At 33.7% G+C, this 72,089-nt stretch overlaps 7 protein-coding genes across 15 annotated transcripts; 3 read left to right on the top strand and 4 right to left on the bottom strand.

Moving 5' to 3' along the window:
- Window positions 1-2,219: 2,219 nt before the first annotated feature.
- Window positions 2,220-10,946, bottom strand: LOC120266934. 9 transcript variants are annotated; one of them, XM_039274589.1, is made up of 6 exons: window positions 10,766-10,946; window positions 10,291-10,353; window positions 6,704-6,883; window positions 6,576-6,625; window positions 5,495-5,745; window positions 3,156-3,470 (listed from the first exon to the last, which is right to left on the bottom strand). In XM_039274589.1, the coding sequence occupies exons 5-6, from the start codon at window positions 5,742-5,744 to the stop codon at window positions 3,433-3,435; spliced, it is 288 nt and encodes a 95-aa protein (XP_039130523.1). In that variant the 5' UTR covers window position 5,745; window positions 6,576-6,625; window positions 6,704-6,883; window positions 10,291-10,353; window positions 10,766-10,946; the 3' UTR covers window positions 3,156-3,432. The 9 variants fall into 9 exon arrangements, 7 of the variants coding, with proteins under 7 accessions (XP_039130523.1, XP_039130525.1, XP_039130521.1 ...); XM_039274591.1 differs by having other exon boundaries at window positions 6,576-6,622; XM_039274587.1 differs by having other exon boundaries at window positions 6,721-6,883.
- A 9,543-nt stretch (window positions 10,947-20,489) lies between these two features.
- On the top strand, window positions 20,490-26,789 carry LOC120266391 (NADH dehydrogenase [ubiquinone] flavoprotein 2, mitochondrial-like). The gene is given in 11 exon segments (XM_039274017.1): window positions 20,490-20,649; window positions 20,726-20,767; window positions 20,891-20,956; window positions 21,897-22,013; window positions 23,291-23,368; window positions 23,512-23,617; window positions 23,733-23,779; window positions 24,038-24,115; window positions 26,244-26,280; window positions 26,283-26,308; window positions 26,394-26,789. Coding segments are annotated over 11 exon segments (780 nt in total). The 5' UTR covers window positions 20,490-20,574; the 3' UTR covers window positions 26,502-26,789.
- Window positions 26,790-28,313: 1,524 nt separating this feature from the next.
- LOC120266390 (transcription factor UNE12-like) lies at window positions 28,314-34,187 on the bottom strand. The gene is made up of 7 exons (XM_039274016.1): window positions 33,770-34,187; window positions 33,560-33,631; window positions 33,196-33,321; window positions 32,186-32,251; window positions 30,449-30,514; window positions 30,047-30,124; window positions 28,314-29,091 (listed from the first exon to the last, which is right to left on the bottom strand). The coding sequence occupies exons 1-7, from the start codon at window positions 34,067-34,069 to the stop codon at window positions 28,855-28,857; spliced, it is 945 nt and encodes a 314-aa protein (XP_039129950.1). The 5' UTR covers window positions 34,070-34,187; the 3' UTR covers window positions 28,314-28,854.
- Window positions 34,188-41,221: 7,034 nt separating this feature from the next.
- On the top strand, window positions 41,222-46,222 carry LOC120267100 (light-inducible protein CPRF2-like). Its single transcript, XM_039274801.1, is given in 7 exon segments — window positions 41,222-41,381; window positions 41,383-41,719; window positions 42,426-42,516; window positions 43,351-43,519; window positions 43,946-44,021; window positions 44,121-44,246; window positions 45,452-46,222. Coding segments are annotated over 7 exon segments (1,284 nt in total). The 5' UTR covers window positions 41,222-41,319; the 3' UTR covers window positions 45,875-46,222.
- Window positions 46,223-49,461: 3,239 nt separating this feature from the next.
- Window positions 49,462-50,890, bottom strand: LOC120267808 (CBL-interacting serine/threonine-protein kinase 4-like). The gene has a single exon (XM_039275490.1). It carries the CDS (start codon window positions 50,854-50,856, stop codon window positions 49,543-49,545), a length of 1,314 nt encoding a protein of 437 aa, XP_039131424.1. The 5' UTR covers window positions 50,857-50,890; the 3' UTR covers window positions 49,462-49,542.
- Window positions 50,891-60,188: 9,298 nt separating this feature from the next.
- On the top strand, window positions 60,189-65,766 carry LOC120266355 (vacuolar protein sorting-associated protein 22 homolog 1). The gene is given in 9 exon segments (XM_039273981.1): window positions 60,189-60,286; window positions 61,409-61,503; window positions 61,670-61,780; window positions 62,988-63,095; window positions 63,097-63,124; window positions 64,371-64,525; window positions 64,688-64,795; window positions 65,191-65,280; window positions 65,362-65,766. Coding segments are annotated over 8 exon segments (759 nt in total). The 5' UTR covers window positions 60,189-60,286; window positions 61,409-61,452; the 3' UTR covers window positions 65,470-65,766.
- An 856-nt stretch (window positions 65,767-66,622) lies between these two features.
- On the bottom strand, window positions 66,623-69,541 carry LOC120267425 (probable WRKY transcription factor 21). The gene is made up of 4 exons (XM_039275070.1): window positions 69,395-69,541; window positions 68,027-68,926; window positions 67,807-67,932; window positions 66,623-67,182 (listed from the first exon to the last, which is right to left on the bottom strand). Exons 2-4 carry the CDS (start codon window positions 68,842-68,844, stop codon window positions 67,038-67,040), a joined length of 1,089 nt encoding a protein of 362 aa, XP_039131004.1. The 5' UTR covers window positions 68,845-68,926; window positions 69,395-69,541; the 3' UTR covers window positions 66,623-67,037.
- Window positions 69,542-72,089: the final 2,548 nt, after the last annotated feature.

Below are 72,089 nucleotides of genomic sequence, written 5' to 3'. Positions count from 1 at the left end.
AGATCCGAGCATATTGTTTCATGTTCTTGATTTCATATTGCAATTAGTTCTTGGTGGACATGAGATTTGAAAAGGAAACAAGTCCGACAAGAAGCATGTGATGCTTATGAATGAAGAAAAAGAAGGCACTCAAATGTTAATAAAACCTAAGTTATGATATTTGGTGGTTGGAAATGGTACCATTAATTAATCCATTAGAAAAGCCAAGAATGTAAAAGAGTATTAATCTAAGACGCCAGTCTGTTTGGATTAATTTGACTTAAATGTACGTCATCAAGGACATCACAATTAGTTTGACCTGAATTATGGTCGGCACGGCTGCTAAACACACACAAACACATGCTGGTCTTATAAAATTAAATTAAATATTATGTTTAAAGGGGCCTGATGGCTGAAGACAACTCAGTTGGTCATCCTTCTTCAGGAACAAGGAAAAAGAAAAGCTATTTTTTTGAAGTAGAAAAAAAAGCCATTTCTTTATCTTGGTATGTGCCAAAACACATTTCACTGTCTCTTTTTATTCAATAAAGCCGTGGTTTATCCATATTTATTTTTTTTAAAAAAAGCACATTGTTTTTTGCCCTTTTGTTCTTTCTTATAGCTATAGTGAATATTAATTAAGGTTTAATGAGATTGATTAGTTTAAAATTTTGGTTTTTAATAGTTGTTGTAGACCTAATAAAATAGAGTTGAACGATTAATTGTATAATAACACAATTTATTGTACAATAATAATAATAATAATACTGTTCATTGCAGATGTACAATTGTTGAGTTGGATTAAAATCTAATTGTTGATGGATGTTTATATATATATATATCCAGTTCAAGAATAAATTAGCTAGATGGAGCATGTCACCATCCCCACTCAACAGTAAACTTAACTTCCTAATTAGCTGAAAAAATAAATTAAATAATAATATAATTCAAATAGTATGCTAGCGACAATCACATCATTTTCAGATATGAAGTGAATAAGTCAAACATATTGAAATGAAAATAAACATTTAAGCAATTTGCAAGATACGTCTCCATATCTCCATTGCCAACAATTTTTTGGCACTAAAAATCTTTTGAGGGTTGAATCTCTTGTAATACAAAGTAAAAATGCATGATATATTTAAAAAATTCGTGTACTCCCCTGACACTAACTCATTCACATTTATAAAAAAAAACAAAAAAAAAAACATATTTCTTCATAATAAATATTTTGCTAGTCAGATCTACTTTGGTATAGTTAAATTTTAATTTATATAAAAATAATAATATATATATATATATATATTATAATAGATAAATCAAATCTACCAAAAAGAAAAGTTAAAAAATAAAAAAAGACAAAATAACGAAAACAACAAAAGTACAAATGAAAAGACTATGGCCCTGTCCACAAGCACATTTCCCCAAATATCTTATTTACCGGTGCAACACTATACTCACAAAGGAGTCCACTTTGGTGGAACATTGCCCTCACAAGACTCAGGATCTACAGCACCAAATGCTCATTAATCTAAAACACTTGAAAACTTGAAACCTATAATAATAATAATAATAATTATTATTATTATTATTATTATTCTCTTGTGGGATTTAAAACATCATATCTGGAAAGTAACTTAAATGTATACCATGCTGAGTGAAAACACAAACTAGAAGCAAGACAAGTGCTTGAGTTAGCAGCATCATCATTTTGATTGTTGTGTAGAAAGTTTGGTTGAAGTTATTTGGATACAAGTGTACACCCACTCTCAACAATTCATGGTATGATGGCAAGTACTATGAAGTTGGGAAGGTCCACTTGGCACTCTGTTCTTTCCACCCCAGTGGTGAGGGACATGACTTGATGCACCCACCAAACTGTGGGTCTACCCTCTTAACTGCTTTTCATGGACCTTCCACCAAAGATAATCATATGACCTACTTTAGGACAGTGCGGAAAATAGTAATCACAACAATGGCCTTATCACAAGGAACCATGAATGACCCTAAATCTTATTTCAGCTGATGGTTTCTTCAGAGATCATGATGTTTCAATCTTAACAAAGTTCAATCAATTATATAATCCATCATGGTTCAAAAGAAAACACATTCAAAACAAACTAATTAAACTGGCTCTAATAAGTGTCGAAACCTTATTTCTATAATTCCGAACTGACAAGAATCACACCTGTAATGTGATGAAGTTGAATGCAGAAATTTACTGGAAATTGCAAACCTCTTTATACCAATTTATTGTTTGTCCTTGCAAACTTGAACATAATGAAGACAAGCACATAATGAAGACAAGCATAAGCATATGTTCCATAAAATGTCAAAAAACATTAAAACTTACTTTACAGGAAGCTCCCAAGAACCATCCTCATCAAACCAAGTTTTTTACCTGTCAAGAGTTTGTTCCCGGGCTAGCAGTTCAGACAGAAACAAGAAGAAATGGACAAAAAGATCAAATTCATACACTGATGATTTAACAAATGCCGTGAGAATAATCTTTACAGGACTACTCAATTTACTTGTTTTTACTGTAAGAAAAGAAATTACAAAGTTCCTATGGTATGCTCATTCTAGATAAGGAAACCTTTGTCAAGGTTAGGGCTGTTTGAAAGACTTGCTTTTCACAAACTCCACATATTTTAGTTTTTATTTGTTAATTACTAGGAAACCCTTACAATTTGCAAAGTATACCTTGCATAAAGGCAAAACTTGAATGGAAATACATAAATAAATAACATGAAACCCTAACATCTCAATGATTAATAAATTGTTAAAAATGATTATTTAGGGTATTATTTCTTTCTAGCTGATCCTTTGATTTAATTTATTAGTTGAATATAAGCTTTGGCTATCTTGATTGGTGCATAGGATACAAAGAAAAATGGTAGGTTGTCCAAAACCACATGCCATTATGGTTTGGAAATCTTTTTAAGTAGGGATGAAGTTGAAAAAAATGCAAGAAATAAAAAATTAATCAACCAACATGCCAAGGGCTGCCAGTCCAAAACAATAAAAAAGAATCATTACAGAATAGGCGGGGGTTAATGTATAGATACACAATGAGATAGGTAGACCTGGATGTAAGTACAGATACAATGAAATTGGAAATTTGGAATCTATCATGTATGGGTAAAATTTGAATATCCACAAAAGAGCATTGAATCAAAGATAATGGCTCCCAAAGCCTACCAACAACTATGCAGAAATAAAAGATTCATTTTCTGATTTCCAAAATCCCATGCCTTAATGCGGTTTAGCATGATTAAGGTGCCGAAACCACAACAATATGTATCAATGGGGAATTGAACATTTCAAATAGAGATACAGGAACTTTATAACTTACAAATGCTATCAACAAGAAGGATCTGAAAGCCAATAATTTGTGGGCTACTACTTCACTAGAAATCTGGCAAACAATGTCTAAAGCATCCAATTCTCCGCTCAGTGTTTGTCCAAATCAAAAATGACGCCACCATCCTCTGCATACAGTGAATTTTGATCATAAAATGAGGGAATACAAAGAAAAGGTAATTATAATAATTAAATTATCATCATGAATAATACAGGTAGCAACCATATTCTTCTAGCAATATAAGACAAGTTCAATAGAGATGCAAATTCTATGAGAACCCAGCAGTTGACAGTCTGAGAGCCAGCTGGTGAATACAGTCCATTGATAGACCGAATTCACCAAGCAATTACACAAGCAATTTCCACAATGCATTTTGAACTAAAGAAACAACAGACCCAGAAGACTAATCAAATACATAGAATGATTGGCATGAAAGGTGGCTAGATAAGTGCTATTAAAGAAGCCTACCTAGGCATGAAGACTGTAGTTTCCAGACATGAGAGAGATTAATCAAATAGGCAATTAGTCAATAAGCATCAAATTGGCAACCTAGTGTACCGGCCAGTTCCTGGCCTATTAATGACCACCTGGCATGCATTGTGGTCTATTAGTTCTAATTATTTTAATTTGGACCAACAAGTCCTAGTGAAGCATAACCCAACTCAACAAAATACACTGTGTTATAAAATAACTCCAATACACTATATGATCAAGCAAAGATAAAGTAATCAATCAAGTAATATGATCAACCCAACTTCATAATAATCAAAATGACCAAGACCAAATAAAGTTATAAATCCTAGTTGGTAAAAATCCAAATGGTAAAGCCATAATGAAGTTAGTTGATAAGACACAAAAATGACCAAGCTGAGTAAAGCTATAAATTGTGCTAGTCAATAACAAACTTGACCTTGATGACAATCAAAATAACCAAGATCAAGTAAGATTATCAAACTAGTTATCTGATCAATCCTGTTTAAAGTGCAAACCCAATTATGTGACCAACTCAACACAAAAACAATCAAGGCGATCACAATGTTGTTAAGGGCACAAAGCACACCCAATGCGCTAGGACCCTTATATCGCCCAAGGCGCAAAACGCAAAAAAAAACGCGCGCCTGATCAAAGTAAGGCTCACACATATAAAGAATATATATATATATGGTATATGATAGACAAATAAAAAGCTTAAAGCCTTAAACTCTAATATAAACAAACTTGTCTTATCTTATAGTCAAAATTTTATTCCTAAAATCATAAACAACTAATAATCATCATCATTAATGTCAAACTCTAAATTCATATTTTCATCTTCTTTTCCTTTTTCAGAATCATAGCCATCTACATCATGCTCTACTTCATTGTCATCTTCCTCTTCAACAACTGGAAATTTTCTTCTAGATTTTGATTGCAATCTAATTCGTCTTGATGGTTCTCCAAGACCAACAACACTTGCCACTACACCCCAAGTCAGTTTATCATCTTCAAACACTAAATCATTTTCTGCCTCATCTAAATTTGCATCTGTCTTTCCTAAAGACCAACAGTTTTTTCAATAAGGCGTTCTTTTATTTGAATTAAAAAAAAAGTGCAAAAAAGCACAAAAAACCCTCGCCTGACTAAAAACACCTTGCCTTAGACCCTTAGAGGCGCTAAGGAGATTTAGCGTTGAGCCTAGGCGCCTGGGCGCCTGGCGATCAAACCACCCAAATTTATATATATACATTCCCATTTTTGTCAACCTCAGTGTAATCCCATTCACAGTTATATTTTCACGCATAAACTAATCTCTTAATCATGCATGACTTTAATCTTTAGATTGACCATTTTTTAGTTTAAACTACAGTATGTATTTTGTTGATTTTTTATAAAATTAATATACTGTTTATTCAGCAATACTATCTTAAAATAATATCTGTTTTAATTTTTTTGCAATTAGTTCACCAGCCGGTCTGCAAAAACAATTAAAGCGTCTAGGAATTGCCTCACTGCCTTGATGGCATTGGTAAGATTTAGGATCTAAAAGAATGTTAGCTTAATGTACCAATATTTTCATTAGGTAGCATACAGTAAATACAGAGGACAATTTAGGAGCACGAATTGTTACCACTAACTTCATACAAACAAATGCTACATGTAGAATAAACTCACCTCGGATCTTTTTCTTTATCCAAACCTCCAACAGCATTCCTGCACCAACGCCAGCAGCACAAATTGCACCATACAGGGCAATAGCTGAAGGTAATGATTGCCGTGGAAGAAAATAATAGTCTGGGACTTGCCTTATCCTTTTTGGAAGTCGCTTCTTTGTGACCACTTCGGTTGCAGCACTGGTAGAAGAATTGCCAATGGTTTTCCAATCCATGTTTTTGAGCAGGTCCTTGGAATCTTCATTTGCCATACTGCATAGAGAGAGATTAAGGAAGCAGAATCAGGGACTTGGCAGGTTGTGGATTCTTATTCAGCATCTCACTTATGATTTAACAATCACTCACATTTCATTGATTTCAATATTATCTTCTTTTTTACTTTAGAAATATACCACTTGAGACAATTTTAACAAAGATAGCAAAAGCAATGAGAAACATTTAACCTTATCCCAACTCCTCAAAACAAACTACACCTATTAAATAAACTCTTTTTGTCACTCTCAATATGTTTACTAGTGCTGACAGAGTGGCAGGCTCAGGAATTAAAATCAATTACAAATTTTCAAACTTTTTACTCAAGCGAGCCATGATTTTTAATTTTAATTTTCCATCACATAAACCATTAAAATTTTTTTCCAAAAGATATGTAAACAACAGAACTAGATTATAAATAAAAATAAAAATAAAAATCCAAAATATTAAAGAGAAAGCATAAGCCATAGCTGACACACAATTACCTGAAATAGCGAATCCAAAATATTGTAAATTTCTAATCAAAAGTCTTAATCGTGGGAATTAATCAAGCTGTAGATAAACCATGCAAACATCCGTAACGCATTCAAAAAGAAGAAGAAGAAGAAAGATATGTAGAACAAACAGAGAACAGTGAACTGATGGAAGATTAAGGTAAGATCATAAATTGCTGCACAACTATAGAAATTGAATCAAACCAAACCCCATGGAAATTGCAAAAATTATATACTACCACTGCACTAAACACTAAATATCGAATTGCAGATAAAAAGGCGTTGATGTGTATGGGAACAAGACCAAAAATTTAAGGTGAATGGGGTAAGGCTTACCTGATGATATCACAAGAAACAACTCCCGAGCTGAAGCTGAAGAAGATCTACTGAGAAAGAGAGAAAAAGACGAGGTGAGTCCGAGCTACGGCTATCGAGAAAATGAGAAAAAGGACTTTAGGTTACACCTAGGGTTTTCAATGACCTGGGCTCAGCTTGAGCTCGACCAAAGAAGGGCAGAGCAATAGAGGATGATCCCGAAGGCGGAGGGCGACCGACGACCGGAGATAGTGATGGATAATAGCGCAGGATGCGAAATAGGGCACTCTCTCAATCAGAGACGAAAGAGGATGATTCATGATGAACGGCTGAGAATTGAAGATTTGAAAAAAATTTACTTTCCAGTTTGAACCCTACTATCAAAGCCTTGTAGAGCTTGGCCCTTTCTAATAAAAAAATTAAAACTAAAAAAAAAAATTATAAACCTTGTTGTTATATATATATATATATATATATATATAACTTATTTAATAAATTTTTTATTGGTTATCAGTAAAAGTTTTTTTTAATAAAAAAATCTATCCTATTGTGTACCATTTGTATGTATACTTGTATTGAGCTTGAAAGAGTAAATTTTTTGAGTGAAGAGGTAACTTTGCCATTTGAGCACTAACTTTAAATTTATATCAAAATGAGCACAAAATTTTAATTTTGTTTCTCCGGCGAGGCAATTAGGGGATTCGGTCACAATCCAACGACGTGGGCACCAGAAATGTGACATGGAGGCCTAGGGACTTTGCTAGCCGCTTACTACCTTAGCGACTTAAACACCTGGCCTTTTGTTCCTCCACGTGGCTGCCACATCATCACCATCTTCTTTCCTTCCTTCCCCCTTTTCTTCACCTCTTCCCTTAGTGATCGCGTGGTCTCAGGCTGATTTGGTTCATGTTTTGCTCAAGTTCGAGGCTGATTTGGTTCATGTTTTGCTCAAGTTTGAACCAAACTTGGAGAAAGCTAACTATGCTGGGTAGACTTCGATGGAGGAAGCAATGTCTAAGGAATCGTTGATCATGGAGTTACTCTTAGCTCAGCGGGCATCCATCGAGCGCTCGTTGCATCATGCTGTGGCAATCGGGCACACGGAGGTTACGAGGTTGTTGTTAAAAGGTGCGGAGGTGAATGCGGTGACGAGCGATGGGCGCACAGCATTGCATCTTGCAACGTGCAAGCGAAGATGGGATTGCTTGTGATTGTTGAGAGCCAATGGCGCGAGCGCGAGCATGGATTTGTGTAGTGGTGAAGAAGGTGATACACCGTTGCATGTCACTACTGCGTGCGGGGACGAGAAAATGGCGCACCTCTTGCTAGGTAATGGTGGTGTGGGGAAGAAGGAAACACAGAACAAGCTGGGTCGCACGGCATTTGATGTTGCTAGAAAAGAGGGCATGGGAGACTATTTGATTTGTTGAAACTTGGAGATGGATTATGCATGGCGCCAAGAAAAGGGGAGGCAAGAAGAGTGGTGAGGTTGGTGGAGAGAGAAGCGACAGTGAATGGGAGAGATTGGGAATTAGTGGAGAAAAGAGCATCAATGGGGGAAAACAAAAAGCCAGGTGTACAAGCCTCTGAGGTGGCCAGTGGCTGATAAAGTCCCTAGGCCTTTACATCACATTTTCAGTGTCCATGTCATTGAATTGTGACCGGAGTCCACCGAGTGCCTTGCCGAAAAAACATAATTAAATTTTTGTGCTTATTTTAATACAAATTGAAAGTTAATGTTCAAACTGAAAACATGGCAAAACTCGGGTATTCACCCAAAAAATTCACTCGAGCTTGAAACATTGATAGTGCCAATGGAGATTTTTATTTTATTTTATTTTATTTTTAAGATATGTGAAAAGCACCACCTCATAATGGAGTTGTCAATCCACCCTAAATATGTTTAAGTAACAATCCACTGAGCTAGGCAACAATTGAAATTTGATCTCTTGCTAATTTAATAATCAAGCTTCAAATCTCCACTCAAGTTAAACTTATTATTAATCTCACAAGCTTGAGTGAATTAAAACCAAAGTATTAACCTAAACACAAGTTGAACTAAAATGACTCGTCTCTTTTATCAATTTATAAGTAAATAGAGTTTATCTTTAATTGGATACCCTGTTCTTAAAAAACCAAATTATAATTAAATTACATATTCAAATTTTTAACGTGTCAATATATAGTATCAATTGTATATTTATTATCGTATTCTCTAAAAAAATTACTTAAGAATTAATTTTTTCTTGATAAAAGAACATTTAATCAGTCCAACAGTAATAATATATGTCAATGGGATGTGAGATAACACAAATTGATTTTGAAGCCTTATATAACCGCATTCTATCAAACAGGCATATGCCATGATATCAAATATTATCGTCAATTTCAATAAACATCCAATGGATCTGAGCATAGGGATGGCAAAATCCGTACCAACCCGTAGTTTCCTACTTGATCCGCCATTTTTTTGTGAAAATCGGGGGACGAGAGAGGCGGGACGGGGGCGGGTTTGGTATTACTTTGCCTCGCCCAGCCCCACCCAACCCCGCCCTGCTAAAAAATTACATATATGCCCCTATATATATTAATATATACATATAATGTTAAAATTTCTCACTTTATAAATAAAAGTAAATAAGATTATATACACTAGTTATGTATTTTGCTTAAATTTATGTATTAATGTTTTGATTGGTTGCTTTTGTATGGTTATGTTTTTAGTATTTTTATTAGTAAGTAATGGGATGTTGGACTTGGAGTTTTGGACTATGTTTTTGATATTTTTATTTGACTTAATTGTTCTAATATTTTCTTACAATTTGAGGTGAATGGTCTTGTTGTGTTGTTATATAATTTGTACCATTTGTTATTTAATATGGTATTATATATTTTGTAATTATTGGCGTAAATGAACTAAAAATCAGCGGGTGGGTTATGGTATTGAAAACTTAAAAAAATAACGGGCAGGGAGCGGGCCAAAGTATGAGGTGAGCGGGCCGGGACGCCCCACCCCATTGTCATCCCTATCTGAGCTATGAAAAATTATAATAATAGTAACAATGGTGGAATGATTAAGGTATTTGGATGTGTTTTCTATATTATTAAAATAAAATATATATGTATATATATATTAAGATTATGATGCCACGTGAATATTAAAGTGAACATTTAATCTTAATATATATATACAACTGCCTACGTGACTGTAGTCCTACCTGGCCGCTCCCCAATTGTATTAATCATTAACTGTGCATGTTATTCTCATAAAAAAATAACTGGTCACATAGCTGTTCACTTTAAATAACAGCTATGTGGATGGGCCATCAATTACTATCACACACTTCCACGTGGCACTACAAATAATACTTTCTGTCATCAATTAGAGGGGAGGGCACAGGTAGTGATTCTAGCTATCTGACTAATCTTGTTGCAGGCACTTTAGTTTTTCTAGTCAAAGTAACTAAAAATAGCTGATGATCCGGTGCATAAACTTAACATTCGTAAACATGTCTAAGAATGAAATATTTCACATTTTACTAATAAAATAAACTATATTTGACAATGATCCAATATCAAGTGTCTAAACAATACAACACACACACACACACACAAAAACTAATCCATAACCTCAGAGAGGCTAGATAATCCAATGAGCATGGTTAGCATTTGAAATTTAAAAGCATCAAAGCAAATTTCTTGTTATAAAGAAAACATATGGCTTAAGATTACAAACCTATTCAAGGATGGCGATGCTGAAATGTAAGCGCCACTGCACTGACAACCAAAATTTCCAAACCTGCATCATGCCAAACCATAATTAAGTGACAAATAGAATTCTTTTTTCCAGTGAAAAATATCATTATCATCATCGTGCAATCCAACTGGAAGGAATCAAACCCAAACATTAAACACATAAAACACCGGCGAATCAAAACGTGTATTTTTAATGGAAAGGCAAAGATCTGGATATCAAAAGAGAAATCCAAGAAAGTAAACTGATTTCCAACCAAACCCCGATCCATCAAGCCCTAATCCAAAAACCTCGACCTCAGGAAAAAAAATCAAACAATTCTCACACAAACAAAAAGAATATCATAAACCAAAGTCCAAAAAGCACCAGATCATAAGATTCTTAGCAGAAGAAAAAACCCTAAGCCAAGAACCCAGAAAACATCAAAATCCAAGCAAAAACCAACACAAAAACTCACCGGACACTCCAACCAAAGACAAACCACACAATCCAGGCTTCAGATGCGTCGAGATCCGATCGAAAGAGGGAAAAAGACGATGAATTTAGAACCCTAGACGGGCGAGAAAATGAGGGCAAGAAGGAGATTGGCAGAGAGGAAAGAAGATACGCGAAGGCCCAATGATGTGCGGCCACGATGGAGTGTTTGTTTTTATAATATTTTTAAACCGTTCATCAACGTGTGATTCTTCATACGTTAGTTTACTTTTGTGTTATTCTTTTATCCTGACCGTCCGATCGGTTATCAACGGTCGGATATATAGAGTTTTGGTTCCGTTTGCGCTGACACCCCTGTGAATGGTCAAAATTATACAGTTCACTTTGAAGCTTGAAATACTATACAATTTGGATTTTTTTTAGCATATATATACACTCACAGAATAACTATAATATATATATATTTTCTAAAATATAAAATCATGTTATAAATATTTATATTTTAAAATGCAAAAGTAAATATCATAATATTTAAAAGAGTATGTATATATATACATAACTTCAAGATTTCAAGTGCCATTTATACACTAACAGCAAAAAATAAATTCATGATGTATTTGGATTTACAGATAATTGATGTTATATTATTTTAGAAAATATTTTATTTAGTTAATTGAATTGGTAATGTAATTTAAATTACTTAAAAACTAAAATGTCAGTTTATTTCAATTTATAGGAACTATAAATATAAAACAAAATCTTGAATACTCATGAATAGTGGTCAAAGATGGCATCCAAGACCTTTGTTTCACCATCTTCTCCACCTTAGCACATGGTGATGGTGAAGCACATTATCCAAGCCTAAATTGTCCCCTAAATATACTAATTGTATATATATATATATATGGTTAACAAAAAAGTGGAATAATTTTATTATTTAAGGGCTCTATTAAATCTTTCATCTATGTTTATTTCTTTTTACCAGTGATTCATGAGATGATTCTAGCTTATTATTTTTGTTCTCTTTTGTTTTTTTTTTTCCATTAATGGTCCCATTTATACTGTCAATTTTTTTTTAATGATTGGGTGGAGAGAATGCACCTTGTTTTATTTTTATTGTCCTTTCCATACTCTCCTTCTTATGATCTTCATGGTACATTTCGTGTAGGCATTACAAATTTTACAGTAAGAGTTGGTCCTTTTTATTTGATAATAATTGTATTAGTTTGAATATTTCTGGTAGTAATAGTGCTTAATTTGTATTATTGGCCTTACCTTCACCATATATATATATATATATATATATATATCGGGTGTGGTTAAGGTGAAGAGAGGAGAGGATAATATAATTTGCATGGTATTATTCATAAAAAAATTGTATAAACGGAAGAACAGAAATTGAAACTAATATTAAGAAATAGATGATTATAGGTTCAGTGATAATTCTAATGCAGTTGATTAAACAAAAATCACTAAAGACCAAATTGATAATTGTTGTTGGTCTATGATAGTGATATATAAACATCATAATTTTTTTTTTTGAGGTAATAAACATCATAATTGGTTATCTTTCTTTGTATTTTTTATTAGTTATGTTGAGTTCTAATTACGGATTATATTATATATATATATATATATATATATTATGTAACCTGCAGTAATTTGTTGATTTCTAAAATTCGTTTATTTCATGCATGCTAGGAAGCTGCCTGTTATTAATTTCTCAAGTAAATAATAAATAGTTTTCTTCAAGTCTACTATGCTGCTAAAATGTTGGTATTGATGTCTTTCTAGCAATTATAATTTGTGTTGTTCCTTTCATTCATTTTAGCATATTAAATACACTTGAGGAATGCTTTGGATATATGGTTGAGGGTTACTTTACTTCTTTGGAAGATGCATACTTTTTGCTCATGATATTGCCAAAAACACCCCGTTAGTTTTGCACTCCCCAAAAATCCCTTCCTTTTGAATACAATGATTTTTTAAACCCCCCAAATATCTAACATTGATTGATAGAGTTAATTTGGAAATATTTTGAACGAAATTGTCCCTTGCGTGGGAAGTTGTGGCAAGTGTGACAGGGTTTGACTATAATGCCCTTGGGTGCGATGAGTTTCTATTTAAAAATGAAAGCTCTATTTAAAAATATGAGGTATGAGGGTTACTGTTTAAAAAATGAGTTTCTGTTTAAAAAAATGAGTTTTCTATTTAAAAAAATGAGTTTTTTGTTTAAAAAAATGAGTTTTCTGTTTAAGACATGAGTTTTCTGCTTAAAAAATGAGGTATCTGTTTAAGAAATGAGTTTTCTGTTTAAGAAATGAGGTTTTTGTTTAAAAATGAGGGCTCTGTTTAAGAAATGAGTTTTTTTGTGGTGTATTTATCACCCCAAAATCTCTTTTATTGCGATTAAAGGTTTGGGCAGGTGAGACAAAGCATGCGTGCTCACAATCACAGATCACGTTGCGATGAAAAAAATGGGATTTGAACCCTAGAATTTTGATCTCCACTTTCGATCTAGATCTCGATCTTGCAGGAGAAAAAGGTGCGACCTTTCGATACCTTCGCTCGACGACGAGGGAGCATGCGGTCTTCCCGAGGTCGACGGCGAAGAAGATGAAAGAGATGAGGTCGACGGCGAGGGAAGGCGATGAAGGCGAAGATGAAGGCGGCGAGATCGAACCCTCATCGGCGTCGCTTCCTCCCTCCGTTCTCGTCGCGACTTAGGGCACCATGGATCCAAACCTCGGAATGATCCCTAACCCTAACCCTATCGCTATCCATGTTGCGGTCTCCGCGATCGAGAATAGTTCCGTTCATGTTCAGCCCGTCTTATCCGATGTCGCCACCGAAGACCTCACCACTCCGACCGCCGAGGAACGTCGCCAACCGGATCGCCAACGCCGATAAAGATTTCTCCTTTAAGACCCCACACGGCGAGGCCACCTCGAGATCGCTCGCCCGGATCCGGAGCATAGCACTCAGCGTTCGCGCGAGATCGGCGACGATGAGATACTCAATGTCCCTACTCATGAGGGTTTCGTTTAAAAAAATGAGGTCTATGTTTAAAAAAATAAGCTCTCCGTTTAAGAAATGAGTTCTCTGTTTATAGCTTGTTTATCTTTTGTTTAACTATCGATGTTTTCGTTTAATATATTGCGTTTACGCTTTAAACAAGTACTTAAATATCGCTGTTTCTATTTAAATATGTACTGAGTGCAACCTTTCGATGCCTCCGCTCGACGACGAGGAGCATGCGGTCTTCCCCGAGGTCGACTGACGAAGAAGATGAAAAGAGATGAGGTCGACGACGTGGGAAGACGTAAGACGAAGACGGGCGAGATCGAACCCTCATCGGCGCCGCTTCCTCCCTCCGTTCCGTCGCACCGACTTAGGCACCATGGATCCAAACCTCGGAATGATCCCTCAACCCTAACCCTATTGCTATCCATGTCATGCGGTCTCCGCGATCGAGAATGGTTCGGCTCGAGTTCGACTTTCGTCTTTATCCGATGTCGCCACCGAAGACCTCACCACTCCGACCGCCGAGGAACGTCGCAACCGGATCGCTAACGCCGATAAAGATTTCTCCTTTAAGACCCCACACGGCGAGGCCACCTCGAGATCGCTCGCCCGGATCTGGAGCTCAGACTCAGCGTTCGCGAGATCGTGACGATGAGATACTCAATGTCCCTACTCAATGAGGGTTTTCGTTTAAAAATGAGGTCTATGTTTAAAAATAAGCTCTCGTTTAAGAAATGAGTTCTCGTTTATATGCTTGTTTATCTTTGTTTAACTATCGATGTTTTCGCTTTAATATATTAGCGTTTCACGCTTTAAACAAGTACTTAAATATCGTTGTTTCTATTTAAATAGTATGCAGTGGCCAAGATTAATTGGTTTTTATATCCGGGGATTAATTTATCACGTAAATATTTGTTTTTCCTGTTTAAATATTAATGTTTTTAGTTTAAAAAATGAGTTTTATGTTTAAAAATGAGGTTTCGTTTAAGAAATGAGTTTTTCTGTTTAAGAAATGAGTTTTTGTTTAAGAAATGAACTCTACGTTTAATAAATGAACTCTACGTTTAATAAATAAGTTCTCGTTTAAAAAATGAGCTCTACGTTTTAAGAAATGAGTGCATGCAAAAAGAAATCGCAAAAAGAATGAAAAATGTATGCAAAAAGGTTTAAGAGGCGATGATGGAATTTCATAATGCATGGGGTAAAAAGGAGGTGAAACAATAAAGGAATGGTACTGCGGTGTATGCAAAAACTCACGAAGTCATTTGGGAAGTTTTGAAATTATCGAGGGGTAAACAGTAATTTTTCCTATTAAATACAATTGAGGAATGCTTTTTCTTAATAAGCACTTGAATCTAATTAATAAACTAGTAGTTTCTTAATAAGCGTGCTCTTTTTCTTCAACAATATATAGAGGGTAGTTAGTTTATTTAATTATAGTATCTGTATGCATGCATTGAGGATGATAGACTCTCGTTTGATCATTATAAAGCTTTTTTTTTTTAGCAATCCACATTTTTTAGCAAGTCCTTGGAATCTTCATTTGCCATACTGCATAGAGAGTAAATTAAGGAAACAGAATCAGTGCTCGGCAGGCTGTGGATTCTTATTCAACATCTCACTTATGATTTAACAATCACACTCACATTTCAATATTATCTTCTTTGTTACTTTAGAAATATACCAAATTGAGACAATTTTAACAAATATAGCAAAAACAATGAGATAAACACTAATGAACGTTTAACCTTATCCCAACTCCTCACAACAAACTACACCTATTAAATAAACTATTTTGTCACTCTCAATATGTTTACTAGTGCTGACAGAGTGGCAGACTCAGGAATTAAAATCAATTACAAATTTTCAAACTTTTTACTCGAGCAAGCCATGATTTTTAATTTGATTTTTCCAACTGTCACATAAACCATTAAAATTTTCCAAAGATATGTAAACAACAGAACTAGATTATATATAAAAATAAAATAAAAATCCAAAATATTAAAGAGAAAGCATAAGCCATAGCTGGCACACAATTACCTGAAATAGCGAATCCAAAATATAGTAAATTTCTAATCAAAAGTCTTAAACGTGGGAGTTAATCAAGCTCTAGATAAACCATGCAAACATCAGTAACGCATTCAAAAAGAAGAAGAAGAAAGATATGTAGAACAAACAGAGAACAGTGAACTGATAGAAGATTAAGGTAAGATCATAAATTGCTGCACAATTATAGAAATTGAATCAAACCAAACCCCACGGAAATTGCAAAAATTATATACTACCACTGCACTAAACACTAAATATCGAATTGCAGATAAAAAGGAGTTAATGTGTATGGGAACAAGACCAAAAATTTAAGGTGAATGGGACAAGGCTTACCTGATGATATCACAGGAAACAACCCCCGAACTGAAGCTGAAGAAGATCTACTGAGAAAGAGAGAAAAAGACGAGGTGAGTCCAAGCTACGGCTATCGAGAAAATGAGAAAAAGGACTTTAGGCTATACCTAGGGTTGTCAATGACTTGGGCTTAGCTCGAGTTCGAGCTCGACCAAAGGAGGGCAGAGCAGTAGAGGATGATCCCGAAGGCGGATGGCGACCGGCGACCGAAGATAGTGATGGATAGCGGCGCGGGAAACGGGCGAAATAGGGGACTCTCTGTAATGATTGCAAATGAACTAACACTTTAGTCCGCGTCAGGTATGAGGATGAACTCTTTGTGTGCGTATAAGTGGTGAGCATCGCTTCGCCCACTAGGCGGTCTTTTGGTGACACGCTTTCCTCACCACTTGTGTGCATAACAATGGTGCTTTCGTTGAGAGTCGATGTGGGGCCGCGACTCGTCGAGGGATTCGATCGGGTCTGCTGGCCGCGAGAGGGTTCGACCGAGGGAGGGTTCGACCCAGGTGGTTGGTGCTGTTGAGGGTGCAGTGAAGTGCCACAGGTGAAATCTTGTTGGTCGAGCGCCCGAGATTAGCCGGGGCCCAGCGAGGGCGTCGGTGTCTTGATCGGTGGGGTAATGTAATGATTCGAAATGAGACTAACCTTTAGTCCCACATCGGTATGAGATGAGACTCTTTGTGTGCGTATAAGTGGTGAGCATCGCTTCGCACTAGGCGGTCTTTTGGTGACACGCTCTCCTCACCACTTGTGTGCATAACAATGGTGCTTTCGTTGAGAGTCGATGTGGGGCACCACTAGACCGGTCTTTTGGTGACACGCTCTCCTCACCACTTGTGTGCATAACATTGGACAATGTTATGCACAGCAGTGAGTGAGCGTCATAGACCGGTCTAGTGGTGAGGATCTTTCACCGCTTATATGCACACGAGGAGTCCATCTCGTAGTCGATGTGGGGACTAAAGGGGTTGGATTCGTTTTGCGATCGTTGCAGTTGACGCCGCGTCGAGTCCGGTCGATCGGGCGTCGACGGGCGATCGATCAGCGATGCTTCACTCGGGACGCTGCCGGACCCGCAGCCGGCTGGTCGAGCTCCGGTCGAGCTCTCAGTCGAGCCCTTTGCGGCCGCACCGGGCTGCAGTCGTGCCCACGTCGACTCTCAGCAGCGCCGATATGCTCACGCAGTGGTGAGGAGGCGTGTCGCTAAGACGGGTCTAGTGGTGAAGGATGCTTCACCGCTTGATGAGGTCCAGTCTCGTAGTCGATGTGAGCTAAAAGGGTTGGTTCGTTTGCAATCGTCTACTCTCAGATTAGGGGGCGAAAGAGGATGATTCATGATGAACAACTGAGAATTGAAGATTTGAAAAAAAATTTACTTTCCAGTTTGAATCCTGCTATCAAAGCCTTGTAGAGCTTGACCCTTTCTAATAAAAAAACTAAATCTAAAAAAAAAAATTATAAACCCTGTCGTTATATATATATATAACTTATTTAATAAATTTTTTATTGGTTATCAATAAAAGTTTTTTTTTAATAAAAAAATCTATCATATTGTGTACCATTTGTGTGTATAAATACTTGTATTGAGCTTGAAAGAGTAAATTTTTTGAGTGAAGAGGTAACTTTGCCATTTGAGCACTAACTTTAAATTTATATCAAAACGAGCACAAAATTTTAATTTTGTTTCTCCGGCGAGGCAATTGGGGGAATTCGGTCACAATCTAATGACGAGGACACCAGAAATGTGACATGGAGGCCTAGGGGCTTTGTTAGCCGCTTACTACCTTAGCGACTTATTTATACACCTGGCCTTTTGTTCCTCTACGTGACTGCCACATCATCACCATCTTCTTTCCTTTCTTCCCCCTTTTTTTCACCTCTTCCCTTAGTGATCGCGTGGTCTCAGGCTGATTTGGTTCATGTTTTGCTCAAGTTCGAACCAAACTTGGAGAAAGCTAACTATGCTGGGTAGACTTCGATGGAGGAAGCAACAACCTTTAGGGAATCGTTGATCGTGGAGTTACTCTTAGCTCGGCTGGCATCCATCGAGCGCTCGTTGCATCATGCTGTGGCAATCGGGCACACGGAGGTCACGAGGTCATTGTTAAAAGGAACGGAGGTGAATGTGGTGACGAGCGATGGGCGCACGACGTTGCATCTTGCAGCGTGTGAGCGAAGATGGGATTGCGTGTGATTGTTGAGAGCCAATGGCGCGAGAATGGATTTGTGTAGTGGTGAAGAAGGTGATACACCGTTGCATGTCACTACTGCGTGCGGGGACGAGAAAATGGCGCACCTCTTGCTAGGTAATGGTGGTGTGGGGAATAAGGAGACACATAACAAGCTGGGTCGCATGGCGTTTGATGTTGCTAGAAAAGAGGGCATGGGAGACTATTTGATTTGTTGAAACTTGTAGATGGATTGTGCATGGCGCCAAGGAAAAGGGAGGCAAGAAGTGTGGTGAGGTTGGTGGAGAGAGAAGCGATAGTTAATGGGAGAGATGGGAATTAGTGGAGAAAAGAGCATCCATGTGGAAAAACAAAAGGCCAGGTGTATAAGCCTCTGAGGTGGCAAGTGGTTGATAAAGTCCCTAGGCCTCTACATCACATTTTTTGTGCCCATGTCATTGGATTGTGACCGAAATCCACCTATTGCCTTGCCGAAAAAACATAATTAAATTTTTGTGCTTATTTTAATACAAATTGAAAGTTAATGTTCAAACTTAAAACATGACAAAACTTGGTACTCACTCAAAAAATTCACTCGAGCTTGAAACATTGAAAGTGCCAATGGAGATTTTTATTTTATTTTATTTTTAAGATATGTGAAAAGCACCACCTCATAATGGAATTGTCAATCAACCCTAAATATGTTTAAGTAACAATTCACTGAGCTAGGCAACAATTGAAATTTAATCTCTTACTAATCTAATAATCAAGCTTCAAATCTTCACTCAAGTTAAACTTATTATTAATCTCACAAGCTTGAGTGAATTAAAACCAAAGTATTAACCTAAACACAAGTTGAACTAAAATGACTCATCTCTTTTAAAAATTTATTAGTAAATAGAGTTTATCTTTAATTGGATACCCTGTTCTTAAAAAACCAAATTATAATTAAATTACATATTCAAATTTTTAATATGTGTCAATATATAATATCAATTGTATATATATTATCTTATTCTCTAAAAAAATTACTTAAGAATTAATTTTTTTCTTGATAAAATAACATTTAATCAGTCCAACAGTAACAATATATGTCAATGGGATGTGAGACAACACAAATTGATTTTTGAAGCCTTATATAACCGCATTCTATCAAACAGACATATGCCATGACATCAAATATTATCGTCAATTTTAATAAACATCCAATGGATCTGAGCATAGGGATGGCAAAATCTGATCCAACCTGTGGTTTCCTACCTGATCCTCCCCAAACAGAGCGGTTTTTTTTTTTTGGTTAAAATCAGGGGACGAGAGAGGCGGGGCCGGGTCTGGTCGGGTTTGGTATTACTTTGCCCCGCCCTGCTAAAAAATTACATATATACCCCTATATATATTAATATATACATATAATTTTAAAATTTCTTACATTATAAATCAAAGTAAATAAGATTATATACACTAGTTATGTATTTTGCTTAAATTTATGTATTAATGTTTTGATTAGTTGCTTTTGTATGGTTATGTTTTTGGTATTTTTATTAGTAAGTAATGGGTTGTTGGACTTGGTGTTTTGGACTATGTTTTTGATATTTTTATTTGACTTAATTGTTGTAATATTTACTTACAATTTGAGGTGAATGGTCTTGTTGTGTTGTTATATGATTTGTACCATTTGTTATTTAATATGGTATTATATATTTTGTAATTATTGATGTAAATAAACTAAAAATCAGCGGGTAGGTTATGGTATTGAAAACTTAAAAAAATAACGTGCGGGAAGCGGGGCGGGTGTGCCCCGCCCCATTGTCATCTCTATCTGAGCTATGAAAAATTATAATAATAGTGGCAATGGTGGAATGATTAAGACATTTGGATGCGTTTTCTATATTATTAAAATAAAAATAAAAAAATACTGTGCATCATATTTTTCATTGTATTATTAATAAACACAATAACACTGTTTATAATAATGGCAAGAACATTCGTAAATGTTCGATGCTCTATAGACATAGATATTTCACAATTAAAGTGAATTTTCAGAAAATAGAATAACAAGAATAAAATTTTGATGGGAAAAAAAGGTTTATTTATTTATTTATTTATTGTTTTAAAATTGCAAAATAAATACTTTATATATATAAAAAAAAAACATCATTTCGGAAGAAAAGAGCAAGTATTTCTCAAGCTCTATATCGCCGGCTTCTCCATCACTCAGCCTCCCAACTCCAGCGCCATGTTTCCAGCGGCGACCCGCCTAGCGGCGAAACGTGTGTTCCAGATCCGCACGGCTTTCCATGGATCCCCAAAGGTCTGCTTTCCCCTCTCCGTTTTTCTTTGCTTCGTTGTTTCTCCATTGAGATTTTTCTCACGGAATTTGATTCCAGGTCACACTTGCCTCCAGATCCTTCTCCACCGCGCTGAACTACGTGAGCTCTCCCGATCTATCAATTAGATTCATTCCACTATAATCTCTACCTGTCTCCCTTGCATTTGTTTTGATTTTTTTGTTTTTTTTGTTTTTTTGTTTTTGTTTTTTTATGATTTTACAGCACATTGACTCGCCAGATAACAATCCTGACATGCCTTGGGATTTTAGTCAAGTCAACAAGGAACGGGTATGTTGAATTCTTCTGATTCGATGGTGTTTCCACTCGTTAAATTTTGCATTTTGTTGTTGTTGTTGTTGTTGTTGTTGTTTAGGTGATTATGCTTAGAACCATATGATTGTATTATTAATTCAGTTGAATTAATTTGGCACCCTATGGATGGTGGTAGAAATTCCTTGTCCACCAAATATTGCTCTGATATTGATCAATGTACTTGTAGTTGAAAAGTTGTAGATTTTTCTATGGACATTTTTAAGCTCGTAGAATTTGGTTTTTCCTGCTATTATAGCTTCAGTGTTCAGTATGCTTCTAGTAATTCAGTTTCTGATCAATCCCTGAATTCAACTGCATAAGGTTGATGACATTTCTTGCTCAGATGACAACCCTCATATCAGATTAGGTGATTTTGCTGTCAGCATCCCTCTCGGCAGTTTCAAAAGTTTGATTTTGAGGTCTTTCTGTGCATGTTCAACTGTTCTCTTTTATCAGCACCTGTATCACTTATTCATCTATTTCACTTAGCAAGATTTTGAAGGCTTGATGATGCATAAGATGAACTGATTTCATACTTTAACTGCAAACATATGACTTCTTTTGTAGCATAATCATGTTCATTACTATAGAGTCACTTAAAGGAGCCTTGATTGTACCATCTTCTTTAAAATTTTTAAATTAGCAGTATTGAAGCAAGAATTTGTGCAACCACTCATTATCATGTCTTCCATTCTATGGTGGAATAAATTGTTTTTCACCATGCCATAGGAAATCTACTTCTTTGGACTTGTAGGATACTGCTGATAAAATTGCCGTGTTGCAGATCTTATGCATAAGCCTCTAGTTCTGGGTGCAGGCAAGACGTTGATGATAAGGATTAAAGAATTGCTTACTATCTGCTATATTTCTATGGCTTGTACATTGTGTTTATTGTTTATATTGCTTGTATTTTCAGGTTAAGGAGATACTATCTCATTATCCCTCCAACTATAAGCAATCTGCTGTTATTCCTTTGTTGGATCTGGCACAGCAGCAGCATGGTGGATGGCTTCCAGTTTCTGCAATGAATGCAGTATGTTGTAGATTTTTGTTGATTGATTTATTATTGATGATAATTTTAATTATCTTTATATTTCTTTATGGAGTTTATCTTTTTTATATTTTATCAATTATTAACCAGTTAAAATTAGGCTTTCAGTTATAACTCGAAGTTGGCGATATGATGTTTGAAATAGTTGCTAATAACATTTCCAAGATCTTCTGCTCTGCTCATCTCAAAATGTCATGCTATGATCATTTTTAGTTTTTGGTAGATTAATCTGTTGGATCTTGGTGCATGTAATTAAATGGAGTCCTTTAATGTGCCCTGTGGAGAATAGTTCTATCGCTTACAACCACAGATTCTTTATAAACTCGTTCTTATTTTTACTGGTCATCTAAATTGTTCACATCCATCTGCTCTGTTGCTGTTGTCTACATTGAATAAGTGTACACTGGTTCATGAAAGCATCACTAAATTCTATGCAATCAACCAAGACTAAGATTGTTTGATGAGGCATTGTTCCTTTTGTAGTTATCATAATCAGGGCTTAGTTAATTATTTTGGGAGTTCTACTTGGGAGTTTTTCTTGATAAGTTCAATAGTTGCATGAATTTATACCCTGCATATGCATGAATATGGGTTGTGTTTCTCATAGAATTTGATGAAACAATTTACTCATGATCAGCTAAAAAGGTTCTCCTTGGAAACTTTCATCATAACCATATGTGCATTTACATGAAATTTCTAGATGCGTATCTCGCCATCTATATACCATATTTTCTTCTAAAACTATAAATTTTATGCTCATGTGATGTATTATATTGATGTTTAATGATACATATCATAAAATAGTCAAGATTGGTGTAGCATGTTACATCTTCCTAGATATTGCTCCATTCAAATGAATAGTGGAGCATTTGGAAACATTTTTATTTGCTTGCAAGCATACAGACATCTTCCAGGTTGGCGATTCCCATAAAAGTTGGGAATTTTTGGTGATTTTATTCAGAAGTAAACATGAATTATGGGATAGTCAATTAGCTTAAAATCTACTGTAGAAAATTTGATCATCTTCTATGATGCATTTGACAGATCCTGTTTAACTTTCTCTGGAAATTGCGATTACCCAGATTTGCCTTAAACATCAAAACAAAATTAAAGTGTTTCTAGCCTTATGATGACCTTGAGTCCTAAAAATTTACTCCCAATATATCTATGATTATATATAATATAATCTTCTTGTCATATTTTGTAATTCATTTCTTATGTTCTGCAAAGTCAATTCAAATTTTTATGCGGTGGTTCAGGTGGCTAAAATTATAGAAGTTGCTCCAATTCGTGTATATGAAGTTGCTACCTTTTATTCGATGTTTAACCGGACAAAAGTAAGTTATTCATCTTGTCACAGTGCTCTAATGATATGTTTCATTCTATTTACTTAGCTGCTTGTTATCTGATACACTTGCATTTATATATATTAAAAGATACTTAATCCATGGATAATAAAAACAGGCTTGTGTTATTTTAGGTTGGTAAATATCACCTTTTGGTTTGTGGCACAACACCTTGTATGATACGTGGTTCTCGTGAAATTGAAGAAGCTTTGCTCAAACATCTAGGAGTTAAGCGGAATGGTATGCTGCATGTATTAGATACACTATTTGCAGTTCCCTGTTTTGCACTCCCACCATTCTCTTGCTCTTTTGTGACAAGAATTTTGATTATTTTGTTTTTTTCTTAACTTTCCAGAAGTGACCAAGGATGGCCTATTTTCTGTTGGAGAAATGGAGTGCATGGTAGAACTTTGCCTGAAATCCTTGAGCAATTAATATTTGATAGCAAACAAACACACCAAACCAGGAAGATCATGATTGCTTATTAATTTTTCAACAATGTTTATGCTGAGAACTTTCAATTTAGTTTGCGGTTAAGAAATTTTTAGATGGAGAATACTTATTCTGTGGGAGGATTTAAGTTAAGATTGTTCTATTCAAGTTACCCTTGCCTTTATACTAATTTCACTGCACTCTAAGCATAATTATGGCTTTCTGCAGGGCTGCTGCGTTAATGCTCCAATGATCACTGTGGCTGACTATTCTAAAGGTTCAGAAGGATATACATACAACTACTATGTCAGTTCACGTTAACCCCCTTTCTTTTTCACAATTCAGTATTTTTTTTAAAATAATACTGTTCCTCTAATTTGGAGTTATTTTCATATATGCCCAGGGAAAAACCCATATATACACCTTTGCTACAATGAAAATTTAATATTCTATAAAGTTTATCCCTAGTAACTGGTCATTGTCCAAATTAAAAGAACTATCTTTTTATAAATATAATCAAAGAAGATATTATTCCACAACCTGAGAGATAATAAAAAGCGAACAGGATAATATTGTGAGATAATATGTAAACCGCAAAACTAGATAATATCCAAAAAATATTTTTGTCTAACGATTAATATTTCCCTTTATAAGCACAGTGAACCTAGGCATTTACAGTTTTTGATTTTGTAAATACAATCATTCAATCACTTTTTGCGCATTATGTGTGCCATATTGTTTTTAATAGCACTTGTCGTACATTTTCAGAACATGATTAAAAGAAATATGCTATAAATCACTGTCAATCAAATCAGGTTCAATGAGCCTTCATTGATCGCGTTTTATGGCCGGAGTATTTTCATTAAAGGGAAAAGAAATTCCTTAGTTTTGTTAGGTAGGCTTCATGAAAGTTTACTTTAGAAAGCATATCTGTGCTCTAAAAATTTTCAGCAATTAGTCATAAAATTTACTGGATCAGAACTCTGAAAGCATGGCAATGGAATATTAAGTTCATAAAATGTTATCACTGCAACAAACAAATGGGGAGCCATTTTTGGTGCTAAATAGATTGAACTTCTATCGGAAAGTATTTCAGAATAACCTGTGAACTATTAGTATTATACCACATTGCATGCCCTCAATCTGTCAAAGACCATCAAGTTACAATAAGGGAGTTATTATGAGTTGGCATGTGTAGCTGTGAGGATCTGGTACTAAAGTAAACTAGCAATCATTCTCATTCTAGTCCTTGAAGTTGCATTTAAAAGCAGCTAGTTTCAATAATGTGTCATGAGCTTCATGATATGAGGTTTGATATTTGGATTACCTCTATGCTATTGGTTGTTTCATTTTTGGTTGGAATACCTATACTTAACCTGAAAATTAAAAGAAAAAGTTAGAATATATTCTCAGTCATAATCTGTAGTCTTGAAGTAATGGCAGGGGCATTAGATGGGGCAATAGTTAACAATATACGAACTACTGGAAATTTATGAGGTTGTGATTGATATTGAATGAGTTTTTGATCGTTCTGTAACCATCTCACTTAATTTATATGAATACTGCAAACAAGAGTGGATTTTCTAGTCAGTCACACATCTTAATTAGCAAGGGAAGATTGTAGGGTGGTAACTAAGTTGAACAAGTGGATAAATGCTACCTCTTGAACTTATTTCTCATGAAGTCATCAATACGATTGTATGTAAAACTAATAAATTGTGGTATAGAGAATTTTAAGACCATTACTGAGGTATATGTTTCTCCTGACTTGTGGTTATCTGGTTAAAGGCACATTTTGATGCTAAATCTTGTAATTGGGCTTCTTTGGTAATTCATGGCATGGTCAAAATCATATGAACCACTTCCCATCGGGAGCCTGGACTTATGCTCATTTCAAGAAAAATTTTGTTGTAAACTGATTTTCAAAAATTGAGCAACTAGGGATTCGGAGTTTCTTGAAGATATACTGCTTTTGGTCTTCATGACTGCTGAATAGGTCCTTATCCTCTGAGATTATTATTCTGAAGTTGAATCAAGATGAAGAAATGAAATTGATGATTTCTTGACCTTTTTTCCTTATTCTGGTTCATCATTGAGTGTCTAAAGTCAAATTAATTCATATCAATTTGAATTTGGATGAAATCATGAAAGCCGTGTTGCTCGTGAGAAATTGGGTTGCATTTTGTTTGTGGGCCTGCCCATTGGGGTTTTTTCTTCACTAGTTGACCCCATAACCTGGAAGACTTTTGTTGAACGCGACATGGTGAATTTCTTCATGCACATGCTTCTTGACATTCTTCATACGTCTTGGTTTGGCTCGCTTTGTTTTTCAACAAGACATAATCCGAATCTATGACTGCTTTAGTTTGTTGAAATTATCCGGTCATTTCAATGTTAAATCATTTTCTCTTTTTAATTTGGGTTCTTTTTACAGGAAGACATCACTCCCAAGCGAGTCATTGAGATTGTTGAGATGTTAAAAGGGGTGAAGCTCCTCCTGTAAGAGTTTAAGCATTATAGCCTTTAATAATCGCTTAATCAATTGGCTATAAGCTTTATGCTTTGACTTTTAATCTGTTTTTAGGTTGGCACACAAAATCCACTAAGGACAAAGAGCGGACCGGAAGGAGGGAATACTACTTTGCTAGGGGAACCGAAACCTCCTCCGTGCCGTGATCTCGATGCCTGCTGATTTTTCAAAATAAGCATGCCATCAATATTGGGAATCATGCTTTGAATTAACACCTACAATTGTTATCAAAATCTCTATTCATGATCTTGCTCTCTTATTTTAGAAGTTTGCCATTTTGATCATCATCAGCTAAGTTACAATCTGAAGCATAAAATTTTACCAGGCACTCAAGTGAACTGTGTTAAATATTGATGGTTTCCCATTAATGTATATTTTCGGTGGGCATATCATTTTCAATAAGACATGTATCCTTGGCGCATCAAGAGTTTAATTTACACATTTTATGTCCACCTGAAATCTTATGCTTCTTTGACACTCATGGAATGCTCTATGCTTGTTTTTTTAATTGTTTTATTAATTATTTATTTTCCCAAACAAAGCAAGAGTGGATGTGATATCTCAAAACTGATTCATTTTATATTTTTATTACACTGGTTCCCACTTAACAAAGATGCTTCCTTACCAATATGACTGATTTAATTTTTGGGAGCCTTGTAATTCACTCTATCTGCTCAATAAAATTATATATTATTATTAATCTAAATAACATGTCTATTTTTCAGCCTGTCAATTTATATTTTAGGATTTTCTCAATCAACAAATGGGCTACTGCATATATTGTTATCTCCATTCCCTACATTCCTGGCAAACTCTATGACTGGTTAACAACATTTAAAAACCAAAAACTGGGAAACGAAAATTATTGGTGTCATTTGGCGAGGTTGGAAATAATCACAAGTATCTTCGAAACACATGATCCGCAAGTCACGCCCAGACTGCTGGATGGACAGACACAGAGACAAGTACCAACCCACATTGGATGGTAGAGTAAATCCCCAAGTGAAAGGCCAATCAAATTTCAGAACCACACTTATGATTGACTTCTGAAATCTTTTCTTTGACATAAGATGCTTTTACTTGCAATAAATACCTCATAATTATGATTAAATTTTATTTTATTTATTACCTTTTGTAATACTTTTTTTATATTTTAACTTGATTGCAATATATGTGAAAATGAAGGATTCTTTACGTTTTTTTATTTTTATATAAAATTTGAAACACATTATAAGGATAATGATTAAGCTAATTTTAAGAAACTTAAGCCATTTCCTGAAAAGGATAGTATACGTGCAAGCATAGCACAAGTTTGTTACAGTAATTAGATACTGTCATTTTGACAATTAAAGATATCAGAAAAACTTTTTTTTTTTTAAAAAAAAAGAAGCCAAGCATAAAAGCAAGGTCATTTTATAATATTAAGAAAGAATAAGGGTACCTTCAGAATTAGAAAAAGCAGAGGAGACCCACCCACTATAGCAAGCAGATAGACTTGTTTGTTTACAATTCAAAATGTAAACAAAAATATATATATATATATATATATATGGGAGTAGCCATTCGATGCAAATCTAATCTATTATTACACAATACTAAATAGTGATTATACACAATATATGACATTAATTTTATACTACTTTCTATATAAATAACAGCTAACGCCTATAATCAAATATTCTTAAAAAGCAATAACAGATGCTGATGTTTTGCCATATATATATATATATAATTTTTTTATTAAACCTCAGACACACAATCCCACAGGCAATAGGCAGATAATTAATAAGCATTATTATCACCGGCCAACCAATTACTGAAAATATGTAACATTCAACACTAGAAACACATTCTGGTGATGATAAGCACGAAGCTTTAATAAAAAAAAAAAATTTTAAAAAAAAAGTGAACCCCACTCACCTACACTGATAAAAGACTCCAATATCAATAAAAGCAATAAAAAAATAATGATCATCATCATCCATTTCAACTTGCTTTTCATTGCTTAAAAAACACATATATTGGATTGTGGTAATCCATACCCACCCATCAGCATAACATAATCCTTTTTGGAGACCCCAGAGCTCCACTAACTACAAAAGTAAAGCCAATAGCTCCCACCACAAAGTGCTTGCTTAGCTAGTGCCCTACACACCCCAGTAACAAAATCAAGAGCCGGCAAGACCTTTGACAAACACTTCACTCTCAATTTTAAAAGAAGGTATGAGAATAGCATTGAAACATCAGGAGATACATTCCCAGTGGACACTCTTTGCTTAGCTTTGCTTTGCTTTGCTTGCCTTGTAATCACAGCACTTTTGACAAAAAGGAGACAAAGGAAAAAAGAGAAAGAAGATGAGATAGAGAGATGTCTTACTGGTGGGTAGGGTGGGCCATTTTTGTGGAACTATCTTGACCAACTATCGTAAGAGATTGGAGCTACAATGTGCCTTGTATGATCAGATCAGATCAGATCAGATTGAGAACATGAGCTGAGGTTGGGTTTGATTTTGGGCTATGAAGAGGGGTTAGGTTCCGGCTTGACTACCGTCGGGGAATCGGGCTGGTGGTTTGAGTGGTAGATGGCACTGGCAAGTGATACAGGCATGATACAAAGAGCTTTGGACTGGAGGAACTGCATAGCTGCTCCGATGTCTTCTTCCATGAGCTTTGCCACTTGTTTTTCAGTGCCATCAGTGGACCACTTCTCCCACACCTGCTGTTGTTTGTTTGTACTCTCACTTGTGTCACCCTGAAGGAATTGAATCAGAAGAAACTGAGATTAAATGAAAATGAGTGTATAACACAAGCAGGAAAGACAAAAAAAAAAAAAAGTCATGAATAAGAATGTGCATCAGATCGCTTGTCAGTATCTGTTTTTCATAGATACATTTATTCATATGCTCTAAGCATCTTCTATGTACATAATGAACAGCACCTTTTGCGGAGCATGGTTGAAAAGAAACAGAATCAAGTAGCTTATTAAGCACATGGTATATTGAGGTTGGTGAGTGGGCATGGGAGGATAAGGTACAAAAGCAAGGTACAGCATCAATGCATGCATGCAGTATTAACATAGTATTCTATCAACTTTAACTGCAAGAACCATTTTTCATAACCGAAAATGTTAGCGAAAGACCAGAGAACACATAAATAAATATTATTCAGTTAAATCATATAAATTCATCAGAATTATCAGATATGCCTTTCCTGAAATTTGTTGGCAACCTTGAATAAGAAAAGCCTCAAACAGCTGCATTTTCAGATGATCAACTCCATAAAACATCAGACAATGTGAACTGAAAACTGATATTTCTATTTAAAAGTACTGTTGGACTAAAGCATCTGCATGCACGCATGCTTTGCATATCATTTTCCTCTTTTTCTTTTTTTAAATAATACCATCATAGTATCATGCAGGACACTTTCACAGGTATAGATAAAAGATGAATAAGCTTTGCAAACCTACCACAGAAAATTAACTTTATGGCAATTGGCATTTAGGTAGCACAAAAAAACCACAGTAGAGCTTTAATCATGAAGAAATAACCAATAAAGAGAAAATGCTGACATCACTTGATCTAGTAAAATTATCACCAACATAAACGATATAATTGCACATTTCTAATATGTGAAGTATATTAAGAAAAGTCTATATATAACAATGGGCGTTCATATTAGTGCTAGTTCTACTATCAGTCTATTACCTCAACAGATGAGACTGGGATATCAGCTACCAGCTGTGCCACAGCACCAGCACCACCCAAACGGCTCATGCTCAGAACCTGTCATGACATATGAGTTAGGAATATGATTGAAGTCGCATTGAGTATCCAAGAACGACAAAAGTAAAGAAAAAGAAAAAGGTATGATTCTCACTTCTTGTTGAAGTCTTTCAAAAATATATAAAAAAAGAAACAAAAACTTGACCACACTGGCATCCATTAACTTCTGCTTAAAACAAGAGAAACATGCCAACAGACCCATGAAAGAATTTTTCCATATCAAGGAGTTCGGATCTCTAGCACCAACAGAAACTTGATTCCAAATTGTTTAAAGAAAACTCAGACCAAAAATAGCACAAGCTAACATGAAAAAGTGGATCTTGCCTTGACTTGCAGCCTCAAAAACTTCACATAATCTAGAATTTCATCAAGCATGGCTGCTCTGTCTGTCTGCAAATACAGAGGGAAATTGTAACAAATAAATGCCAGAGCGTATTTATATCACTTTCAGTGAATTTAAAAACTATTGGTTGTTACTGTCAAAATGCAGAAAAACATTCACATATAACCTACATAAACTATTTCAAAGTGACTAAGGCATCAATGCAACTACTCATAAGACCATGCAACAAAGTCAAAATCATTTAGGTTTCTGTTCCAATGTGATATTCGATTGCATCTTCACCAAATGTTTCAGATTTCTATCAAGGAAATGGAAAGGATAAAGACAAGGACACTCACATGAAGTTTTACTATCAACAATAGAAAGGACACATTGGGGGGTGGGGGCAATTGAAAAATCTTGATAGATAAGAATTAGGAAGAAGCAGTAGATCAAGCATTCTGCTTTTCAAGCACATACAATTTACTCAAGTAGCCTAAACAATCATAACAAAAGCCTAGCTTAGTGGCCTTAATTTTGAAATCCATAGCGGAAAATTGTAAATTGAATCAAGTTTCACAGGTAAAATTTATAATGCTGAAAAAATGAACACTGGTACCAAGCTGTATCTAGTTGTATACAGCAAAAAGATCTACTTCATAAAGCACCTAGAGAAAGGCATTTGCTTCAATTAGCATTAATCAAATCAAAATTCATAAGAATTTGAATTAACAAGGGATAAAACTTTCCCGCCAATACAAATTTAAATTCCAAAATCCTTATTCAAACTAATCCTTGCTAATTCTAACCACAACCAAACACCACCTAAACTTTTGAAAGCTAGCTATACAGCAGGGATTTAACCTCCTCTATCAAGCAGTTTAAAATGTCCTAGTGGCCTAAGAAAAAAAGTTTAAAACTTCATAAAAGACATGGTTGGGTGACTTTGAATACCTGGAAGGCATTAAGAGGCATAATTATAAAGCCATAGGCACAAGAATTAGAGACCATGCAGCTGTACACAAGTGTAGAGTGGAAAAACTAATCTACTGTGAGAATTTAACAAAGAGTACAAGGGTTGAATCTATGAGAGGTGGAAAAACTTATTGGATGACCTGGCCAATAAGATAGCCATCAAAACAAAGATTAACCATGACCTTTCACTAAGATATTATCTTGTCAATTGAAGAAATACACAAGTGAAAAATTTTGATCCCATACTTCCTTGGCATCTCTGCCACTCGTCTATTCAGAGAATTCCCATTGGCGATTCATGTCATCTTGCATTTAACATACAACAACCTATGTTAAAACTGTACCAATGGGAAAGGATGAAGCCCAGATGTATGTGACACTGAGTTATCTAGCTCAATCATTTGTCCACTATCTTCATCACAGATACTTCTCAATTATCACATAACTTTTACTTTCGTAAACAATATTATAATTAATACACAAAAAAAAATCTCTCTTATTTTTATAATCTTTGAGCAAATTAGTTGTATTCCCTGCCCTAAGAATTCACCAAACCATGTTTTACACTATCTGTGGCCCCCTCCCCCACTGTAACAAGTAGTGTCATCTCAATTACAGAATACAAATCAGACAGATAACTACACATGATGAGTATAGAAATTAAAAATAACAATTTTAAATTTTACTCCGGGTACACATACAGCTATAATATCAGAATATGGATAAAATGGAAAATAGAATGAAAATGCTCCTCATAAGCTGACCTTGTTGGAGTTTGGTAGCAACTCTTGTAAAGCCCTCATCCTTTCTGCTATTCTTTCTCTACGTAGCTGCACCACAAAGGAGTTATTAAAATTGCCATTATATCAAAAAAAAAGGATGGTGGAAACTGAGAGCAAAACACAAATAACAACTAGAAAATAAAAACAAGAAACCAAAGATAATGTATCCAAATTATATTGAACCCCATAACTCATTTAATAAAAACAGAAAAATCACTTCTAACAAATAATTTTTTTAAAAAAACTGCGTAATAGAAAATTGGAACAACTGCCCCTTTATGGCTGGAAAGAATAAAATGGCCCAAATAGATTTGATTAAAAATTCTATGTTTAAGATCATTGTTGTCCCATTTCATTTCCCTCATATCAGAAATTAATTTAGAGCCTTGTCTTGGATGGTAGGCAAAGCTTCTTGCAATTTTTGATATATTTAACCTAAACCCAATCTGCAGAGAGTTCTGCAAAGCACTCAAGGTAAAAATAGCTGCACACAAGTCAATTGGAACTTTCATCAGCCAAGACAGCATGTGGCGTATGATTTCTCTCATGGAGATTAGAGATATCACTGAATGACCTTCACCAACAATCTTCTAAAATTATAACCTGCTGCTCTTCCTCTCTCAACTGTCATATTTTAGATCCTTCTACTACTAGTCAAACCATTAGCAAGATCCACCTTGAATACCATGACATAGCTAGTTACCTTCCTCTCCCTTTTCCACATTGCTGACATCAGAATCCATTTTTCTCTCCACATATAACAATACCTTCTCCTATTCTCCAGCACTGTTTTGTCATCAAATTCCTCCTCTATCACTAATCAATACAAAATTCATTTTCTTAAAGCAGGCAGATTTTTTCACCATCACTCCTTCCAGTTGACTAAAAATCAAATCTTCATCAAATAATTGTTATTAAAAACTAATTTCAAATACAAATAACTCTTAAACCGAAAATTTCAACAAGTAAACAACAAAGTCACAAGACATTACCCGTTCAGCTATACTGTGCGGATCTGTAGCCTGTCCCCGCCGGGCGCGCACCCTCGGCCGAGGGGCCGGTGGCTGCAGCGGCGCCACAGACGCAACTCCAATATTCGTCACTTTTGCATTGAACATCTTGACCCAAAAAATGAAATTAAATTAAAATTTTCAGAATCATCTAAATCACTTGCACACCAGCACACCTAACAAACAATTTTTAAAAAAATTTTTTAAAAAAAAAAAAACAAAAACAAAAACAAAAACAAAAGCAAAGGAGGTGATCTCACCACCGAACTGACGTTAGCATTACATGTATAAGAATTTATAAAAGAAAAAGAAAATAACATTCTCAAAATTGAAAGCTTGAGCGGACCTGAGGAGGAGGATTGGGCCGGATTTGATGTGCCTGAACGTGTCCGAACGCCGGGAAGAAGCTCGCCAGTTCCTACACCGGCGAACACAAAAGGTCAAAAACACCCTCCACCTCCCTCCAAAAGAACCAAAACCTAAACACCCAAGACGCGCGCGCCGCCATTCAAAACCGAAACCAGGGGCAAAAAAGTTCATAAAGAAGGCTACTCACCGGTTTCATCGCCGCCTTATCATTGTTCTCATCCCGAAACCGCTTCCCGCCACCGGACCCATCGTCGGCCACCCCAAACCCGCTCCTTCCTTGCTCCAAGCTCAGCCCAAGCGGGAACAACGACCCAGAATACCCTCCGCTGGCGCTGGCCAAGGAAGCAGCAGAGCCCTCGCCGGAGTTGAGTTGGAGGCCGATACCGGCGGCGCTAGGATCGGTTCCAGCGTAGGAGGGCATGGATAGTATTTGCTCGAAGAAGTCGTCGGTTATGCAGTCCGGCGGGGGCTGCGGGGGGTTGGCCATGTGGGATGGGATACGGCGAAAATCTCCGGCGGGGGGCAGTGGTGGCAGCGAAAGGGCATCGGCCGGGGAGCTCGAGGGTGTGGACGAGCTTCTGGGTTCTCACGAGGGTTTATATAAATATAGAGGAAAAAAAGGAGGGAGAGAGAAGAATGGGGAAAGGCGGTGGTGGGAAAGGGAAAGGAATCCAAAAGAAGCGTGGATTTCTTTATTATTATTATTTTATTTATAATAATAATTATTATTTTTTATTATATTGTAATTTTCATTTTTGGTTTGATTCTTTCGTCTTGTCCTTTTCAATGGATTGTTGCTCGTTGATAAAATTTTATTTATTTTATTTTTTTTTTTATTTTTTTTTTTTTGGATGAATAAATACCATTTTATTGAATAGAAATATATAACATAACAACAAGGATACTATGAACCTATTGAAAAGCGAATATAAAACAAAACGAAAAATACAATAAAAACATGTCCATTGGACGTGAATATGAACAATTACAGGGGAACAACTTGAGACAGATACGGTTACCATCAAATTATTGAGTCGGGAGGTTCATTATTAGAGATTGTTGCTAAATCCTCCAAAGTCCTCGAGAAGCAGAAATCAAGAAATCAGCAAAATAAAAATTTTAATAAAAATTTTGTTTGATTAATTTTGTATGATTTTTCGTGAGTCTAGAGTAACATTTATCTAAACGATTAGCATATGATCAATTTTGTAACTAGTCGCAAGACATGATAGTATTTTGTAAAAAAAAAAGGTGATTATTCTGTTTGATCTAGATAGCACAATATATCACACAAATAAAAAGACATATATCACACAAATAAAAAAAGATTTCTCTAAGGGTTGTAAGCACTATTTGTCATCTAAAAAGATCATATCTCATTAAGGGTAGACAAAATGTTTGGGACATAGAATATGTATACTAATGTGCCCAGATCCTAGAAGCGAATGGATAATTGAATAACAAATAATTCACAGTTTTTCAGAGCAATTATGCAGATGCTATTGAAAATTCTATTGCAAATTTCTATTTTTTTACCAAATTGTCTATGGTTAAAATCTTGTTAAAAAAATCATAGTTAAAACTTTGTAATTATGTCTAATCTACCTCCCCATAATGTTCCCTAATCTCTAAGAAGTTCTTTAAACTGATATTAGAATGTATTTTTTTTTTAAAAAAAAAATCCCTGCCAATCTGTTATCCCACCGGACACTAATTTCATATTATAATATATATTATTTATTTATTTATTTTATTTTTTTTATAAAGATATTAACATATTGCCATATAAAATTTTACAATTTTGTGAATAATTTTAAGTTTTTATATAAAAACTTTCGCCATGCCAGAAGATAGAGGTAAAAATAGAGGGATCAATTTAGGTATTATACCAAAAGAGAATAAATTATTCATAACTGCAAGTCACGGATGGGTGAGTTGATCACTCCTAAAGTGCTAGTGATTGGTCATTTTATTTATTTTTATTTCAAATGAAATATTTTCATTTTAGTTTTCCAAAATTTTTTTAATTAATTTTTAATTTAGAATATATATATATATACTGGATACTAGTATACAGCCTCGTTTATTTTTTTAAAACTTCAGGGTATAATTGCAAACAAATAACATTTAGTTAAATGAATGAGTTCCTCGTGGCCGATGCGCAAGAGAGGCATTCTCAATCTCATCCCAGAGACTTTTTTAGGGTTTCCTCTCAATTGGTATGCTTTGATCCTATCGAGTTTATTCGTTTTCATTTGATGCAAAGTGTTTTCCATAGTTGATTTTCAGGATTCATCTCCATTTCTAATTGATTTCATATTTTTCTGAAGATAATGTTAGGTATATACACTCGATTTTGTGAGTCATCGATCTTGCCAATTGATTCTAATAGTTTCCTAAGATTATGATTTGTATACTTGATTGTGGGATTCATTTCAATTGGTAGCCTGATTTTGGAAGCCAAATTCACTGTAATGACCTCATTGTTTCTTTTGGATTTGATCACCATTTACTATTTGATTATCAAGCTTATAAGGTTTCAAGCTGATTATTGCTTATTGTTGAAGTTTGTTTAAATCTTAGTCCGCTGCTGCTGATGTCTAATGTAGTTTGAAGCAAACAAAATTCGAGTTCTGTGAAATTAGAGGAACCGAACAATGCATGAGATGCTAGCATCATTATGAACAGAATTAATGTCTAATCTGCTTTCAATGCATCTAACTGTGACATTGCTTTTACATTAAGAGCTCTTGTTTTGTTTTTAAATCACAAGGAAATTGATTTCAGTTATATGTTTCTGATTGATTTAATAGATTGAGTTTGTTCATTTACAACTTATCCACTAGGGGTTTTGTTTAGTAACAAATCATGGTACTTTGAAGATTTAATTGAGCTTATGTGATGGATTCCAACTTACAATTAAAGTTTTATGGAATTTTTTTTTTCTTGAGTAGGAGATTATGTTTTCCAAAGTAGACAGGACTAGAATAACTCAGCATGAGGTTATACAAAAAATGCATTGTCTTTACTAATGCCGGAATGGTTTATTGGTAGTTGGGTCCCTGTTAGAACCTTCACAAGTGGTGAGAGTTCAAATCACAGGTGAGAATATATTTTTGGGAGTGTAAGTAGTGGTTGTGTGCAGGTGATTCCGCACCCGCCTCTATTTGTTCTGTCGAGGCTTATACATGTCGCTACTTTTCCTTAGAGGTCTAGCCGCTCTTCTTGGCAAATAAAAGAAAAAAAAAATTGTCTTTTTAATTGCAGTTTAGTGTATCAGTGTTGCTTGGATGTTAACAATTGGATGAGAGTATGCAGGGATAGTTGAATCTTGAATTTGAGACTATGTTTGATTTGAGTGAAATAGAAATGTGGATTTATATTTGTTATATATTGTTTGATGAATAGAGAGGGATAGAGAATAGAAGTCAAGTATTGAAAAGGATGAGGAGGAATAACACCCATGAATGAGGCTTATTTTATCATTTTGGCGTGATGACAAGGCTGGTTTCGATCTATATTTATCTCTCGCCAAACACCATGTGGTATATTGGCACTAGAATGAAGTGTGAATGATCATGCATCAAAAAGTGAGATTAAAAGGAGAACAATGATCTGTATCATGTTGAAGTTTCTTTGGAACCTTTTACGTGTTTGCGGATCTCTCTCTCTGTACCAAAAGGAATCTTAAGAGATTCAGCTTCCGGATAAGGATGTTAGAGATGAGATCTCCATTGCCATGGAACTAGAGGAATAGGTTAATGGAGAAGAGGATTGCCTCTGAAGCCATGTGCTGTATCTGCTATGATATGTTGAAGAGGATTCAACTTTCAACTGGAGCAGCTGGATATGCTGCTCCAGTTGGAGCTGGGCACTTGATAAATAGAATCATAGAGTAGCCATGGAACCATGAGATAACTCTTCACAGAACTGAAGGTTCCATACAATGGGATAAAAAAGACAAAGTAAAATAGGATGAAGTTATTAGATTATTTTGAACTTTACCTTGTCTTCACTTGGTTGTTTGGCTAATTAATCCAGTGTTTATAGCTTACATAAACGACATGTTATGTGGAGTTGTTGTAAGTAATAGCTTGCAAGTGTGGAACTAGCTGATCGTCTTGGGCCAAAAATATGAGTCACTGCGCACTGTGAACAATAACTGGGATTATTATATGCTTCCTTTTTTCCCCTTATTTACACAGTGGAAAATTTTTCCGGTTGTACACAAAAAAAGTTAATGCCATTGTTGAAATAAAAATACTTTTACTGGTGCTTATAAAGTGTAAGTAATGAACTAGCTAGATTTATTAATGTGTGCCAAAGGCCTTGTGGCCTGATTGTACTTTGTTCTCTTTTATTCGGTGAGACGCAAATTTGATGCCCCGCTCTTGCAAAGAGCAAAGGCATGTAATAATTGAACGTGCTCTTTGTTAAGTTAAGCTTCGTAGGAGAGTTCTTTACTGTGCGCAAGTCTTGAATACATGCTGGTCAAAGCCGATGCTCTTCGTCAAATATATATATATTTATTTATCTAGCACATTTTTTTTGTAATTTTGATCTAAACCTAGTTTTTAATTTTAATACTGTCATGGTAGAATTATTTATTATTATTTTAAATTAATAATAATAAAAAAACCTCTCTTTTTTTTTAATTTGGCCTATTTAGCCACTTATTACAAACTCTTTATTATTTCCTTCTTTTTTGTTTTTTAGCATAAACTAAAAGAATTAAATAGATCTAATCTTCATAAAAATATATAAGAATTAAGAAAAGAAAAGAATTACTTGTGATTGGACATAGATGTGTGAGAATCTCAACGTTGAGATTATTCAAGTAAGGACAAAAATCTTTATATTGACATGAATGATAAATCACTGCAATGGTCATTACAGAGAATCAACCATAGGTTCTCTCAGTACACTGGCCACAAATTGCTTTCTTGGTACACTGGCCACAAATTGCTTTCATAGGAGATGAGAAACAAAGTTGTGCAACTTTTTTATATGTACGTGCATTTCTTATTTTGTTTTAAAATAAATCCCTTTACTTTCCATATTATTGTGCCAACTGGGGCACACTTGTTTCTGCTAGACCTGTTCTGACCCACCTTGTTTAGTATCAGATTCAGGTTCATGTCACATCTTCATCTTTTATAGTTAATATCAGTTAACCCAGATTAGCATCTAATATATGCTGAAAAAACGACAATTACCTTTAAATCTATGTTTGGAGTTTTCTTCTTTACACTGTTTTTTGTTTTTTAATTGAAATGTGAAAAAATTGTAGCTTTCAAACACGTGGATCTCTTATCTTTTTAATTCTGTAATTAATGAGCTACTTGTTTTTATTAGCCACCAATAATTTTCCTTGTTTATGCACACATGTATATCTCGATTTTTTGTCACATAGTAGGAGGAAATTTTTGTCCTTTTAATTCATCCCTTGATCATTTTCTTCAGTGTTTGCTAGTGTAGAAATCACTCCCTCATATAAATGCAAGAGGTTCCATTTTCTTATTAATGTTTTTTTCCTTCTGTATTAAGAGTGTATTAAGAGTTTAGCAAAAGTTTAGTGCCTTTGTGGTTTTTTTTTAATAGTTGTTATATTTATTTATTTAAATTTATGACTATACAAATGGTAGCAACCTAGTAATTTGTCCATATATATATATATATGTGTGTATGTGTGTATTTCTTCATTTGTTGTCCCTGGCTACACACACACTCAAGAAAATTTTTTTCTTTTGGTTGTCCTTTTTTCCTAATGATATAGATGTATAGAACTCTCTAACATGTATAGATTTTCCATTTTCAGTGCTTTTTCTTGTTGATTATTTTAGTGGCATTGAGTATTTTTTACAGTTAATATATTTATTTATGTATTGTATGTTTATTTATTGTATGAATCGTACAACCTTATAATTTTGTAGAGGTATGCGTTCATATCAACTCAATAGTTCAACTGAATTATAAGATATTTGAGGAAGCTTTTGGAGTTATGCTAAAGCAAATTGTCCACTTGAGTAGAACTTTGTTGAAAAATATTTTTTAATGGATAAGAGTAGAGAATTGGCCAAATAAGTGGCGACTCATTTCGTTGGAATGCCAGCTAAAATTTATCAGCCTTTAAAAAGATCTCCTTCGCTACTGTCATTCAATATTAGCCTTTGATTAAATATCCTAAGTGTTTTTGTGGGATTGCACCATCTCATTCAAATATCTATTTATTTTATTTCTTGTGAATAGAAAAAACCTTGTTATTTATTGTGTATTCTGAAAAGTAGAAAATTTTAAGGCACACAGTTGTGCTTGAACACATACTTAATCTTTTTTAACACTACAAAATTCTAAGCATTTATATAGGGAGAATTTCAATGAGGAAAGCTAGTTGCCATTGAAGAAACTATTTACTCCTTTTTATCTCATTATAAGCGTTCATTTTTAAAATTTTTTTATGGTCATATCTAATTTAAGCGTTAGTTTTTAAAATTTGATTTTTCAATATATTTAAATGTTTTATTTTTTATCATTATTATTTTAAATGCACAAGCTTGTAGATAAAGAGGAAATTGAAAAAAATGCGAAGATGCAAAATTTTAATTTTAACTATTTTTTTTTGGTGCTTTGGGAAACTGTTAAGGTGGACTAAGGGATAGAGGAAGTATTCAATTCAACTAGATTTTGTTTTTATAATTTTTTTTTATATAAAATTTTCACTAATTAAAAAAAAACGTAGATATCATGTAGAGGTTTCTATAGGTTATAGGCAAAGAAAGTTGTTAGTGGGTTATTTAGGGGAAAGATAATACAAAACAAAACAAAGAATGTGAGTAGAAATAAAAACCAGATAAATCCTTATTCTCATATTAGAATCAAAGGCGCACTCATTATTTATTTTTTCGAACTTGTCGTTGTTCTGTATCTCTCTATACCAACTAAATCAAAAAAATATATTTTTTTTTGTATTGCTTCAATCAAATCAGATTTTTCAATCATGCGATGCAGACTCTCTCATAGATCAGGGGTAATTAACTTCTACAAGCAGCTCAAACAGATCTGTAGATATTTTCATTGACCCATCTGTTTTTTTTTTCTTTTCTCAATTTTCTATTTGTTTTTCTTGTTATTACACTGAGTGTCTTATTACTGATGAGAATTCAGTTGCTCTGTTTTTTTCTTAAGTGTTTATTTTTTTCTGTGGGTTAGTCTCGTCCTGTACTTTATGTTTCTAATAAAATAGTGATTTATCTATTTATTTTTTTTAAAAAAAATTGATTCTTCTAAACATAATGTCATAATCATAAACAAGTAGACATTTCTAGCCATCCTAAAAAATGATTTTAATGCACACCCTTTCAAAAAATTATAAATTTATATATATATATATTAAAAACCTCCTGGTAAAATAAACAGAGGTCTAAAGACTCTAAACATACTTTTCTTGAAGTTTCTTAATAATTAATTATGTTATTTTGTGCACATAAAAAAATAAAAAAAGTCTTTCGCTTTTGCTGGCTGCGCTGAATGACAAGAGTTTCTCAAAACGCAAAACTAAAACTTAAAAATTATATATATAAAAGTGTAATAAAATAAAAAGGCAGGGGTTGTTTTGTGAAATTAACGACGCCGTCGCAGACTATATCATCCCCCATCCTCCTCCACGTCTGCCAGAGAAGACCAAGCTATTCCCAAAAATGAAGCTTTTAGATCAACTATTTTAGAGAAAAAGGATTCATGGAGAGGGTCTTCCCGGTGGATGAGATCACTGACTCTTTCTGGGCACCATCGCCGGCGCCGTCAGCCGCCGATGTGCGCCGCCGGAGCCGGAGCCAGTCGGGGACCGATGAACCGGAGCCCTTCCGAATGGTTTTTCGAGAAATTCCTTGAGGAGGCGGCGATCCGCGGGAGTTCCTCGCTTTCTTCGACCAAGGTGGCGGGAAATCCTAGCCCCAATCCTGATTCGAACCCTAATGCTTCCGTTTCTTCGAAAGGTGGAGTTGACGATGATGTCGTCGAGATCAAGAGGCCGTTGCTGCAGGAGGGTGATCCGCCGACGGATGTTGATCCGGGGGAGTACGCCGCGCTTCTCAAGAAAAAGCTTGATATGTATTGCGCCGCTGTGGCGATGTCACGGGTATGCCTCTTTGTCTTTAGAGATTTCACGGTTCTCCTGTTTCTTCTAGTGGATCGGATGTTCTTTGCTCTTTGTTCATGAAATTGGATACTTTTGGGTTCTTTTCTATTCCCCGTGTTCTTTGATGATGGATTTTGTTATATGAAGCGCAGCTTTAGTCGTAATGCTAGAATTCTTGGGTCACGGTAGCAGATTTGTGGGTCGCTGGGGATTTGGCGGTTTTGTTTTAGACCTTGGGGATGATCCTTGCTTGGTTAAATGGAAAGAATTTCTTTGATGATGGCTTTTGTTATTCAGAGCACATTTTTGCCCATAATATTAGTAAAATTCTTTGACATAATGTTTATACATGCTTTTATGAAATAATTATATTTCTCTTTGTTAGCACGATCATTGGGTTGGATATAATTAAGCTATAATTTTCTAGTTTGAGACTATCCATTTTGATAGATCAAGGGCCACCACATCCACAGTGATCTTATTTGATTATTTTTGTTTAAGGGGCTTAGTTTTCTTTTTGGCTAACGTGTGTTGTCTTGTTGCCAAATAATTATAAGTTAATTTCTTGTATGTAGATTCCTAGATATTCAATAATAAAAAAAAAACTCGACTTATCCACATTTTATCAACTTGTTATGCATAGAAGTCAGCACTTTAATGATGAGTGAAGCATACAATAAATCATAATTTGGTTTCGTTAATGCAGGGTACAAGTGTAAAACTTCAAGATTCTTCTTTAGTTAATAGCTCTCTGGCTCCACAGGCTTCCCAAATTGGATCTCAAGCTCTTATTAATGGTATACATTTTTCTCTTACTGTCTCTTAATTTGTCATGCTGAAGTAAAAATGTTGAGGGGCGAGCATTTGTGAAATAATTTATCATGTAAGGCCTAGGTGCATCTGTGCGTGATTATTTTTGTTTTGTCACATTGTGTCATGATGAATACTTGTTTCTGGGCAATTTTAAATGCTGGACTTCTTACAGTGATAGACTTTAATGGAATCAAAAGGCAAAGATTATAGTGTTGACCTTTATAGGAATGCAATAGATGGGGTGTAATACTGGATTAGGAAAAGGGTCAGATGGGGTTCAGGTTGACTCAGTTTTCAATTTGATTCATGCACTTGGTCTGAAGGGACATGATGTGCCAGCAGGAACATGAAATTCAGTAAATATGGAAGGAAATGGAATTGAATTGGTAGTTTCAAGTTGTGGATAGTGCAGTGAATCTATCAGCAGTAACCTGCCCATTGAAGGAAAATGTCATATTGTTTCAGGGGAGCCTGTGATTCCATGGTGCTGTTTTCATTTGATTTGTACTGGCGTCATTGTATCTTATTGTTCTTTTCTTTCCAAACCTTAATGTTCCATGAAGTGCGAACTTGTTCGGTGAGGCCTTTACGGATCAATCAATCTGGTGATATTCCTGTGACAGTTTTATTTTTATGTAATACTCAAGAATTACTAATACAAGCAATTCTTGTGCATTTTCTTTATGTTTTACAAATAATATTATTCTTATGACTCAAATATCTTCTTCAGTTAGATCATTTGAATCGTGTGCTAGTTTCGTTATGGTTTCTTTATCAGTGGATACTGATTCTGATCAGAGATTTAGGAACTAATGCAGATGATGGAATTCTGGGCACTCAAGCTATAGCTGTCGTACAAAACTCAGTTGTCCAAGGTAAACCTGCTAATAGTGGTTCATCAAGGGATCAATCAGATGATGATGAAGGTGAAGGAGAAGTGGAAACAAATGACAGTTTGGACCCTGCAGATGCAAAACGTTTTAGGAGGTTGTTTTAACTCAGAAATTCAACCTTTGTAAAGACTCTCGTTTTTATGCTTTTCATCTCCCACTTTCTAATTTCTATTTTTTAGGGGAAAAAATATATTCTCTGTAAAATATGAATCTTGCATAATAAGTAGTGATCTAGCTTCAAATATGCATATCACAAAAATGAATAAAAGTTATATATATGAAATATCTTTTCGCTTTTATCATTTGATCAGACTTATTTCCTTTATGCTATATATTCTAATATGCATCTGAATAAAAACCCATTTTATCATTAGATCTGACTTATTTCCTCGATGCTATATATTCTGATATACTATTTATATGTTGAAATTTTCCTTTAGCCTTTTGGCCATCTGTGTTAACTCTTTCCCTATTGAATCATTTGATTATTTGGTTTCTTTACACATCCATTATCTCTCAGGATGCTATCAAATCGGGAGTCTGCGAGGCGCTCTAGAAGAAGAAAACAAGCACATCTGAGTGAGCTTGAGACACAGGTTTGGATTTATTAGATTTGATTCAGTTATGTGGTAATTTTGTGTTTGTAAGTGAATGCTGTGAGCCATCTGATAAGTTTTGAATTTCTTAACACACAGGTTTCACAACTAAGAGTTGAGAACTCATCATTATTGAAGCGCCTTACAGATATAAATCAGAAATACAATGAAGCTGCAGTTGATAACAGAATTTTGAAGGCAGATGTGGAAACTTTGAGAGCGAAGGTAATGCTTATAAACTCTGACTGTGTGTGTGCTCCCGTGGTTTGGAGTTAATAATCTGTTAGTAGGGGAGTGACATTTTTTTTTAAGTATTATGTCACTGTGAGCAAGATACTAATGGGCAGGGGAGAAGGCTAAAGTAACAGAAAAAACAATTGGCTACAAACTTTTGCATATGGTGGGAAGACATGAAAAGTAGATTAATTATAGGGAAAAAAATATAAAGGTATATTTCGGTTGTCAAGATTTCTATTTTCATTTATTATTATTATCATTATTTGCCATATGAATTGGTCCTTAGCTGATTAAAAGCTGGTTGAAAATTTATGGATTTGGCTTGAATACTAAAGTTTTTTTTTCAAGGAGGATAAGTAGATAGCATTGTATGATGGAAGAGTGATAGAAAGTGACAATACAGCCATAATGCATAGGTTGTTCCTGCTAGTTATTTGTGGCATATGTTATGGAAATTCTCAGATAGAGATAAATAAGATTTAGGTTATAAATAAGTACGTTAACAATGGGGTTATCTCCACAAGCTTTTAATGAAAGTTAAATCAAGAATTGGAGTGGATTCTTCATTCCTTTCAAAGAGGAGACCATCAATATTTACAATTCTGAGCTGAAGAGGGTTATAAGGAAGATGAACGTGGGAACATCTAATTAACCTGATGAATTCTTGTTCGGTGCATATCTGGTGGTTGATTAATTTTTTAATATCGTGCATGACATATGGGAGTTGATTTCTATTTATTGACATAAAGAGTTTTGCTAACTAGACAGATGATTGCATGGGTTGTAAGATTTAAATTTCTGTAAGTTAAAGTTTAAATGTTAATTAAGGTATGAATTGATGATTTTATAAAATCAATTTTTTTTTAACTTCTGGAATGTCTATTATGAAGGTTATCTGTGTATTCTTGCAGCTAATATTAAGTTTTTGAATTAAAAAATAATTATCTTTAAGCATGTGTTCAAGGCTATATTTATTTCATCGTATTTTTTAAGAAACTGTTCTACGTAGCCTATCGATGTTTGAATTAAAGCTTGATCATGTAGTAGGCTGCCCGAGGAGGAGGGGTGGGGAGCAGATCTTCTGATGCTTTTCTATTAACGTGTTTTCCACTCCCAAACTACAGGATAAACTTCACAGGCTGCCAATATATATGTCATGTTAATGTTGTATCAATGCATCATTCTCTCTCCAGGTGAAAATGGCAGAGGATTCTGTAAAAAGAGTAACTGGTGTGAATCCCATGTATCCAACCATGTCGGATGTTTCATCACTTAGCATGCCTTTCGCCGGAAGCCCTTCTGATGCAACCTCAGATGCTGCTGTTCCCATCCAAGAAGGTCCAAACCATTACTTTCAGGGTGCCCACTGTGACCAAGGGATCAACCCCTGCCTTTCAAAGATCCCTCCTGTGGTATCCCCTCCTGAAGGTGCCCATCCTCCTGTTGATGTATTAAAGATGGGAAGGACGCCATCAATGCAGCCCGCAGCCAGCTTGGAGCATCTCCAGAAACGAATTCACGGTGGTGCTAGCTCATGCACACCTGTGCCATGGGATGGTGCTGCGGATTGGGAGCCCGATACCCCTGCCAACAACAACAAACAAAACCAGGTATAATAAAATAGTATCACCTCTAAATGTGCCAAATACGCCAGTATTATTTACATGAAGCTACCTCTTCTTATGCTGTTGTATTTGTCAAACACATTTTCAGCAAAATGTGGCATTATTATTTAGTCGAACGCTACATGCGGCTAGTTTTATCTTCATCTATTTTACAGTCTGAGTCATTGGTCAAGTTTGGCTGCTTTCAAGCAAGTTGTTATCTGCTAGAGCTATGCCAGTCTTCCTTGTATGGCAAGTCCAGTGTTTTTGTAGTTATACATGAACTGTCACTCACTATAGGTCCTTTATATTACTCTATATAAATGATCTCATCATACAATTAATTATTGTCTAGTTTAATCTGCATCGCCAGCTGAAGTAATTTTTTATTTGATTGATTTATTTATTTACTATTCTTTTTGTGGGTGGGTTGGTGGGTGGGGTTGTGGTTGAACTGTGAAAAGGCATAAATGCAGCTAATACCATTTGATGTTAAGCCTGGTCCAATAGAAAGTCCGTCTTTTCGAGCGTTGATTAAATTAAATCATTTAAAATTGATCAAATTGAAGGTAATTACATCAACTAAATTATATGCCAAATTTTATCTATATATATATATATATATATGCCAAACTAGGGTGCATAAATTAACTCTTTCAGTGTGGTTATATATATTAATAAAGCTATACATCATGAATAGATTTTATGAAATTTGACATGAATGTTAATTCCGGCTCCGAGATTGTTCCGGGGCCATGGCTAGTATTCTAATTCCGGCGTATTCTAATTCCGGCTCTGAGATTGTTCCGAAGCTATGGCTAGTATTTGTGTCAAATTTTGTGAAATATATACATGATGTATAGCATTATTCTGTATATATATCTGAAGCTAAACAAATTAAACTTGGCGAAGGCATCATAATGAATATGTTCCTTACAGCTTTGCCAGACTTTTTCTTTTCCATAACCAATTATTGATCCCATTATTATTATTGGATTTTTTTTTCCATTTTTTTAATAAAATGAATAAACATCAAATTTCTTAAAGGGTCATCAAATTGAGTACGCATGGTATGGAGAAATGTTTAAACCATACTGTGGAGTCCTGTGAGAATAAATGACAAAAATACATTATTTATTTAATATAATATTAAACCATACTTTATAATGGATTTATATTTGACATCTAGTCATACATTTGACAGCTTCTACTTTGGAAAGATTGACAACTACGCATAATTGAATAATCTTTCTCTTGTGTTTTTCCTTTTTTTTAGTTATTATATTTTCATATCATAGAATAATTATTGCATTTTTTTTTTTTGCACACACTTCTTTTGTTCCTTGTCTTCATTTGCTCGCATGCGTTATGACATCACATAACCCTATTGTATTCAGACGAGTGGCTCACTAAATTTTAGGGTTTGGATCAGCTTTTGGAAAATCCAGAAGTGTTTTTTTATAAATTAAACAATTCTGGGTTAAAAAAAAAATTGTTTGTATTGACTTTTTCTGAAAAAATGTGTAAAAAGCTGAAAAAAACAGTTTTTTTCAAAAGCTAATCATGAGCGACGTTTAAAAAAAACTGTTTTTTAACTTATTTTTACAGCTTCTGCTTTTACAGAAAAAACTAATACAAACACAAAATATAAAAAAGTGCTTAACTTACTCTGGAAAAACACTTTTTTTTTCAGAAACACTTCTACTAAATTTAAAAAAATATTTTTTTGAGAAGCCAACTCAAAAAAGGTCTTAGTCAAGTAAATCTGCATAAGTGCTTCTAATGATATTACCATTACCGCTCAAAACTAATGGCATTTCAGAGAAATAATAAAATTTTCTATTCCTTTAGACCATTTGAAAGAGATATAACATGTCCCCTGCTGCAGTAGAATGTTGTATGAAAATAATGAATGTATAACCTAGAATTAAATTCTTAGATCAACTATCCTATATACTATAAAATATTATATAAAAACTATAATAATATTATTTATCCACTATTTTATTCACAAATTTTTTATGAAAGGATATTATACCCCTTTCCTTCAAGAGTGGTATAGCAAAAAAATTTATTAGCTTGATTTGATTTTTGAATTATTTTTTGGTATATATAGTAGATTTTTAATTGTCAATGTGATGTCTAATCAAGTTAATTAATCTTTAAAAATTATTAAGTTACCATAATTAGTGTATTATTATATTTATTTGTCTTTTTTTTTATAACTTTATTGCTTTTGTGTGTGTGTATATATATATTATTTAATGATAATTTCGATGACCATGGATAAACTCAATGTATTTTTCATGCATTGCATTGTTAGCTTTTAATCCAAACAAATTTTGAATAAATTGTCAAATACCCAACCAAATCTACAAAATAAATTCAGAATAATCTATCACTAAATCCAGTACAAAATAAATGTGGATAACTTCATTTCCTACCACTTCATCAACAATTATAGCAACAACAACAACAACAATAATTATTATTTTAATAATTGTTATATCCTTCATTATATTGAGAGTGAAAAACAAATCAATAATACTAGTTTGGAACTTTGGACCACTGACATCGACAATATGAAAGTCAATAAATATTACAAAAAAAAGGTTGTAGCTTCAACAAGCAAACAAGTACTTCAACTTTCTACAATTCTACTCTTATCCAAATTAATAATAGCAATAATAATATCTCCTAGCAATATAAGCCTCTCATTTTATCACAATAGTCAACAAACAAAATAAAGAAGAAGATTGTCTTATAAATGAAAACTCTCTGCTACTTCCGCTTGTCCTTTGATAATTATAATTCCATCACACTCATTAGCACAAGCAAGAGCCTCATATGCAAGCAGAGTGCAACCAATAATATAATCAATTCTTATAAATGTCAATAAAAGTTCATCTGGATCTTTCCTCCTATAGGAGTTCAGTTTCTCCAAGCATCAATAATTCAATGTTTTTAATAATAATAAAGAATAAGTGCTCAATGTCATCAGCCAAATTTTACATTGTTTTATTTCTAGTTTTTTTTTGGTTGGTTTTGAATTTTTCAGTTGCTAATATGTAATTGTAACACTAAATAAAAATTTTATGATGAGATGTGAGACAATTTTAGATTAAAAAGGTCATTTTTAGATCCACATCAGTTCTTAATTCATATACTAATAATACACATACTCTTTATAATAACAAAGACTGCTGGCTCTTGTTTTTTAAAGTGAATTATATGTGACATTGAATTGTTGATGGCAGAAGGTGAACCACTTTGGTTTTCTTGATATTTGACCAAACTCTCAAAGAACAAAAGAGCCACTAAATTAAACAAACACCTTTCCATGAAATAAGGCAAATGCAGTGTAATTGCACTGCAAATGCAATGCATCAACTTCCCACCACTATCCCACCTTCCACTTCAGCTTCTGTGGCTCAGAAAGACCCAATGAAAGCCTTCATTTACTTCTATAATTATTCTCCCAAAAAAAAAAAAGAAAGAAAAAGACACAGATTCCATTCCAACAACACTCCTTCAACAGGACTTATCAACAACCACAATTTGATGATACATAAAAATTCATAATTTTTTTACACCCAATCCATAAAACAACAACCTTAAAATCATCACAAACATTATCAAATATTTACAATTCAAACAATAAACCAAACCAAACCTCAAATTCACGTATCATCATCATCATCAAGATTATGCCATGCAAACACAATGTCTGCAAGCTCACGTCTCATCTTATCCCACTTAACACGTTCACCATTACCATTATCAACATCTCCATGATCACTCACATGAACAGTACTCCCTTCTTCCTTCAGCTCCACCAACAACAATGGCGGCGCCACCTCCGACACCTCCACCTTCAACACAGACCCATCCTTCCCCACCCCAACAATGCCACCTTTCCTGTTCTCAAACTCATACCCAAGTTTCATCCCAACCTCTCTAATCCTCTCCGAAACCTTCTCCACTGTTTCCTTTGTAGTAAACCTCTGTTCTCTCACTCTCCCTCCTTCAAACATCCCTGACAAATCCAATCCTTTTGACAAAGATATGATGTCAAAAGCATTCATGGATATTGTTCTAATCATCATCTTCTTCGTTGTTGTATCCTCTTCATTTTCCATCAAGCTCAACTGAGAATCAACACTCAAAGACCTCTTAAACCAAGGAAGCTCCATCACACCTTCAATGGTGAGTCTTGTCTCCGGGTTAGGATCCAGAAGCCGGAAAACAACACGCTTAGCAGACGGAGGAAACCAAGGTGGGAACTCATAATCCCGTTTCTGGATTTTCCGGTACATGAGCGGAAGATTAGCATCATCAAAAGGCAAGAAACCAGCGAGAAGGACAAAGAGGATGACACCACAAGACCAAGCATCAGCTTTGGCACCATCATAGCCTTTCCGGCGGATGACCTCCGGCGCGGTATAAGCCGGAGTGCCACAAGCCGTATGGAGGAGTCCATCCTTGACGTGCTCTGGCAAAGCAGAGAGCCCGAAATCAGAGATCTTGAGATTACCATCGCGGTCGAGAAGGAGGTTCTGAGGTTTAACATCACGGTGCGAGACACCGCGCGCGTGGCAAAAGCGGAGCGCCGAGACGAGTTGCTGGAAGTATCGGCGAGCCATGGGTTCAGGAAGTCGACCACGTCGAGAGATGCGGGCGAAGAGCTCGCCACCGCGGGCGTGTTCCATGACGAGATAGATCTTGGATTTGGTGGCCATGACTTCATGGAGACGGACGATGTTGGGGTGGGAGAGACGGCTCATGGCCGAGACTTCGCGCAGGATGCGCGGGGCCATGCCTGAGCACACGGCTTCGGGTTTGTCGAGAACTTTGATGGCCACGTTGGTGCCGTCGGAGAGCGCGCGCGCGTGGTAGACCTTGGCGAACGTGCCGCGCCCGAGCACGCGCCCGAGCTCGTACTTTCCCAGTAGCACTTCGTGCCCGTCTTTTGGACTCCGAGAACCTGTTCCCATTTTTCCCTTTTTTTTTTCTTTTTCTGTGGAGAAATGGGAGGAGGAGAGGAGGAGGTGTGGTGAGCTTTAAATTGGTGATGATTGAGGATTATAAGAGAGGGGGAGAGGGGATTGATTATTGGGTAATTGTTAATTAGTTAATGGTTGTTAAGTATATGATTGGGAGGGGGGAGAAGGATGGTGAGGAGAAGATTCCACTTGCAGTTGCAGTGGGATTGGGTTTGATTGGGTTATTGTTTGGCTGGGTAGTAGGTTGCTGTTGTGTTTGTGTTGTTTGGTTGTTTGATTGACGGTTGCTTTTACTTGGTGTTGGGAGGGGAGGATGGTGGGGTTGAGTTCATTTGCTTTTGTAGATTTTGGTGATTTTGATGATTGATGTGAAATTGATTAGAAGTTGATTCTATACTTTATATATATATATATATATAATATTAAAATTTAGGAGCTTGTTTGTGTTGTCAAGTATGTGAATTGCAAGGGTTCATTTCACTGTTAATGTGGGGGAACTGAGGAAGTGTGAGAAGTGCCACTTCTTTGAAGTGAGAGGAAGGGATATCACTTTCAGGACTTCTGTGTTTATTTGTCAGAAAATGAGAATATAACCAAAGGATTTAGGTGTTGGATTAAGTTCTATGAGTTCAAAAAAAACTTTAAAAGTGAAAATAAGTTAGTTTTTCTAGATTGACTCACTTCCACTTTCAGTAAAAAAAATACTGAAGTGGGCTTAGTTCAAAATCCACTTCAGTTGGAAGTGGGAGAAGTGACGGAAAGTGTCACTTCCCCCACTTTAGCACAAATGAACACCATAAGTGGGGGAAGACAGACCACTTCCCCTTATTTCCCTCACTTTCTCTAAAATGAACATCTGCTACAGTGTAAATTAGAGGTTTTTTTTTGTTTTATCTCAAAACATATGTTGAGAGTTAGATCACATCGTTTATTCATATTTATTAAAAAAATAATTTGTTAATGATGATTTGAACTAATTATTTTAGAGATTATTTTTAAAATTTGTTTCTTTTTTTTCAGTTTTTAAGTTGGAGTATAGCCGGAGTAATGAAATTTTTTAACATAATAGTAAATGAGTAAAGATAGAAAAATACACGAATGATTAAAGTATTTTGCTAGACTGATATTGAGATTGAGAGGCTGTTTGGTTCATGTTAATGACATATTACCACGTAACGAGATTACTATGATAATATGAGTGGGAATGTTATATGGGTGGGAATATTGCGGTAATTTAATATAACCATGTTTGGTTGGGAACTTTTATTACTTTGGTTTTCATGGTAATCAATTTGTTAAAATTTAAAAAGTTATAAAATTACCACGGTAATTCAAGATAGACACCAAATTTGGTGGTAATATGATTATCACTTTTTTAGTAATATTTATAAGTTAGTAATGTGATATTACTATACAGATTACCACTAATATAATGTTAAACGTGGTAATATTTTGAGATTACCACGTAATACATGGTAATCTTTTTACATTACCGCAGAAGCAAACGGACACTGAGAGATGATTATATATGTCATTTCAATTGAGCTAGACTGATATTGAGCTAGACTGTCATTGGACCTAATGCAAACAAAAAGAAAACCATAGAAAAAAATTTGTATTTATGTCATTTATAATGGATGGGTCATTATATATTTTTTTTATTAGGTTTTTTCTTGGGATGACCGCTACTTTTAATTATGATTGTCTTTTTCTCTTTGCCATTGATTTTTTTAAAATAATATATTAATAAGTGAAATTATTATATTAAACACTAAAATTAAATAATTATGATTATTTTGCTCATCTTACTATTGTCAATGATTTAACATTAAAAAGGGCTTTGAAAAAATACTAAATTTTTAATTATTAAAAAAGGTTGAGACAATTTAGTTTGAAAATAAAACTTGCTTATATTTCCTAAAAGGAAATTTTAGATTATAAGATTTTGTTATATTTGATGTTAGTCATATTTCTTTTTTATAAGCACAAGGAAAATAATAAAAGTACCTTGTTGATATTATATAACTAAATTATTAATATATTTTTGTGACAATTAATCTTTGATAAATTTATAATTTTTTGGGGTTAAAGATTTGGTACAATATAAGCCGGGTCTAAAGTGATATCTTGAAAAATAGTTGTTAAATCAAAACGATGCCTCTAAAGTGGGTGTAGCTATGATTATTCGTTGCAACATTTGATGGTTTTGAGTGCGTCACAGTCATTTTTAATAATTTTAATTTTTTTTGGTGCGGCTATTTTTTATTTTTATTTTTTATTATTAAAGTTAGAATTAAAAATAAATATTGTGAGAATCATAATATAATTAATTTTATTGCCCTTTAGAACCAAAACGTGAAAGTTTTTTTTTCCCTTTTTTTTTGTTTTTGAGATTTTACTTTTACAAAACACATTGCAATATGCTATTTATATCTTTATCATCATGAATATTTTCCATCTTTTTTTTGTTGATTTAATAAAATATATTTTTACTCATCAAACAACAAACAAATATTAAAGTTTAAGATTTATAAAAAAAGTTATTTTATACCTCTAGTATTGATAATAAAAACGATTTTAATCCGGATACAAATTCTAATTAAGTGGATTTTTCTAGTAATATAAATTAGCTGTTTTGATGGATTTTCAGCTGGTCTTCGCTCTTTTATAGATTCAAAAATAAAAAATAAACATAATTTGAGAGGTTTGAGTATAAATAAAATCTTTATGTAAGACAAATTAATCAGCTGGTGTGGCATTAGTTCATGATTAAGATGTCAACAATGGTATTTCATAGAGGAGCTAATTGCCCACTTGGTAAAATAGATCGTCAAAGATAATATTAGTGATAGTAATCATGGCTAGGTATTTTAAATTGTTATACTATTTAAGAGTTTGATGTTCATGTCATTGTATTATTCTATTAAACTCTCATCCATCAAACTATTTTTCATAATTATTATACTATATTTTAAAATAAATATATATATCTAGCAAAAATTATTTAATGAAAATAATTATTAATATATCTAAAAAAGTTTAGTTATCTAACAAATGATAATTAATTATATTAAAATAATTATTTATACATTTTATAACAAATTGAGTTAATTATTAAAAAAAAAATGAGTGAGGCTCGTTTAAATTTTGATCGTTCATTGAGCAATGCTCAATGAATAAAGATGCTCTTAGAATAACTTTGGTTCTTGATAGTTGATACTCAATAGACCACTAGCAAGATAGGATTTGATTTTCCCATCGTTTTTGTTTGTATCTTGTAATTTAAACTATTAATTATATATATTTTTTGTTTCTCAGCGAGTGTTTTTTTTCTAATGTTCTTGTAATGCCGAATGATTAGTTGTAATAAAGTATCCCTTAAATTTATTCTTGAGTTAGCTCCATAAAACTTTATATCATAAGATGTCTCCTGCTTTTTGTTTTTAAGTATGTTGTATTTTGTTTGCATATTTTTTAAATTTCTAAATTCAATATACATATATATATATATATATATATATATTTGGATTATAACGCAACACGAGTTATTAACCATTAACAATAACAGCTTGCATAATTGCTAATCACCAATTATATTAACATACAACTTTTATGGCTTTTCCTTAATGCCAAAGGCTAATTAATCACTTTTTTCTTTAATCTAATCATGCTAGTTAATGGCTTTGTGCTTGGAAAGGCACCTCTTAATAGGATTCAAGAAAGCAACAAGCATTAGCACTTATAAAATGACAAGGAAAACTATGCTTTGAAAATATAATCAATTGTTTGTCCCATGCATACAATGATATTAATATTTTTTTTCTTTTCTAGATGTTTAAACTATTAATGTATGATTAGATTGCTTAGAAGAGAGATTTTGATTCATATGAGACTTTGAACTCGAGAGATATGCAGCATTAGATCTTCATTTCATTGTCACAAGACTAGTTTATTTAGGAAATTTGATAAGGATCTAGTTGTAAATTTTCCTTGCAATGAATAACAACAAAGATTAGAATGGCATGATTCAAGAACAAGGTGTACATTCATTATTGAATGTTAACTTTATAATATTTGATAGACCAAGTCTAAAACTCATATTTATTATTTTATTTTTTAGATATTTTCTTTAGCTAATTACTTTAAATTTTATATGTTTTCGATGAAGTTAACAGTTAAGCTATTAAGATATTGATGGGTTTGGTTCTTCATAAATTAAATTTGTTCGTATTCATTTATTGTATTTTATTTTTTAATGTTCAACTTGCTAGAATAAATTTATATATACATAAACTTGCAGTATTGTTCATAAGATAACAAATAAAATACAAAATTTTTAAGTGAGATTTGTCCATTTATCATGTGTGAAATTGATTTATTATTATGTAATAATTTGTAAAGCTCAATATGTTTGTGGGAGTAAGTCATATTTAATTTTGAAGTCTATCCTCATTCCATTAGTTGTTCTTAATTGAATACCTAACAGAAGTTGCATAAAAAAATTTCATTAGAAAGTCTTATTTTACAATATCAAACTCCTTGAATATGCATTGATTTTTGTTTTGAAAAAAAACCAATAATATTCAAAATAAACATGCGAATGAATACCTAACATAAGTTGCATAAAAAATTTTCATTAGAAAGTCTTATTTTACAATATAAAAAAACCAATAATACTCAAAATAAGCATGTGTGAATGAATACCTAACATATGTTGCATAAAAAAATTTCATTAGAAAGTCTTATTTTACAATATCAACTCCTTGAATATGCATTGATTTTTTTTTAAAAAAAAACCAATAATAATCAAAATAAGCATGTGTGGTGTGTGGTGATGTGTGGTGGATTTGTTTTTTTGATTCGTTAACATGTTACACGAAAAAATAATTTTAAAAAAAAGTTTTCAAATTGGAATTATGATGTTGAAGAAATTCAAATACCCACCATTATTTGAAACATGTGGGCATTTGATTTCAATAATACGCCTCTCAAAACGTAAAAATTGGAAAGAATTTTACCCATGGTCATCCTAAGAAAAATATTATTATTTTATATATGTGCCCCCTCAATATTACAATCACAACTGCTAAAAATGTCCTAAAAATTCTTTCAAGTTTTACTTATTCACATATTGTCTAGTCAAATTTAAATATTCCTAAAAAATCTTTTTTTTCGATAGTTTACTTTTCAGTATTTTTGTCACAAAAGTAATTGATGTTAATGGAAATACTCTTTAGTTTTTTAAGTGAAAACATATAATTTTAAACGAGAATGCCAGATATTAAACATAAAAAACAAATATTAAATGAAAATGTAATATATTAAGTGAAAACTTATATTGTTACACGTAAACACGCAATGTTAAATGAAAAATATATTTATTAAGAAGGAAGTACATGTCATAAGATAGATTAAACTGACGGAGTGAGTTACAGTGACTAAAAAATAAGCTGTCAGAAAATGAAGATATGTCTGAAAAATTCAAATGTCAGAAGGTCTGTTTGAAAAATTTTGAAATTTTCAGGAACTTATAATTTATTTTCCCTTATAATATGTTCTTACATCATTTGTAAGTGTTTTTTTTTATGATAAATAGGTGACAAATGTTTTTTTATTTAAGGAAAGTCAGAGAAGTGTCACATATACCATACACAAAAGATTTTGATGTAAATGAATTAAAAAATTATTAGCTATATTATTTATAGTTATGTGTGTGTATATATAATTATAAAATAGGATGAGAAAATACAAATATAGTTGACTAAAGATATAATGATTGTAGGAAGTTGGCCTACTACAAAATGGCCATCTCCTAAATAGGCTCCAACTTCACATGCAACAAATGATTATATGAAATTCCATATCATGCCTAATTATTAAACCAGTGTTATTATCAATTATATAAAATAAGCATAATTATGCTCTGTTTGTTGCTCCTAAGGCTTATTAGAATGGTTGAAAGATGGGCCAACGACTAAATAGTCTATTGGTATGCGAGTCACTGATAAAGCTCTTCATCGAGTGATAATAGTTTAATTTTTAGCTGAAAGTATATTTTTAAGAGATGTAATAGTGGTTATATATGAGTGGTCTTAGTGCTTTATATATCGCGGTATATCACTATATCTACTCCATTGAAATTTGTACACATTTCTGACAGTTTAACAGGGCTCTGGAGCTGTTGTTTCTCCTGTTTAAAAAAAAAAAAATGGCAACTTGTTTTAAGTGGGAAATTGGGGGAGTGATTGCATCATTCTCTGTCATTTTCAAGGCCCATAAAAAAACAAAGATGGTTCACTGTATTTGTGATGACTAATGACTATGGTACGTTTGTCTGCGCAACTTGTTACCTTATTGTACCCAACTACTGTTGAAAACAAAGACAGAATGGGTCAGTGAATGGAACACATGGACTTGATAGTTGATAACTTGATATTCAACTTTGAATTTGGGAGTTTATTTATCAAAGATAGTTTTTACTTGTATTATAAGTAGGAAAACGTGTTTTATAAAAGAATATTCAAGGAATATTTTTGGAAGGGTGTTGTAGAGATTTGAGAGTAAGAGCAAAGAGAGGCATGCAAAAGTTGGTGGCCTTGTAATGTAATCGATGGTCTTTTGTTTTTCAAATGTAATTTCTTTCATTTATATTAATTTTTAATTTTATCAGGTTATCCCTAGTTCCCCTTCTTCTCTTTTATGCCTCTCTCTCTCTCTCTCTCTCTATATATATATATATATATATATATATATATATATATATTGGTAGAGATAAGAAGAGAAATACAAAAGCTAATCCATATATATTTAAACAGTGGCCAAAATCTTATTCTTTATCCGAACGGATTAGTTATTAACTTATTAAACAAATGTGTATCACATTGCAATAACTGTTATCCTACTTCTCCTATTCATACCATATTTTTATTTTATGGTTTAAAAGCAATGTGCATATTTTTATTACAAGAGGTGGTATCTTCTACAAATTTTTGTATAAAATTCATTTATAAAATTGAATTCTACAAACATTCATCCACAACTATTGAATTTCAATTCAACGCTATAAAGCATCTCGTTTTGTGAACAGTACTAATGCACTACGCTCACTTACAGTAGACTCAACAGTGCAATAAATAGTAAAAGTGTATTTTTTTATCTATTGCTTTTCCCCAATTACGGATGATCTTTTACAAATTCCCATATTAAAATAACTAATCAATCTTTCTAAATTTTAATAATATATATATATATATATATTAAAATAACTAGTCAGTCCATCAAGCCATGGGCTTGTAACGGAAAGGCAGTTTCCAGAGAGAGGCCCAAAACAGGCAGGTTGGAATTGGCCCAGCCTTTCTGGCCGGCCCATCAATGGCAAGACGCCTATGGGAGAAAATTGGTCTGTATGTTAATATATTAAATGTAAGGGAGTTATGATTTTTTTAAAAGGGTAAAAACTATTTTGTCGTCTTGATAAAATTTAAAACGCAACTTTCTTGTGAAGCCCTTAACAAAAATTAGATCATCAGTACAATTCCATATACTCATTAAAATAATAGTCTCATCATTTACAATTTTTCCTTAATATTTTCTATGATGATTGAAACTCTTATATTATATGATTAAATTTAAGAAAATTCACATATCTTCCTCTGTTATATTTTTTATCCCTTTACTTTTGAGTTTTACATTTTATCTTTATATCTATTTTATTAAATTTTAATAAAAGTTTAAAATTATTTTTCTACCCGAATAAAAGTTCGTCTCGCATCAAAAAAGACTTGCATTGACACAAGGATGAGCTCACCTCTTTGCACCAACACGTCTCTAATCAACGTACAGTAATAAATTAAAATCACTCTTTTTCCTAGTGAGCTTTTACATGCAATGTTTTCACTGGTTTTTGTTAATCTTAATTAAAAAAATTAATGCCATTTTTGAAAAGTATTGTATTATAATAGGCAGAAGTTGAGGGGGTATTAATAAAGTGGAAAGCATGGTAGAGATATTTTATTTAATTCCCATAATTCTAACTCCAAACGTGTACATTTATAACAAAATCAAACAACTACTTCATTCTTAGATAAAAATTTTAAAAATTTAGAGATCGTTTTTTCTTGGTTTTTGTTTTTGTTTCACTTTTGTTTTATTTTTGCTTTGTTTTCGTTTTATTTTCAGTTTTTTGAAAACAAAAACATGTTAGCATACACTAACTATTGTGTATTTTAAAAAGTTGTAAACAAAAACATGTTTGGTTAGCATAAAACTATTATAACGCTTTTTTTATTGTTTTTTTTTCAAATCCATATATTTTTTTGTTTATAAAACTTTATTTTTCATATTAGTTTACTTGATTATATTATTAAATAAATTAAATAATATAGACTGGTATTATATGGGTAAAAAATATCTCATAAAAATTGCATCATTTAAAACTACAAAATATTTTGGTGTTTGACCTTAAAAAAATTAATATAATATATATATATATATATATAAGCAGAGGAGGGGCAATATAGAGACATAGTCATGATTTTTTTAGATTGAGTAAAAAAGCAATAGCTCAAAAAAATAAATTTTTACAAATATTTTTTCATTATATATATTATATTATATCATTGTTTAACAAAATCAAGGGTGAAACAATTATTTTCACAAATAATTTTTAAAAATATAATTTTTTATTCTATATAAATTAATTTGTAAAATATCAAGTGAAAATAATAATATTTTTTTATAAATATTTTTTTAAAAAAATATTATTAAAGTTATTATTATTAATTTGTAAAAAAATTGATATTTTTTATAAAAATACAAATTAAAAATTAAAAGGAATTAAAAATTAAAAGGAGAGAGAGAGAAAAGAGGAGAAGAGGAAGGGTTTATGGTGGAAGAAATATTTTTGAAAACGTTTCTAAAACAGTTAAAATATAAAATTGTTGTTTGTTTGTTTGCTAAATACGAGGATTGTTCACAAAATTTTTAAAAACAAAAACAAAGTTTGTCAAACACGTTTTCTCAATTTTATTTTCAAAACATGAAATTGAAAATAAAAAATAGGAATTGACAACAACGCCAAACGATCTCTTAGTTTCTTGTTTGACGATGTTTATTAATAGAACATCTAATTAGTAAGGACCTTGCTTTAATCAGATGTGGGCTTAGAATATAAAATAATAAACAAAATTATTTTGTTTATAAAATAAACATTTTTTTTTATATCATATTGTCTTGGCCAAAAGGGATTAATAAAATATAAAATAAAAAAATAAAAATCAGGTAGCTCAATATAAATATGGTTTTTTACAGGGGTAAACATGAAAAAAAAAACCCCCAGTTGTTTCGCTTGAAGATCCACGAGTTTCTGTTTGTAAACTTGTTCGCTTCGTTCACAGCACGGCAGCATCCTCCCCAATTTTTGGTACTCTCTTGAATCCCCTTAATCTCTCATAGTTTCATCCTCTTTCCTTCTGTTTTTTAAATCCATGCTTGTTTAGATTGGACTTGAATTTGATTGTTGATTGTCTTATGGATTTGTGTAGTGATGATATGTGGTCAATGGTTGCTCATGGCCCGAAGGATTTATTGGAGATGGTAATTGATTGATCGAGTTTCAACTCGTTTTTGTTCGAGAAAAAATTTCTTTGTATGAATGCTCATAATTTGTTTTTCTTATCTAATTTTAGTATTGCTATGGGATTTTTGAGAGTGATTGGATAAATTCTTGTACAAGTTTGCATATTGAATGATCATAATCTGAGTGCTTTGAGGAATTGTGATGATGTTTTGAGGACAGATGTTTATTTTTATTTGATTCCTCAAAAGGTTTGGCTACTATTTTGATTTTGATCTCAATATGGTGTTTGCAATATACATGAGTGGTTTTGATGACTTTTTGCTCAAGTTTGCATAGGGAGCACAAGTGCTTAGTATCTTTTTTATTTTTATTTTTATTTGAATTATCATAACTTTAATTTTATATTTGATGTTAATCTGAATATGGGTTCCACATCTGTTGTTGACTGGAATTTTTAGTGTAGGCTGCTGTTCTTTCTCATAATTCTTTGCCTTTTGAACCACCTGCTAGTTCTCTGTCGGTTGAGCCAAAGAAAAACTAGTGGTTAAGAGAGAATATTGTTGAGTGGTTTTGATTGAGCAAATGAAATATGGAGGAGTGGAGATGATATAGAAGTAGTGAAAAGGATTAGTTAAAAATGTAGCAATGAGCATAAGGAACCTCCAGAAGCATTTGATCATTATTGATGATAAGTTCTAAAACTATGACAAATTAAAAATATAAAATTCCGGAATTGCCTGGTCATATGTTTTGGGCAGCTAACTATGATTTGAAGTGGCTACCTCATTCTTGTGCTTCTCATGATTCCTCATATGTTATTCTAGATTCCAGAGATTGAAATTGTTGTGGCTCCATTCAAATTTCACAGTCCTTGTGCCTTTTACTTGAGCTACTTGTCCTTTTATTTTCCTTTCACTGATTTTACTTCGTTCTTCTCATCCAATTCTTTGCTGATACTTGATGCAGGTAAGAACGACTTATATAGTCTAGTATCAAGTGTTGTTTAAAATATGAGGAGGCGACCTGGAATAGCTGGTTTGCAAACCGCTGCTGCTACTCGGGTAAGCTTTCTTCCCAATTGTTATTGTTGTTGTTATTACTGTTTAAATGACCTGCTCTTTTTCTTGTTCCATATCTTGAAGTTTTATTTCTTTTTATTTATTAATTTATTTTACTTTTTTATCGTCTCATTTGATGGTTGTTTTGTGGTTTTGGCCATAAACTCAGGACCAATATAGATTAGTTGGAGAAAATGTTGCCAAGATTAGAACAGATCTCATGAAGGAACAACTGGAGACATTTAGAACCCAGTTGGAAGAATTTGCTCGGAAACACAAGGTGGAATGCTTGAATCTGGAACAATTTGATTTTCTTCATAGTTTTGTTTTTATGTGTTTCCTGAATGCAAAATCCTTTCCTTGGGGCTGTCAGAAGATTTATTTCTTTATAGAAGAGCTATTTATATCTTGAAATGAAATACCTATGGATGCATAACTTTTGTTTTCTATCATCCTCTGCTTTTGTGTGTGATTTTCTTTGTTGGTCTGAATAAAATCATTTTGCTCCTGAGTCCTGACTATTAATGAAACATGAGATATACATTTTCTTGTTTGTGCTCTTTGTACTTTTAAATTGCTTGAGGGATCAGGCTTTGCGGATGAGATGATTTGATTATGACTGAATCATTTTCTGAGTGAAATAGAAAAAGGCTATTTTCAGGGAGAAAGTAAGCTTGCCCTTCCTTTTAAATTCTTTGCTGGAAACCTCTCTATCTGCTTCTTGTAATAGAGATGACAAGGACCACTTTGGCTCAACCCTCAACATATCATTGTATGCAATTAGGAGGATCTGAAAGGTGTCAAGTAATTCTCCATTTCTTTTGGACCTGTAATAGACTTGTTATCTGAAACATGATTATTTCTTTTTCCATCCTGTTGACACCACATTTGGTGCATTTTGTGTCTTAGTCTTTAGGAGTTTAACTAAGAAGGAAACGTTATTCGCCTAATGTGAGGATTGGCAAGGATCAGAAAGAGCACACATGGGAATATTTCTGACTAGTCCTAGCCTGATAAAAATCAGAAAACACTGTTGACCATGAACCACTACTAGTTAATGAAGAAATTTATTGGCAGAGGATCGGTAAAATGCTTGATTTATAGATGCGATTGGCTGTGATTTTAAGTAATATCCCGGATCAAAACATATTTTCAGTTTCTTTAGCCCAAAATTGTAATTACTTATATTAGTAATTGATGTAGCAGATGATTATATTTGTGCTAGTGCGATATAATGATACTATTTTTTAAATCATCAAAAAGCAGAATAAATAGGCTTTATTGAATTGTGAGCCTTTTGAATTATAGTAAAAATTTTGGTTATATAAATGCTAGTGTTTAGCTCTGTTGCATTTTGAATATTTATGATATCTTTATTCCCTTGTGCAATTTTAAATTTCCATGTTAATTTATAGTAATTTGTTTATGCTATGCATATTACTTTGAATGGATCAAGTGTTAAACATTATCTTCATTTATCAGTGCAGAATGACATACGTAAAAATCCCACCTTCCGGTCACAGTTCCATGAGATGTGTGCCAAAGTTGGAGTGGATCCTCTAGCCTCTAACAAAGGTTTTTGGGCTGAGTTGCTAGGGAATTGGAGACTTCTACTATGAGCTTGGTTTGTTAAGAATTCTTCATCTGAATAGGATATGTGTTACCTCCTTACATATTTACTTTGGTTAAAGACGACATTGTCTTTTTTATTTATTATAATTTGCTGACTTATACCCTGAAAATTGTTTATTGTTATCTTGAATCTGTTCTCTTGGCAACTCATAAAAGAATTTTAACTGATATACTAAATTTTGCATAACTTTTCTCCTTTTGGAAGTTAATGTTGAACAGATCTCTATTTGCTGTTAGTTGTCTTCAATCTGTATCTGTTATGTGTGTGCTTCTTTGATGGGGATTCATCTTTTTATGTTTATAATAGTTTTATAATCTGACCTGTTTGGTTACTAGATCATGAAGGTTTGCCTTATGTTTCTATTATTTGATTTGTACTTGTCAAACATTTATTTTCTGTAAGAGAGAACACTTCCAGATTCATACTTTTTGGGGTAAAATCTTTTGCGATCTTATTTATTCACTTGGTATTAACTGAGAACAGGGTGGTCATCCACTAGAATTGTTATCAATTGGTTTTCCTGTAACACTGTATCCTCTGCAACTTTCATAAACTAAAACTTTCTTAGCAATAACAAATTTTGGTCCTATATCTATTGATGATCTAATACAAGCTTGAAATTTTGAATTGCTTCATTATCTCACTTCAAGTTGAGTCCACTTGCTAATGTTCAGCAGCTGAGCTCAATGTAGGACAAATATTGCTGAAAGAAAGACATGAATACCAGATCATATCATTACGTAGTCTATTGGCTCTACTTTCTTAATATTGGCAGGTGCCCTTTTATGTGATTCTTAGGTATCTTGTTCTAATACATGCATTCCTTTTAACAAAGTTCGTAGTACCTCTGCACTAAACACTATAAGGAAACTTAAAATGTGAAAAATAAGATGTGCAAGTAATGTAATGTTTTAGCTTAACATACTTGACTCCCTGATTATTTTGATATGTAAGTACCAAACAAGACAAAACATCTAAAGCACGAAACCAAATTCATTTCTATCTGGCTTTCCTTTCTGCCCCCGGAAAAGCTGAATTTTAAGCCAATCTGAAATCGGTCAGTTGTCTTGAACGTTCAAAAGTTTAGAACCACGCTTGAATAAATTGGCATCTCCCCTTAATTTATACCATTACATGATTTAGTGAAATCAAATACACAATTCATATGTCATTTAAAATGAGTTTTATTTGTTACCTTTTCTCGTCACTTCTTTACTAACTTAATATGACACCTCAGGTGTTCAGATAGTTAATATCTGCCTGGAAACAAGACCACAGAATGGAGGCCTGATTGACTTGCAAGAGCTTCGAAATCTGTTGTGTCATAGGCATAAAGCTACTCGTGAATCAGTATCTGAAGATGACTGCCTGCGAGCCATAAGTAAACTTAAGGTTTTGAAATGGAGCTTATCATATTTACTAATAATTATGATAGGAAGATTGCTGTATAATATTTAGTTATCTAGCATTATTTGTATTGTTGTCTGTATGTGTCTTCCTTTCCACACATGACTTGAACTTTCTGATGCTTAATATATGAATATTTATCTGCAGGTTCTGGGTAGTGGTTTTGAAGTAATTTCTGTTGGGAAGAAGAAGCTTGTGCGCTCAGTCCCTACTGAGTTGAATAAAGACCACAATGCAATTCTTGAGATGGCTCAGGTATGTACGTTTAAAATTTATGAAGTAACCTTGCTAATATATAGTCTTGTCAATCTTTAACATATTTTCCAGCTTCATAATCATAAACATACTTTATATTTTCAGTCCTCTGTTTTTTTTCAGTTTTTTGTAGAAGTGCTATGTGTTCAAAGGAATCTCTGTTTTGATCTTTCTGTGAAGTCTTCCATTTATATAATTCAAACTTTAAATGTATCGATGAAATTTGGGGAGTATTAGGTAATACAAAAAGTTTCTAAAGTCCAGGGCCATATAGTACATACGAGGCATAAAATATGGCATGGTTTAAATTTCTTTTTCAGTAGCAAAGCTAGCAAATTATCATTTCCTAAATCTTTAGCTATTCATTTTTGTCTCACACCTCTTGACTCATCCAGACCCATGGCTACGTGACTGTGGAAGAGGTTGAAAGGAAACTTTCTTGGTCATCTGGTCGTGCCATTGACGTCCTCATGTCCCTTCTAGAAGTATGTTCTGCTTCATCTACCCAAATTTAAAATTCTCTTCCTAATCAAATCAAATCATGACCGAAAACCTTGAACATGCAGGAAGGACTTGCAATGATTGATGATGGTCACAGAGACGGAAAGCGCCGTTATTGGTTTCCTTGTGTTTCTCCAATTTCAGCTACCTCTGGATCTGACCAGAAGAATTGATGTTTTAGCTGCCTGCCAAACCTTCAGATGCCAAATGGTGCTCATTAGAATCAGGTGCTTGATTTATTTGCTTATGACATGAATCATTTGATATATTGGAGGAAAAAAAAACGTCACTCTACCGGTGTAACATGCGCTGATTTTGTGTGTGTACTGTGATTCATGATGAGTTATTTTGTAGTAGAAATGAAAGATCATGTTATCTGGTATGCTTTGTTACACCATCTCATATTTTTATTCTATTGAAAATTTGTCTACTTGGGTTGGATATACAGTGGCAAAGTATATTTTACTCGATTAAACAGATACCCTATATATATATTTTTTTATCTAACATTATCTTATATAAATGTTATTGAAATAAAGAGATTCAAATTAGATGAAAGAATTGTATTTCTGTGAAATCAAAGTGTAAGCTACTTTTCTTTTTAACCGATTTCCGGTTGGATTTCTGTTACTAGACCAGTCTTGTTACTAGACCAGTCTTGTTACTGTTTGTAACTGATTTCATACAATTAAAAGAAGTGAACTTCTCAGTTTTTATTTTATTTATTTTTTTAGATTTTTAAAAAATAGCCTGTTAAGATTTTTGGGCAGACACCACATGACAATAAAATGAATTTGATTTTTTTTAAATTGTTACATATGTTTTTGATATTTATCTTCATAAATTTAAGAGATTTCCAGTATGACTAAAATGATGCATGAATTAGCCACACTATGAAACTGGGGCATAGGCCTTCACTTCAACTTGCAATACATAAGATGCCGTTGAAAGAAAAGATCTGGGTGAGACACACTCTCTTCTTTAGAGTTGCATGATAAGAGATTTATCTATAGAAGGTTTGTACATCACTAAAACTTTATCTCCATACATGACTGTCCTTTGATTAACAACTTTTGTCATTTTCATCACAAAAAAACTAACTCCGCTGTCACTATTTAAAATATTTCAAAATATTTTGTTTGAATTACACCATGTGGACTTTGTCGCCAATCAATGATGAAAATCTAACATCTTTTCAAACTTCTCTATGACAAAATCCCATTAATGATCAGATGATGAGTGGCTAGAAGTAGAACTTCAAACGTGAAAGATTACATATGGCACCGTCTCCACCGTGCAATAAAACATAAGCTTATAGATATAATATTGAATACAAACGAAGCAACGACTCAAGGAAATTCAGATTCCACCATACAGTTTTCAAGTTTTACATAAGATCCCCCATTCAATTCCTCTCACAATGTCAGCTTTACATTTTTGGATCATTTGAGTTCCAAGTACATGGCAAAATTCCACAGATTTGTAATTCCATGTTTGAATGACCAGCTCTCAATCACAAAACACAACTGTAGGACAGATGCAGATGCAGATGCAGACAAGGACTGATAAGATCTTCAAATGTGGATCGCATTAGCAATTTCTGGGTGGTTCATAAGTTTTCCATTGGCTCATAATAAACATGACGGCGACTGCTTCATCGTTGCATTTCTCGATCAGAAAATGAGGACAAGAGATGGAGCAACATTTACAACTGATGCAAACAAATGATCTCTAAAGCAGCTTAAGTGTGAGCAGATTGACTCATTAACCTGTTGTGGCTGTGCTCTCCTTCATAGGTGACTATGAGCATCGAGGGGTCTTCCAAGCACCTTTCGACATGCTTCCTTGCAGGGCAGCCTCTCATGCTGCTACATTTGTAGTATCCCCTGCAAAGAACCAGGTGTTACACTTCCATAGATGCCCATCAGTGAAAAACTGCATAGTCAAAAAGTGCTCTTGAATGAAATGTGTAACGTCTTAAAAGAAAGTATAAACCAAAAGGACGAATGCAACCTTTCAGTCAGGGTAAGAATATACTAGTTTACTAGCTTGGGAGTAAGAATCTAGTTCTAAGTCTGACATTTTGAGGGAAGAGAGCTTCTAAAGTTGATCATGTGGCAATAAAAACTAATAAATTCACTTGTTTTGGACCAAACTTAGTTGAAATATTGAAATTCTCTCTGCTACTGTATGTTCAGGAGAGATTTTCCTTCTGAACTACTTCAATTCATGTGCACCACAGAAGACTTCCTTCGTGGCCTTGTGACTAATTTACGAGAAGAGGTTGATCACTTGAAACAATCAGTTACTAAACTAAATCATAAACTTTGAATAGTTGTGCACAGTAGAGAAAACAGTAGTCCAAAACATTCCCAGTTGTTAGAAACATGTGCTTCGAAAGAGATAAAAAGAGCAGAAAATGAGCTAACTGACAGTCAGAACTTCATCAGTCATAATTTAGCACAAAATGAAGAAAATCATCCTGTTTGTATAATGAGCTAAGTATGTACCTAGGATGGGGAGAACCCTTGATTGGTTTTTGACCATACTTCCTCCATGAATACTCATCAGGAGGGATATCTGCAAGCTTGTTACTAATAGCAGGCACTTTGATGGACCTCTTCACTCTTAGCTTCCTACCAATGCATCAAACATGTAAGAAGTTGGTCCAAAAAATAATAAGAAATCATAAAAACAAGTGAGAGTGACCAAGATTTTTAAGCATCAGACCTCCTCTTCAAGCAATGGCATCTGCCAGTGGTGGCACATTTGCCACTTCCATCCTCCCCTCTGCCAGAGCACCTCTTTTTATGAGTTGCCCGCAGGTTCACTGGATCAGACATTTGAGAGCCACCGATTAAGTGGAATGGTTTCCCATCCAAGCTAGCCACACTCCTATCCATACTCAGTGATGAGGCAAAGGATCTAGCAGATGACATGGATGGTGCACAACTGGAACTGTCAAACTTGAGGTTGATGCCACTGTTGCTCCTCCTATACATGTCCGCTTGAAACCTTAACTGCTGCTGTTGTTGCTGTTGTTGCTGCTGCTGCTGCTGTTGGAGCTGAAACCTCTGGCTATTCTGCTGCTGCTGCTGCTGCTGTAGGAACTGAAACTGGTTGGAGGGTGCTTCTGAGCCAAGCTGAATTCTACTTTTATTAATAAGATCCATCTCCAACACTGGATTCTCCAAAAAGATAGTTTTAGGAACATGTTGAGGGATCATAGAAGAGGAATCCAACACAGTTGAAGGGAGGAGCTGAGGGGGTGTGGAAGTGGAAGAAGGCTCTGGTTTTGGTATCACAGGGTTGTCTGAAAGGATTTTACGGTTGTCTACAGAGGATTGTGATTCCTTTAGTCTCCTAAATCTGGCATGGCCAACAGTGTTGCCAAGCATGGAAACCATTTTCTTGAATTTGGAAACAGCCTCTCCAGTTTCTGCCAATAAATTTCTACACTGCAGCTGTTCATCAGAATGGGAAAGCAGGCCTAGAACTCTCTGGCTGCTTTCAATTGCAGCTCTATGGATTTCTTCCACTCCCTCCATCTCAATAATAACAAAAGAAAAAAACACTCTACAGAAGTGCTCACAAATCTAACAATCTCAACATCATCAGCAGCAGCAGCATCTGAGATATCAAAAGAATCAATACACAACAAAGTAAATCAAAGTTTGAAAAAAAGAAAAAGGGGAAAAACCTGAAACAGTAGTTGATTGAAGAACTAGATTCAATCTATGAACCGGATAACATGTATAATAACAAACGAAACAACAAGAGCATGACAAAAAAAGAGCAATAAATCAAACAGAAGTCCAATCTTGGAAGGCAGATCTCCAAAGGTCAATTAAATAAAGCAAAGCTACAATCCAAAAAACAAAACAAAAGAGAGAGAAGGAACAACAAAAAGCAAGAAAGATGAGAACTTTGATGATCTGATCCAGCTCAAATAACAAGAATCGATACTGTTATTGATTGCAAGCATGAAATCCAATCAAAATCACAATGATTTTTAAATTATAAAGCAAGTAGGAGAAGAATATATAATAAAGAATAGAAAAAAACAAATAGAAATCCATGGAACCAAGAAGGACAGACCTTGGATTGGGGGATGGGAAGCCCTAGATTGCAGGTCCTCCTCCCATGGCTGCTGTCGTATTGACGATAGGTGTGAAGGCTGAGAGAGAAAGACCCAAGTTTGAAGAAAATTGCCATCTTTTACTGAATATAAAACTCAAAGCTCAAGAAAAAGAATAAAAGAAAACCCGGAGGACTAAAAAAAAATAAAATATTTCAACTTGGTCTTCGAGGCTCTCGCTTCTGAAATGTCCTCTTTACCCTCCTCATCCTCACTGTTGATCTGCCTTGAGATTCGTGCTTCTTCGACGAGCGCATTTCATCACGTCCGCACCTAAACATTCATGATTTAAACAGAATTTTGCATCTATGCCCTTACAAACGTCTGGAATTACAATCGATTTTTGTACAAACTATCAATATTTTTAATAATCATAATTGTTTTTTTTTTTTTTACCTGAGTTTTTCTTCCTCTCTAGTTACCTTTTTCATGGATAATATATGAGAAATAAAAATTATAATATATACGATATACACACCCTTACTGCTTTCTTGAATTTTAATAAATGATATGTAGTGAATAAATGGACCAATCATTTGTGGGGAGGAGACTATAATTTTTTTTTTTTAGAAAATAGATAAAACATAATTTTGTTAAAAAATAAAAAAGTACAAAAACAACAAATGATAGAAATACATAAGAGATGATTATAGATACTAAATACAAATCTATTATCGGTGAATAAATAAAAATTGATATAAGCAAAACAGAAACACAAAAAACACACCAAAAAAAAATATCTTTAAAATAATAATAATCATGAGAAAAATCAAAAATATATCCTCATTAAAAGTATCAATAATCAATTGGTTGAATTCATCAAAATTGATATTGAGTGTCATTACAGGGAGATTATACTTTCAAAATTAAAAAAATTGAAAGAGTGAAAGATTCATTTGATAATGCAAATGAATCTCTGAGCTTGAGCCATTTCAAAGAGTAGATCAATATTTTGGTAAATATAATTAATTGAATATTTTTTTAAATAAAATTCAATTATGTATTTGTAAAAAATAATAATAATAATACAATTATTTTAAGTTATATATGAAAATTTTGATTTATTTAATTTACTATATTATATATTATAAATAATTTAATAATAGTAATCTCGTGAAACTGAATTTTTTTTTTTTTCAAAGTTCAATTATTTAGGAATATCGATGTTATTGTTAACATCGTTTACGAGGAAGGCATATAGACCGTTGTTTCATTTCATAGGGGTTAATATGCAAATTTGTGTATTTTATATATTAGACTTCGCAGAAGAAGACGATAACCGTACATCGACAACTAATTGGTTTAAGATGAACGGCTGTGATACGTTATACTTTTGATTCAAAACTTCGAGGTCTCAGATAGAGTACGCTGTGGAGGAGTAGAAAGAAATGAAACTGACGTCGCTGTCGCAGACCGACGACGGGTCCCACTCTATGACCTTTGCTTTTCTTTTTAACTTTTCTTCTTTTTTTTTCCACTTTTTCAACTTTGAACTTTGTTTTACTCTAATTTTTATTTAATTATCATAATTCCTTTTAATTAATTTTTTTATTTATCTATATACAAGTCATAAATGTCAAGGTGTTAATTTTTTTAAAAAAAAATCTAATATTAAACTCCAAAATTTACAAAAAATGAAGATTCATCTGTGTGTTACTCTACACTTGGGTATATTTTGTAATTTTTTACAAAATCGACAAAATGATAAAGTAAATGACAAACAAATATGCAGAATGACTTGACTAATCTCCTGGAGAGGGGGATAACTCCCCATTATATAATCTGAAAGAGAGAATAAGAGATAATCTTCATAAAGAACTCTCGCAAGGAACTTTGAACATGAACTATAATATGAGATTTTCAAACTCGAGATCTCTCAATCACAACTACAAGTGATTATCGTTGGGCTAGTCATAGATCTTTATTTTGTATTTTTTAATTGAAACTGTTTGTCCACTATTTTTAAAAAAAATGATAAATATTTATATAAATTATAAAATATTTAAAATTTTGTTTCTATATATTTCTATTTATTTTAAAATGAAATTGATAAAATATAGATAAAAGAAAACATGAAATGTTAATGTAAATATATAATTATGTGTGATTATGGTTCGTTAATGTCCGCCGAGAAGTGGGGTCCAGTGTAGCTAGACTAGTTATATGGTGAGATATAGTATAGAGTGTGTGTGTGTGGACACGTCCCTATGAGATGTTGCTGTCGTGGACACGTGTCAGTGTGTTTTGTTGACTAGGGCAGCCTTTGCTGCCCGTGAACGGTGGACAAGGTGGTCGTGGGTCCCACGTGAGACTGCACATCGTTGACTGATTTCCAGGACCATTTCCCGGGAACCACGTTATATAATCACGCCTCTCATTGGCCCGCCGAGACGTACATGATCATATATATATATAATTAAAAATTTATTTTAAATAATTTCCCCTGTTGTGGAAATTGGAATATATTTTTAATTATTAATTAATTAACTAATTAAAATAAATAATAATATATATTCGTATATGTACCCTTGTTTTATATGTATATATATATTTATATAACAAATTATACACGACGTGTGCACCTCTTCAGTCTTCACCAATCAAAGAGTTTTGATAAAAAAAATGTTGACTTTTTTTCTTTTTCAAATAAAATAT

This window comes from Dioscorea cayenensis, chromosome 8, assembly GCF_009730915.1.
Source record: "Dioscorea cayenensis subsp. rotundata cultivar TDr96_F1 chromosome 8, TDr96_F1_v2_PseudoChromosome.rev07_lg8_w22 25.fasta, whole genome shotgun sequence".
NCBI lineage: Eukaryota > Viridiplantae > Streptophyta > Magnoliopsida > Dioscoreales > Dioscoreaceae > Dioscorea > Dioscorea cayenensis.
The sequence above is the reverse complement of the archived record's forward strand: the minus strand, read 5'-3'. Positions and strand labels throughout refer to the sequence as shown.

Bases quoted from the DNA above. Each gene is read 5' to 3' on its own strand.
- LOC120266390 (XM_039274016.1), bottom strand. From the start codon at position 34,069: ATGGCCAACCCCCCGCAGCCCCCGCCGGACTGCATAACCGACGACTTC. The intron at 33,322-33,559 runs GTCCGCTCAAGC...TTTTGGGTCAAG, and splicing joins GGCCCAATCCTCCTCCTCAG to ATGTTCAATGCAAAAGTGAC. The intron at 32,252-33,195 runs GTAATGTCTTGT...TTTGTGGTGCAG, and splicing joins CGCACAGTATAGCTGAACGG to CTACGTAGAGAAAGAATAGC.
- LOC120267425 (XM_039275070.1), bottom strand. From the start codon at position 68,844: ATGGAGGGAGTGGAAGAAATCCATAGAGCTGCAATTGAAAGCAGCCAG. The intron at 67,933-68,026 runs GTCTGATGCTTA...ATGCATTGGTAG, and splicing joins TGCCATTGCTTGAAGAGGAG to GAAGCTAAGAGTGAAGAGGT. The intron at 67,183-67,806 runs GTACATACTTAG...GGTTCTTTGCAG, and splicing joins AAGGGTTCTCCCCATCCTAG to GGGATACTACAAATGTAGCA.
- LOC120267808 (XM_039275490.1), bottom strand. From the start codon at position 50,856: ATGGGAACAGGTTCTCGGAGTCCAAAAGACGGGCACGAAGTGCTACTG.
- LOC120266934 (XM_039274589.1), bottom strand. From the start codon at position 5,744: ATGGCAAATGAAGATTCCAAGGACCTGCTCAAAAACATGGATTGGAAA. The intron at 3,471-5,494 runs GTGAGTTTATTC...CACTGTATGCAG, and splicing joins GATAAAGAAAAAGATCCGAG to AGGATGGTGGCGTCATTTTT.